Genomic DNA, 71348 nt, shown 5'->3' with positions numbered 1-71348 from the left:
AAAAATAATGAAATCCTGTTCCCCAAACAAGTGCAAGAACCACAGAGTCAAGAATAGGTTAAATATACAAATACAATAAAATCAATTAAAAACAATAGCACATCAACATAAAAACATATAAACATAAATCTGAAAGCGTTGCTCAAACTCCCGTAACAGTCCCGTTATTTTATCTTTGAACCGCTTCATGTCTGCCACATGTTGGGTCGCGCACACATTTTTCAGACAGGGGAAGTGAGCTGCATCACCACCGGCAAGTTGCGTCTCCCACAATGACAGCTTCAACTTGAAAGAACGTATGCTGTCATAATACTGCGTGACAACTTTGTTGCGCCCTTGCAGCTGTTTGTTCAAGTTATTCAGGTGCTCTGTAACATCCACCATAAATGCAAGGTCCTGCATCCATTCTGCGGAATGAAATTCTAACACTGGTTTGCCCTTTTCTTCCATGAACTGTTCAATTTCTTCTCGTAAATCAAAGAAACGCCTCAGCACAGCACCTCGGCTTAACCATCTTACCTCAGTGTGGTATGGCAGGCCATAGATGTGGTCTTTCTCTCTGAGAAGGCTGTCAAACTGGCAGCTTCTGGATCGGATGAAATTAACAGTTTGGATGACCACCTTCATGACGTTATCCATCTTTAATGACTTGCAACACAAAGCCTCCTGGTGCAAAATACAGTGAAAAGTCAAAAAATCACGTCCTCCATTTGCAGATTGCACTTTCTCTCTGAACTTTGTCACAACGCCTGCTTTTTTCCCGATCATTGAGGGCGCACCATCTGTAGCCAGGCTGACAGCGCGGGACCAGTCCACTCCGACCCTGTCCAGCGCGCCGACGAGTGCGGTAAAAATATCAGCTGCTGTCGTTGTATCTGTCATCGGCACCAACTCCACGAACTCCTCGGTGACGGTCAATGTGTCATCAACTCCGCGGATGAAAATGGCCAGTTGTGCAACATCTGTAATGTCCGTGCTTTCATCAATTGCAACCGAAAACGCAATAAATGACTTTACTTTTTGCTTCAACTGGCTGTCCAAATCCACTGAAAGATCGGAAATCCTGTCTGCAACTGTGTTTCTTGTCAGGCTGATATTTGCAAAAGCCTGCCGCTTTTCAGGGCACACAATCTCCGCTGCCTTCATCATGCATGTTTTTACAAATTCACCCTCACTAAATGGTTTTGAAGCCACTGCGATTTCATTAGCAATGAGGTAGCTAGCTTTCACTGCAGCGTCACTGATGTCTCGGCTGTGAGTAAACACAGACTGCTGTTTCTTCAGACCCGCCAACAGTTCATTCACCTTCTCTCATCTCCGCTGTCCTTGAAAGTTGTCATATTTGTCGGCATGAAGACTCACATAGTGGCGACGAAGGTTATATTCTTTCAGCACTGCAACATGCTCTGAACACACCAAACATACAGCTTTCCCATTCAATTCCGTGAATAAATAGGATGACCATTTTTCTTGGAACACTCTGCACTCTGCGTCCACTTTTCTCTTTTTTGACAGAGACATATTGGGGCAATGAGGGTGCCAAAGCACATAATGTTAAAAGTAGAAGCCGTAATAAATATCGCGGGCAAAACAAAGTAGCTCATTGGCTGCACGTGCTTGACCTACTTGCTCTGCCCCGGTATAAACAGTTTGCTTGCTTTTATTTATTTTTATTTCACCTTTATTTAACCAGGTAAACCAGTTGAGAACAAGTTCTCATTTACAACTGCGACCTGGCCAAGATAAAGCAAAGCAGTGCGATAAAAACAACAACACAGAGTTACATATGGGGTAAAACAAAACAAAGTCAAAAATACAACAGAAATACATATAATATACAGTGTGTGCAAATTTAGCAAGTTATGGAGGTAAGGCAATAAAATAGGCTATAGTGCAAAATAATTACAATTAGTATTAACACTGGAATGATAGATGTGCAAGAGATGATGTGCAAATAGAGATACTGGGGTACAAATGAGCAAAATAAATAACAATATAGGGATGAGGTAGCTTAACACAATTGCTATTGCGCCATCCAGTGGACGCAATTGGAACAGCAGTATGTTTTATTGAAAAATTGCAGCGCATTTTTATACTTTACAAAAAAGTTGTTGTTTTTTTGTTTTTTTTCAAAATCATCTCGCGGGCCGGATTAAACCCGTTTGCGGGCCTGATCCGGCCCGCGGGCCGGACGTTTGACACCCCTGATTTAGAACCAACGACTGGGTCGCGTCTCTAGCAACCTTAGATTTGTGTTGGGTCTATATCTTGTGGAAGGATGAAATATTACAATAAATTAATACAAATAACGTTTTTAATGAAAATATGTCAATCATTATTTGAATATGTATGTTCTCGGTGTTTGTTGGATATATTGGCACGGTTTGTCTTTGTCTCGGGCCTAACACCCGTGCCAATATATCCAACAAACACCGGCTTCTCGGGCATTATCACTTAAGTATACACCAGCTCTGCTCAGGCACCAATTGAGATCTATGGGGTTAATTTAAACTCCTTCCCCGCTGTACTTCCTCGTCACTGTCATGCTTCTGATTCTCTCTCTCTTGAGAAATGCCTGAATAATTTGATGCGGTTGGAGAAAAACGAAAGACGGCAAGTTTTGCGTGCACACTTTTGATTTGGAATTGGTTAACTTAATTTTTCCACCTTGTATTGTTTCTTGATATTACAACTTGACATTATTCTGTGGTGGAATGTCTGTGCTGTATGGAGTAAACTCGGTGACTAAGTAAATATATAACTTCCTCAAACTACACAGAACACTGCTCATTAACATAAAATGGGTGAAACAAGACGACGAGCTTTTAAAATAGTTATTCAGATAACTTGCCAACTTCTATGGGTAAGATCTTACAGCACTAAGCAAATCAGATACACCGCTGACCATAATGTGCTTCTGCATTGTATGTCCTGTAAAACTGTTTAAGCTAACATATGTTAAGGAATGGCAAATCATTATACATATTGCAATAATTATTTGACTTCAGCCTATTGCATATTTCTATGCACTTTTGATATGTATTGTTAATTTTGTCCATTGAAAGACTGTAATGTATATCATTAAAAGACAGAATTTGCTTTGCATTATACAGCAAACAGCTTAGAATATGTTATAGGAAGTGTTTCCACCACTCCTTTTCTCTGTCTTCTATTCATTCTTGCTGCATGTTTACTGATTAATTGCCTAGATGCTGTTGAATCCACATGACTAACTGAAAAGATGGCATCTCGTGTGTGTAATTAGATTCAGTGAGAACTAAGAAAGCCTCAGACCTAGAGTGGGATTTAATTATTTTACACACGCACACAAAATGTTTATGAAAGATTAACGTTTCTTCAAATACGTTTTTTTTTGCTGAATTAGTTATTTCTGCACTGCACCCTCACAAGAATTGTTGGCTACTGAATGATATGATAAACACACTGTCTCTCTGTCTCCCTCTCTTTTTCTCGTTCCCTCCCTCCCTCTCTATCTCTCTCTCTCCCTCTCCCTCTCTATCTATCTCTCCCTCTCTATCTATCTATCTCTCCCTCTCTATCTCTCCCTCCCTATCCCTTCCTCCCTATCTTTCCCTACCTATCCCTCCCTATCTCTCCCTCCCTCTCTAGCTGGCAGGTCTGATGGTAGGTCTGAGTGGTATGTACTTGTTGTTGATCTACAGACACAATGGCCTGTTCTTCGCCCACACATACATCATCCTCCCAGCATGCCTAGCTCTGGCCAGCGCTACCTTGCTATTGGCCAGCGGAGGACTGGGCATCTGGGTGTCCCTCAGAAAGTCAGCCTGGCTACAGGCCGTGGTGAGAGAGAGAGAGAGTCTGTGTTTGTGTGTCTGAATAGAATAAAATGTATGTATTTTCTACAGTTTTGGATGGAGCTTATCACCTTATCTGTTGTCATGGTGCTTGGCCGTTTCAGTTTGTCTATCTGCTGGTCATGGTTTTCTGCCTGGAGGCAACTGCTGCTGCTCTAGCCTATGTCAACGCAGGAAAGGTACTTAGATATGGCTTTACAAAACTACCAAAAGAGCACACATCCCCATATTTGACATTCTACACTGAGTGTAAAAAACATTAAGGACACCTTCTCTTTCCATGACATAGACTGACCAGGTGAAAGTGCCTTTGAACAGGGTATGGTAGTAAGTGCCAGGCACACCGGTTTGTGTCAAGAACTGCAATGCTGCTGGGTTTTTCACACTCAACAGTTTCCCGTGTGTATCAAGAATGGTCCAACACCCAAAGGACATCCAGCCAACTTGACATAACTGTGGGAATCATTGGAGTCAACATGGGCCAGCATCCCTGTGGAATGCTTTCGACACCTCGTAGAGTCCATGCCCCGATGAATTGAGGCTGTTCTGAGGGCAAAAGTGGGGGGGTGCAACTCAAAATTAGGAAGGTGTCCTTAATGTTTTGTACTCTCAATGTATGTTATAGTTATGATAAATAACATGATGTGACTGACCTGTGTTCAGGTGGACTTAGAGCTGGCTCCCTTCAGGAGTGTCTTTCGAAGATACACAGGAAGCAGTCAGGACCCAGGATCCAATGCTGTGGACGCCACACAGAAAGAGGTGTGTGTGTGTGTGTGTGTGTGTGTGTGATCATGATCTGAACTGATCTAATGACTATCTGTGATGTGAATCCTCTCCAGTTGCAGTGCTGTGGTATCTATGACTACCGTGACTGGTTGGCCACGCCCTGGTTTAACCACAGTGGGCGGGGCAGTGTACCTCACAGCTGCTGTATCTCCACCTACCACATCTGTAATGGTACCCTGGAGCTGCCCGGGCTACTATATCAAAAGGTACACACACACACACACACACATACACCAGCCCTGGCCCACTGTGGTGATCCAAAGGTATGTATGTACATACACACCTGGGCAGCATTTCATTCCAGAGAGATGGCACTCCCCTTACTCAGTTGTGTGTGTGTCCTCTCTCTCAGGGCTGCCAGGTGAAGCTGGAGGAGGCCTTGCTTTTTGTTCTGCGTCTCATCATCTGGTCATCTCTGGCAGTGGCACTAGTGGAGGTGGGAACCACTAGAGGGCACTGTGGGGTATAGTGGAACAACATGAAAAGGGTCGTGTAGCAAAACATTTTACAACAGAAAATAAAAATGAGTGTTTCTTATTGGACAAGATCAGGTAGTACCTGGTGTAACCATACTTATCTCTCTGTCTCTCTCTCTCTCTCACTCTCTCTGTCTCACTCTCTCTCTCACACACACAGACTGTAGGGTTTGTGAGTGTGGCTCAGTTGATGATGGACCAGCCTCTGTTGGAGTATGGAATACTGGACAGGGAGTGGGACTGAAGCCTGAACCAGAGTGGCAGAAAGTGTTCTGGACCGAGAATCTACTTTAGAAATACTATGACCTGGAACTTAGTAAAGTTCATGATGCTGTGGACCTTAAAGGCCCAGTGCAGTCAAAAACAGGATTTTCCAGTGTTTTCTATATATATTTCCACACTATGAGGTTGGAATAATATTGTGAAAATGCTGATGCCCTTTTAGTGTAAGAGCTGTTTGAAAAGACTGCTCTCTAGTGGTGTGTGTGTGTGTCTGTGTGCCTTTGGTTATAGTTTTCTGGGCAGCTCCAGAGCCTCTAGGGTACCATCACAGGTGTGGTAATTGGCGTATTTAGTTGGTGAAACTGCTTAAAAGAGTGATCATCTTGCTTTCACTAATCCAATGTATACACATCAGTGAAGGGAGGAATGAATAGGCTCTCCTAAAGTGTTGGAAAGTGTCCTACATGTATGAACTTTACTTCTGCACACACTTCCTTTGTTTCTTAAGGATCAACTGGAATATGTAATGGCCACAATGTTTTGGTTCATCTGTTTGTTTTTGTTCACTGATGTAGATACGTGCTTGTTAAAAAATCCACTCCCATCAAAATACATTGTCAATATGTCACATATCCTGCAGACTACATATTAAAGATACTTTTACACTACCCTGCATGGCTTTTGAGTAATTAACTGGTTGATACTGTGCTGTGTTGTGTGGCTATCGTTTGATTGTAATTTTCCGGTATGTAGCTGGGTGATTCTGCACTTTGGCCCTGCAAGCTTTCAGAAATTAAAACTTATTGAAACACCATTTTAACAGTATTATAATTGTCTTTGATTTGTCTAGAAACAATATCTGATATTGGCTGCGATCGTACTGTTCAGGAATGTATATATTTTTGTCATTTTTCTCAGATAGCCATAGACAAATGTCATTTCCATCACGCCATTAAACATCCATTTTAATTGAAAATGAAATATCATACAATTAATTTATAACACATTCCTTATACATTTTTATATTAACTTGTATTTAATATTATTTTAAAGGATTTTTAAGGTTTTCCTAATATTAACAATTCAACACGACGCCTGAACGTATAAACTTGCCTTTGTGACAGCTGAAAACATTTATTTATCATGAATAATAAGATATTTCCACCCAACCTTTTTTTGAGATTATGATAACAACCATATGATTTCCCTATCTGAAACAAATCAATCAATGTAAATTATACATAATATACTAATTTACCAAAAAAATATGGTTGTGGTGGAAATTACATCTATGTAAAAAACAGAACATTATTTTATTGCAAACATTTTGAACAACAACCATTTTTAAACATTTAATTAATATAAGACAAAGTAAGATTCCAAAAGTAGCCGATGTGTAGAGCTCAAGGAAGTAGGCCAGTGTTTTTGAGAGATGGGCCCAGATAGCAAAGGGGTCATCCGCATAGAAGAGTTCAGTGAGCAAAGTGAAACTGTATCATTATCATTTGTGGTATATCCAACACAGGTGTGGAGGGTCACCTTCTTGTGAGAATCACCAAAGTGAACTGCCTGGATTTCACTGGTGTATTTACACAGGTAGTTCTCTGCAAAGTCAATATGCACGATGATCTCCTCTTTATGCAGATTCTCTTTCAATTCTCTCAGTTTGGAGTATTGGTGTCGAATGTTATACATGTGTTTCTCCAACTTCTCTTTCAATCCTTCGGAGAAGTCCTCCAGTAGAATCTGCAGTGTGCCACACACCTTTTCTTTTACTGTCAAATGTACAGTGAACTTCTCCATGTTTCACTCTCCGTTTTTCTTCTCTATCTCTCCACCATGTCTGCTCACCAGCATCAAAGTCAGATGTTGAAGCTCTTTTGCTTGGCAAAGGGAGCACTCTCTGTACATGCACTCTTTCTTTAGGTCCTCACAGCACAAATACTCAATAAGGTTCTCTATGTTGCTGCAGCTGATCACTTGGTGATCCTGTAGTTTGTCCGCCATGAACTGGATGTTTGCGTGAGTTTTGCAGAGGCATGTGTCCCAATCCTGGACTGTTGTCTTGACATCCCAAACTGACGTATTTTGCAGAATTCATAGTAGGACATTTTAATCTCTGAATATTCCCTCTTAAAACTTCTGATAAAGGTTCTGAATTGTGCCATTCAAGAAGCGCTTCTGTTTTTTTTTTCATGTTCCTCGTTAGTATGTCCTTTTTCCCTGTTGTTCTACTGTTGTCATCATGTTCATAGAATTTAGTAATTTTCTTATCTGTGGCTGTGCTAATTCTGTTACATTGCTTTTTCCTGGAGTATTGAAGACTTGTTGGCCTGTTTTCATTTGCCCTCATTGCTTTTGCTGAACATCCAAATTCTCAGTTTGCGGCTTTGACCAGGACATACTTTCTCAGGAAGTTGCCTCTGAGCATTTTTGAAGCCCCTTGTTTGTTCTTGGCACTGCGCATGTATTGATACTTTTGCTTTAACTCTGCAATGATGGCATTTTGAAAATAATACAATCCTTCTTAAGTTCTTCGGAGTTCCCTTCATTTGCTATTTTGTCTTTGTCTTTGGGAATCTTGTCTCTCCATTTTCTTCAACAGTTCATACCTATTTTTGTATTTCTCAGTTTTCCATAAAGCTTTATCAAGTTTGACACTTGTCATGCAAAGATCTCTGTATGTTTTTGAGCGACCTCTTCCAAGCTTTTTCCTTCCAGCAAGTATTCGACTTCTCATTCCTTTTGCAGACAATGAGGAAGGGGTATCAGGGCATGCATCAGGGGCAGGTAAATTAGGGGCAGGTATGTTGGCCTCATGTTCTGGCTGCAAGTAATCTGGTGACTGAGGTGGTGTGATGCCTGATAGGTAGGTCTCCATTGCAACTGTTCTCTTTAAAGTCTGTCTTCTATTCTGTCGGTTGCATTTCCATTGCCTTCTCTTGCGTCTTTGTTCTCGCTTTGTAAGCTCAGAGATAGATTTCACTTCTCCCTTCTTTTTTTTCTTCCAGTATCTCTCCCTGTCTTTTTGCAGATGTTCCTGGTATCGTATAGGATCATTTTAATTTTTTTTAGATGTCTGTGACATCTGTGCTGTTTTCTGTGGCATCTTCTAAAAACAAAGAAAAATACTATTTCAGTTTTCAACTTGTGCACACCTTGGAGCATTTTCTAGATTAAATTAATTTAAAACATGATTAAATAAGCCTAAAGTAAAAACTAATAACATAACGAATTTTTGTAATTTCCACCACGTTCTATCAATTCCACTACAGTTAAGTTTGTGATGGAAATTACTGTGATGGAAATGACACTTCTACAGTTTTTGGAGAAAAATGGCAGACTGCTTAGCATGCTTTGGCTAGTATTACAGCTAGCATATAGTTTACACTAACTACTAAGTTCTAGCACAAATTAAAGAAATTATAGCCTGTTTGGAAATGACTGACAATAAAAATATTCTCTACACAAGCAGTTTTTACCTAGATTTTTCTTCAACTTCTGGACATCACATCTGGAACAACTGTCCACTGCAGCCATGCGCTTCAACGTCACAATAAGTTTCCATGGTAACTAAATTAACATTATCTTGAAAAAACGTTATTAATGAGGAATTTGCCCTCAGAGGTGGAAATGACACCACTACCAAAGCACACGTATATTTTGTACAAAAAACAATAGAAAGGGCATACTCACAATAAATATTTATATAGATTTTATTTAATTGACTCTTTCTCTAGTAGATAACATTATAATTACACATTATATCATGTTTTCGCATAGAAAAACATAGTAGAAGCTCAAAAGTCGGTCAGGGACAAGTGGTCCTCTGTAGCTCAGCTGGTAGAGCACGGCGCTTGTAACGCCAAGGTAGTGGGTTCGATCCCCGGGACCACCCATACACACAAAAAAATGTATGCACGCATGACTGTAAGTCGCTTTGGATAAAAGCGTCTGCTAAATAGCATATTATTACAAGGGCAAAACAGTGAAATTGAGGTATAAATACATCTGAAAAGTGGCTAAAATACTTGATAGAGAGGTGTTAAAACAATCTGGGGTGATTGTACTGTGAACATAACAAATAAAGAATACAAATATATTTTTAAATAAAATCCCCGAAATTGACCCGAGGACATAAAGTGCCCGTAGTTGCAGAATCACCCAGCTATGTAACCACATCTGTAATTGGCAAGGGCAGTAACAAATAATCTGCAGAGGTGGGCGTGGAACTGTTTTCGTCAGCGGTCCTCCCTTGGTTTTGGTGCCTGCGAGAAGGAGCTGTCAGCTATCGTTAGCTAGCAACAAAAAAAAACGGAACGAAAGGCTTCAGACAAGAACAGCGAAAGCACCAACAACGAAAAGCTGGTAAATTAGCTATATTCGTAGTAATCCAGTTGTTTATTTACTATTTCGCTCTGCTACAACAAAGTCGAATGCCACCCATGCGGTTTTGGAGGCCCACCAGTGCCTGCTAGCTAACCACAGATAGAATGATATTTGAGCACATTTTAGCCAATTTGGCTAATCTAGCTAGGTGGCTAACTGTAGCTAGCAAGGCCCTGAACAGGGTGTCGGGGTTTTAGGTGCGAGAGAGGGACAGCATTCAACACAAGCTCGCGAAAATAAGGGAACGGTGGGCATGTGGCCTAGTTAGCTAACGTTAGGTAACTATTTCCTGTAACAATGTGTTCGCTAGTTAGCGGCAAGTTAGCTGGATAACAAACGTTTCCCCAGGGCCAAGTCCATTTAATATGCGTCAGCAAATGTTTTTTTCTTCCTTTTGCAGTTAGAAAACTAGCTGCTGCTAACTAGTATTACTGCGCGGTAAAGATCGTAACTAGCCAGCTAGTAAGCAACCAAAGTGTTTACACCAAAGTGCTAGATAACTAGCCACTAGGTATTTAACGTTATATAGCTCGCTAGATACTGGCTAGCTCACACAAACTAGTAACTAACGTTATGGTTTTAAGTTTAGCTATTGTTTGTCTACAGTAGTGTTCGATGAGGCGTAACGTTAGCTACAACAAACAGGCCAAATGTAGCTACAGTACAGATAGCTAAATTTGGTTAATAAGTTAGTTCGCTAAATTGCTAGCTAGCTACTGTGTACAGTACTGGTTTGAATGTTCCAGTCAACTGAAACTCTGGTTGCTAGCTAAACATGCAACAGTCGTAATAGCTTAGTGGTCGTAAGATAGCTAGCTACTCGGGGGCTAACAAATAATGCTCTGCTCTTCTTCACAGGTGCGTCAGAAGGGGGAGGCTCAATTTACCGTTTCGTTTTTGTTAAACTCATTATTCATTTTGTTTGAGAACAAACCCTGCCCCCTCCTCACCCCTATTATTTTTTTGTTTGCCCCAAATACATTATTTTGTTTGTGATACCTCCTCCAGCTTTGGGAGCAGTGAGGGGTCTTCATGGCTGTTCGAAGAGGCCACATCAGATACCTAAAAGTGAGTATGACTTTTCCCATTAGAGGAAGATCAGTCCTAAAGTATTTGCTAGCTAGCTATTTAATCGGAGTGCATTAATATGTTATGCGGTGGCCCATGGTTTTCGAATGTATTGATAAACAACACTGGGCTTTCAATATCACTCTATACACAAGCATCATAAGAGGAAGTGTTTGAGTACCTACACTTATTAACATACTGGTATAAATATTTATTAGTGTTCTGAAACAGAGAAAAATACATTGAAATGATCCTCATAGTCAGACCATCGGTATTGGTCATCATGTTTACTAGTGAAATACAGGAGTTTCATTCATCCAAAAGCCTGCTGGGTGGCTAACCGTCTTACCCCACAGGAATACCCAATCAGATAGCCCCTCTGAATGAATGGAGCTCTGTCAGAACACAGCACTGAGGCCTGGTCAAGGGGATGCAATGTTCAGAACAGTGGTAGCTGCTAGCTAACCCTCTTCCCACTGGGCAGGGTTCGCGTTAGAGTTCAGAAATCTGCATTTTCAAAACGCAGACCATAAAAAAATCCTACTATGAGTTTTACATTGAAGTGTAACGGAAGCAGAAATTACAATAAGCATTTTAGATTTGCTTTTACAAAACACGGTAAGATATTCGTATGTATTTTTTATTTTCTGCGTGAAAAACACAGAATTTTGCGTTAGCGTGACCCCTGCTGGGTAAGCAGGCATTTGCCCACAAGGCCTGTTCTAACACCCATGATGGCTGATTCTACTAATCAAAGCCTCAGAGCAGGGCTTGAGCAAAAGCCTGCACACCCAGTAGCTCTCCAGGAGGAATGGTTGGTTACCCCTTGTTTAGACCTCTGTCAGACCACAGCAACAAGGCTTGGTCAGTGGGATGAAGTGTTTAGAACGCTGCAGAAATGAAATGTGGAGGGGCTGACGGGGAGTTTCTCCATTCTACACAACATAATAATCTCAATGTTCTGTGACGTTTGTGGTCTCAACCTCTAATCCCAGAGCAGTGTCAGGGGGTTGTCTTGGTATAATGCGTGGTCAGACGAGTATGTAGAGAGTAGCTGAGAGTTGGGTCTGGCTGTGAAAGTACTGCAGGTGATTAACTTGTGGGTAAGAGGTGCTACAGTCACTGCTGCCAGCCAATAAGTTGATGATAATAATAATCATAATCATAATCAGGCTCTGTAGATTAGGATGCAATGTTTACAATGTTGCATGTAAAAATGTTGTTATTGTGTTCCTTTTCTGATTGGTCTGCATACCATTGACGTTTCAGCCATGCTGGCCTACTTCCGAATGCCTGTTTTTCTCTTCCTTAACTGTGTCCCCTTCCCCAGGAGGTGTATGACATGTCCAACGGCTACGAGGATCACATGGGAGGAGGAGATGAGGTGACAGATGCCAAGACTAACCTGATAGTCAACTACCTTCCCCAGAGCATGAGTCAGGACGAGCTACGCAGCCTCTTCAGCAGCATTGGCGAGGTGGAGTCCGCCAAGCTCATACGGGACAAAGTGGCAGGTACGGAACACCTTGTCCCACAATGCACTACAGGTGTGTGACCTCTGACCTTTGAGTAAAATGAATGGAGGAGTTGGTCTGCTGCGTGTAGGGCTCACATTTACAGGGGTGTGTTCAGTGAACATTTTGCTATGTTGCGTCCTACTGAACACGACTCAGGTGTACCCCAGGGTGCTAGACACACCCTTAACAAACCGTGGGGACCCCCATAAGTGTTGAAATATTACGAAGGACACCTCCATAAGAATGTTTGTCCTAGCCAGCCAGTCAGTGTGTAGACTAACTGGTATCCTGCCCTGTCTGCCTCTTGTAGGTGTATGAGAACTGCTGATGAGACACAGCTTTGACATTCTCACTAGTAACTTTGTGGTGAGATGTTTGTAGTATCTATGCAAATAGCTTTATGTAATATGTTCTGTTTAGGCCTAGGACTATGTCTCGCTGCAATTTGAACATTTGTCCTCCTAAACTTGACATTTGGAGGTTTTCCAAATAGTTGTATTTTGTATGAAGCTGTTGGTGTAGATATTTACCCATGCTCTCTGTCTGTCCGTGAGGGGCTCGGCTTTCCTTATTCCAGGAAAACAGTCCAGTTTGGTCGAAGCCTATTTCTTTGTCACTTGTTTTACGACTAGCATGCATTGTGTAGATTTGTTTTGTTTAATCATTTATTTGACCAGTGTGCCGATTTTTTTGAAACTATACAACGTTTTTTTATTTTCTTTTATTGTTTTCCTTTTTTTTTCTCTAGGCCACAGTTTAGGGTACGGATTTGTTAACTATCTTACCCCTAGCGATGCAGAAAGAGCTATCAATACTCTGAATGGACTAAGGCTACAGTCTAAAACTATCAAGGTAACGTGCAATAAGGTGTTCCTACAGTTCTGTGTCAACCCAACCATGTCATGTCATTAAACTAGCCCTTCTCTACTGAGGCGGAATGTCAAATCCACCCCTAGACACTTCCTCCTAGGCCCTGCTATGGATCTGAAAGGATTGCGTGGGTGTTAGCAATATGGTCTTATGTTAGCCTTTCTTTGCTCTTTTGATAGGCTCTGTGACATTTTCGCTAATACCAACCCAGTCGTTTCAGATGGGCATGTAGTGCCAAGGGTTGGATTTGGGAATCGGCGTTACTATGGGTCTATATTAGACAGGACAAGACAACATCTGATAGCCCACTGGCCCCGCTTCTGACGGATGGAGTAGAGAAATGTAACCGTATTTTCAACTTTATTGAAGACTAAACTTTATTTTTATTTATTTATTCAGCACCACTACTTCAGTTTGAATTTTTTACACGTTCATTTAAGTTTAGAACTTTTTATTTGGTTTGGTATGACATTTCTTTTCACTCCTGAGAATGTTTTTCCCTACGTTGATTTTTGTTACTATAATTGTTGTTTACGTAATTTTGAACACTCGGGAGGTACTACTTCTATATTGCCCATCACAGCTCACTCAGGGAATGGTTTTTTCTACGTAAACGCCACAGTGGTCATTCAATGCACCTTTTCACTATTTCATGTTCTGGTTTTGGAGATATTACTCATGAACGCTCTATCAAAAGCAAACCATAGAACAGCTAGGACAACTACAAAACATGAATTTACCAGGATTGCATAAAAATACAAACATAATTCAATTCAAACAACCTTCCAACATCTACTTTTTATTTTAAAGTAATTTCTAATTTCTGGCAAGATATAATTCAGGGTTGTATGTAATCAGTGTGTACTACTGCGGGTATTGTCAGTGGTGTTTAATGTGCTCTGTGCTGCCCTCTGGTGTTAGGTCTCGTATGCGCGGCCGAGCTCTGACACCATTAAAGATGCCAACCTGTACATAAGTGGCCTGCCCAAGACCATGACCCAGAAAGACGTGGAGGACATGTTTGCTCGCTACGGACGCATCATCAACTCCCGTGTGCTGGTTGACCAGGCCTCGGGTAGGACCACACACACACACACACACACACACACACACACTTACTTTAGAACCAGGCCTCAGTGTGTTCGTCTGTCTCTCAGCTGAACCTATCCTGTTTATTTATTCTCCCAGGCCTGTCTCGTGGGGTGGCGTTCATTCGGTTTGACAAGCGAGCGGAGGCAGAGGACGCCATCAAAGACCTGAACGGACAGAAGCCCCCCGGATCCGCTGAGCCAATCACAGTGAAGTTTGCTGCCAGCCCCAACCAGGCCAAGAACACTCAGCTCATATCTCAGCTCTACCACAACCAGGGACGACGCTTTGGAGGGCCAGTTCACCACCAGGCTCAGAGATTCAGGTAACACACACTGGAATCTTTGTCCCCTCTCAGGTTCTCTAAAATGAGTGTGGACAACATCAGTGAAGAGAGACAGAGTGGTAACCCTAGCCCCCTCTGTCTTCCCCCAGGTTTTCTCCAATGTCTGTGGACCATATGAGCGGTATGTCTGGGGTGAGCGTGCCAGGGAATGCCACCTCTGGCTGGTGCATCTTCATCTACAACCTGGGCCAGGATGCTGACGAGGGCATCCTGTGGCAGATGTTTGGCCCCTTCGGAGCCGTCACCAACGTCAAGGTCATCCGCGACTTCAACACCAACAAGTGCAAAGGCTTCGGCTTTGTTACCATGACGAACTACGAGGAGGCCGCCATGGCGATCGGCAGCCTCAACGGTTACCGCCTCGGGGACAAGATCCTACAGGTGTCGTTCAAGACCAGCAAAGGCCACAAGTAGAGAGAGTGGGGTGGATAGAGGGAGAGGGAGGCGAGAAACCTCACGCCAGGCTTCTAATATGGAGGGTAGAGGTGCCTCAGTTTGACAAAACAAACTTGTTTTTATAGCGTTATCTCACTAAGCCCATTCTCACTCTGCATCTTTGTACTAGTCTAACAGAGAGTCTAGGCTGAGTTTGATATTTCTCTTGTTTTTTTTACTCATGCTTTGGGATGCTCCAAATGTAGTTCTAAATGTTTGTGGGGCCTCTATCCTGATATGGTGACCAATTTCACAATTTAAGAGTAGATTGTTTTTCTGTGAGACTAAACTATTGTCACTATGTGCCATATGTGTGGTAGAACCACGGTAGGGACTTGGAGAAGGATGCACTACATTCATACATCTAGGATCCACTGTAGAAGAAAGCATGCTGTGTCTTAGACGCTGGTTCCAGTGTAGAAATAGATGCCTTAAGTTACCACCCGCACACCCTGTCAACCCATCCACTGTCTCCAACCATTCTAAAAGAAAAGCACTTTTTAAATCCTCATTATATAATGTCAGAGCGATAGTCAGCCGTTTTGACGTAAACCATACATTGGTCTTCGTTCACCTTGCAGAATCCGTTTTATACACAGTAAGTTAGGTACTGGATGGTACCATTTACATAGCAGCGTGTGTGTCCCGTTTTGGGGGTCTTTTAAAAGTTGTTTCTCTGAGAGGCCATGTAAAAAGGTCTGGAGATTTTAAAGTAGGAACGTGTTTAAGAAGGACCAAAGAAATGGAAGGATATGATCTAACTGCCCCAGGGCCCATATTCACATGCTGATCTAGGATCAGTTTGGTCTTATCGATCATTAATAAGTAGGATTTATATGGACAGGGAGGAGCTGCTCCTAGATCAGCATTCAGTCCCCTGAGAGGCTTTGTGAATACGGACCCTGATTTATACAGTGAGTGGGCGGATGCTTACCGTTATGACTTATTTCCCCCCACCAGTAATAGTTTGGACATCTGAACAACCGGTACTAAGGCTGAATCTAACACAGTGGCGCAACACTGCTCTCTCTCTCATCCAGTTTGCTGTTTTTGTATAAAAAAAAAGGTTTTCTCTTTAATATCTTTTGATGTTTTTCTTGAATTTTCTTTCTGAGAGAAACTAACAAAACATTTTTGTCGAAGCATAGATTACTGATCGGAGAGTTGAAGAGCGTTTTTTGTAATCTCGGGCTAAATAAGAATTGATGGCCTTTGTGATTTATTTTTGTTGGTATATATTTTTGTTGCTTTGGTTTTGTTTTTCGTCCTTTGTTTTGATTGTTTTACTTTGAATATGCAATCATTAAATTTTATTTAGGTTTGACTCAATGTTTTTGGTTTGTTTCTTTTATTTCTTCAGCTTTGGTTTGGGGTTTTCTGTTAGGATTGTGGAAGCTGAGGGAAGCTACAGACACCAGACTGCTAATACGATGATACTACAGTATGACGCTACACACCCCACTCCCATGGCGATATTACAGGATGTTTGAATGGTCAACTTAAGGGTTAGCTAGACTCTAAGATGGTCTGAAGGGCAGGAGGATGCCGTCTCCAGTGTAAAACACCTCAGACGTTGGCCTTATTTTCAGTCAAACTGTTGTGGGAAACATGAGGCAGAGGGCTTTCAGGGTTTCAAAGATGGGAGTCCTACAGTTGAGGTACTGAAATGGTCTTGTTTCATGTTAATAGGAACTACGAGTTACTGATGAGGAATAGTCTGTTCTAATACAGGTACTGCAGGAGGCAGTTTGAGTCACTTATGACCCTTTGATCACGTCTGCCTTGCAGCCAACAAACACAGTCATCCTGAGAAACCGTCTGCCATTTTAGAAATGTGCAATAACCTAAAAGCTTGAAAAAAATAAAATATGCTAAACCCAGTTGTACTTAAGTGACGTTTTTAGACTTAAAATCAGAGAACTCTGACTCTGATCGGGAAGAAGACTGGCGGTTGGTTTGACATCGAGAATATTCCTACATCTGTTTTTGTTAACATATCTTGTTTGTGCACTTTTCATCACAAAGGCCTTTATTCTATGTAGGTTTGAGAGTGTAGTACTGTAGTCTGTTTGGAGATAAAATAACTGACCACCACAGGATCAGATAACTGGCGCTAGATAGTTTCCTGCTGCTGCAGATCTAGGATTAGTTTACCCTCACACAATCCTAACCTATACCATAATGGGTGACACTTGTTTTAGAAAATTAGGGGCTTGTCTCCTGGACTTTCATTAGATATTCTCCATTGAGCATGATCTTATGTCCAGGAGTAGGTTTCATCTGTGTTCTGGAAACAGCTTAGAAACCAGACTTTTTAATTCTCTCTTCTAAATGTATTGTGATCTGTCTTCTATCTTCAGATCTGCAAAGCCTTACTAGTTTCCACACGCTCCTGTCACAGGAATATCCTCTCTGTAGTCCTCAGGCTAGTCACTATTGAAAATGTGATTTTAAGGAGAAGAAAATCAAAATATCTAGAGGTTTGTTCTCATGGAGCAGTCCTGAACAGAGTGCAATATGTGGAAGGTCTTTTTAAAAATTCTGGACCAGAAACGGTACTAGAGGAATTGGTTATTCTGAACCATAAACGGCGCAAGAGAGTGGTTAATCTGAACTAGAAACGGGACTAGAGAGTGGTTATTCTGAACCAGAAACAGCACTAGAGGGAGTGGTTATTTTGAACCAGAAACGGCACTAGAGGGAGTGGTTATTCTGAACCAGAAACAGCACTAGAGGGAGTGGTTATTCTGAACCAGATACAGCACTAGAGGGAGTGGTTATTCTGAACCAGAAACAGCACTAGAGGGAGTGGTTCACTTATTTTGTTCTCATCCTTTTGATATTAATTTTCTATTAAGTTCTACTAAACAGTCCTTGATTTGCTAGCTTCTCAGAGTGCTAGTATGTTGAAATGCTAGTGGGTTTACTGGAATAACTACATGATTATGATTAACCTCTATTTTTAGCCTTAATTTATGTGGGAGAGATGGGAGAACGTGGCAACAGCAGTGGAGGCACAAAGATGTAATTTATTTGATGTGTTGTATGTAGTTTTACATGTTTGTAAATTTTTCGTGTTGGAGTGTTCCTTTTGACTTTTTTAATGGATTCATTTTGATTTCCTCTGTTTGGTTTTGAATGAAGGCTGTTCAGAACCTGTCTAACACACAATTACCTTGAATAAAATATCTGAAAGCTTTATAAAGCTGAGCAGGATTATCTTTTTGGCTTAATTTGTGAACTGTGAGAGAGGGTGGGTTAAAAAGTTATGCTCAAATCATTACACTTCAAATTTTATTAGAAAATAACAATGTACAAGACAAGTATCTTGCATGTACACAAATAATTTTCATTTGTATAAAAAACATTTTGAGGAGTTTCTTCAAGATCCTAGGTGTTCAAAGATGTAGATCGCAGTGAAATCTACTGTAAATCTACCAATAAGACATTGAAATATCAGTTATCCATTCTGTATTTGTTATAATTCAGTTGACAGAGGTAGAGATTAGAGGGTTTACCCCTAGTCACTGACTGTATATTAAAACTGATTTTCAGTATAAAGTCATCAATTTCAACACTTTCATGGTTGCAACATTCTCAGCAACGGTGAGCGGTTATTGAGAACATTTTAAGGCAACTCCTTTAAACTGACAACATTTAAGTTTAAACCATCTTTTTTAAAACTATTACTAAATAATCAATATTCACACTCACAGTTGTGTGTTAAACTACTGGTATATATCTCTAGAACCCTCAAACTCAAATCTGGACCTGGAAGCCAGTTCCACTGCATTTTTTCATTGTTCCCCTCTAATCAGGGACTGATTTAGACCTGGGACACCAGGTGTGTGCAATTAATTATCAGGTAGAACAGAAAACCAGCTGGCTCCGGACCATAGGGTAAGAGTTGAATACCCTTGCCCTAGAATATCGTAACTTCATGAAGGTATCCACAACCATTCTGACACCAAACAAGGTTTAAAAAACCTCTGAAAGTGCTCGTCATCTATCTTTACAGTCACTAGTACATAAAACCAAAATGGTGTCCATAATGCCATCTGGTTGCCTAAAAAGTGCGCTGTGCTGCAGTACACTGCGACACCAAAATGGCGTCCTGAGCGGAATCTGCATTTAACTAAAGAAGGAAAACTGACTCTGACATAACATGCACCTTGGTGGACCTATAAGTCCCTGGTAGGTTACAGTAGCCTAGAAATCCAGTCACAAAATGATTAGGAAAACCTGCTTCCTCATCATGGCACAGGTGTGATCATCAGACAGTAAAAAGTTGAACATTTACCAGACACTAACCAAAGCGACTTACTGCACATGTGGGAATCAACCCCAAAACCATTTGTGGTGTGGGAACATCCTGCTCCAACCAACTGATCCACTAGACAACATTATGAAGACATCACTGTCAACCCCTGATAAATGCACATTAGAAAAGTGCAAACTCTGTTTCAGTGCAGGGTTGTTTCACAGTCCCATTGTAATTCCCCAGTCCATAGCCATTGATATCAGGAGTCAACTGTATGTATATTACTATAAATAGAATGGTGTTGAAGGCGGGCAGTGCTCCCTGCTGTCTGTCTAGTGAAAGTGTCTCAGACCAAACACCAGGTTTGTCTGTGACGCAGGTTGTAGCAGGGGACGGATTTGTCTGTGACACTGCATGTAGAAGAGGACCGGTTTCTCTGAGATATAGGTTGCAGCCGGGGACCGGTTTCTTTGTAACACAGGTCACAGGTTGTAACAGGGAACAGGTTTCTCTTAAACCTGACACAGGTTGTAGGTGGGGCCAGATCTCTCTGTGACACAGTCACCTTCCACCTCGTAGACATAGTCACAGCGATGGGCATAGTCCATGAGAGGAGCCTCGGACAGGGCACAACTCTGGACACTCTGGCCACCGAAGGAGATCAGTGTGTCCCTCTGCACAAAACACATACACAAAACACACACATAACACACACAGAGAGAGAGCACACAGTTAGTCAAAGAGCAGATTCAAACACACGAAAACCTGGTATTATATAGTTGTATTGTAGAGGGGTTAGGGCGGGGGTCAGTGTAAAGGTGGTATATAGTTGTATTGTAGAGGGGTTAGGGCTTGGGTCAGAGTAAAGGTGGTATATAGTTGTATTGTAGAGGGGTTAGGGCGGGGGTCAGTGTAAAGGTGGCATATAGTTGTATTGTAGAGGGGTTAGGGCGGGGGTCAGTGTAAAGGTGGTATATAGTTGTATTGTAGAGGGGTTAGGGCGGGGGTCAGTGTAAAGGTGGTATATAGTTGTATTGTAGAGGGGTTAGGGCGGGGTCAGTGAAAGGTGGTATATAGTTGTATTGTAGAGGGGTTAGGGCGGGGGTCAGTGTAAAGGTGGTATATAGTTGTATTGTAGAGGGGTTAGGGCGGGGGTCAGTGTAAAGGTGGTATATAGTTGTATTGTAGAGGGGTTAGGGCGGGGGTCAGTGTAAAGGTGGTATATAGTTGTATTGTAGAGGGGTTAGGGCGGGGGTCAGTGTAAAGGTGGTATATAGTTGTATTGTAGAGGGGTTAGGGCGGGGGTCAGTGTAAAGGTGGTATATAGTTGTATTGTAGAGGGGTTAGGGCGGGGGTCAGTGTAAAGGTGGTATATAGTTGTATTGTAGAGGGGTTAGGGCGGGGGTCAGTGTAAAGGTGGTATATAGTTGTATTGTAGAGGGGTTAGGGCGGGGGTCAGTGTAAAGGTGGTATATAGTTGTATTGTAGAGGGGTTAGGGCGGGGGTCAGAGTAAAGGTGGTATATAGTTGTATTGTAGAGGGGTTAGGGCGGGGGTCAGTGTAAAGGTGGTATATAGTTGTTACCCGGCCGGAGTTAGAGGTTGACTCCCTCCTCTCAAAGTCCTTCTTACAGAGGTGACACATGATGCCTGCAGCCAGGGCGTCTCCCAACACATTGATCATGGTCCGGAAACGATCCCTGCCAGACACAACCAACAGAGGGAACTTATATTTACTGTTTAAAGTATCTATAGTGCGTTTCTGTCAGATGCTCACAGGACTCAGTCCAAAACACTCTCACGGTCAGACACTTACAGGACCCAGTCAATGGCCACGATCAGTGTGATGTCAGCGGGCGGCAGCCCCACGGAGGTCAAGACGATCACCATGGTAACCAGACCCGCCTGCGGAATCCCAGCAGCCCCGATACTGGCTGCTGTTGCTGTGATACTGAAGAGACAAGAGCAGGGTCAGAGTGTGTGTGTGTGTGTGTGTGTGTGTGTGTGTGTGTGTGTGTGTGTGTGTGTGTGTGTGTGTGTGTGTGTGTGTGTGTGTGTGTGTGTGCGCGCAGTGACAGAAAGTAACTAAGGGTGTGTGTGAGTGCTTGTGTAGACAGTCCTCACCTGATGGTGACCAGCTGACCAAAGTCTAGTTCGTACTCGTTGACCTGCGCGATAAAAATGGCTGCCACGGCCTCGTAGAGGGCTGTCCCGTCCATGTTGATGGTGGCTCCCACTGGAAGGACAAACCTGGCGATCTGTCTGTCCACTCCACAGTTCTCCAACAGACACTTCATGGTGATGGGCAGGGTGGCGGAACTGGAGGAGGTTGCCAGGGCGATGACCAGAGCCTGTAGCAGGCCTCTGATGTAGGTGAAGGGGTTTTTGCGTGTGATTATAAAGTAGAAGAGCGGCAGCAGGATGAGTCCGTGGACAAACAGGCCGGCTAACACTGTGATGAAGTACATCCCCAGCTTCTCTCCCAGGTGGGCGGGGTCATGCATGTCCAGGATCTTCCCCGCTACCAGGAACACAATGCCGAACGGGAAATACCTGGAAATAGATTAGGCGAGCAAGCAATGTGCGGACTGGGCCCTTGTTGTTATCCTGTCTCTGTCCACTAGGCGGTGTCATGCCCCCTGTGTTTTGGGCTTTCTAAGAACTAAAGCAGCTTTGGGTCGACCTGGCTCACCTTGATAACCTGCCACTCCTGAAATGCAGACTTATACTGAGCTAATGACTAAGGTCTAGGGGAAGAGAGGAGGGGGGAAGATGTGTGTGTGTGTTGGTGAGGTCCACTTCTAATTTAAATCTAAATGAATCTCAATCTAGCCAGATCAGGATTACCAGACCTTTACATGTGAAGGAGAGTTCAGACAAGTGACTTTGCTGTGTGTGTCTCACCAACTCACCACATGGCAGCAGTGATGATCTTCATAACACACTCATTGACACACTGACACACATTGACCAGTGGAGCACCTCTCTCTCCCATCTTCCCCAGGAGCAGGCCTGCACAGAGAAAACACACAGGGTCAGAAACAGGGGTGATTGGAAGGGTGTGTGTGTGTGTACTCGTGTATCCAGTGTGTCATTTGTGTGTGTTCATTCATGCATACTATGTGTGTGTGTGTGTGTGTGTGTGTGTGTGTGTGTGTGTGTGTCTCACCCATAGTAGCAGAGAATATGACAATCCCTAGTACGTTCATGCCAGAGCTGTGGCCAGGGACGATCTTGTACTTGATGTCTGGAGCTGGGGTGATCTCCAGGAAGACAGGGTGGCCCAGCTGAGGGTTGTTGTGGTCGGGCATCACGTAGACGTAGTTAGCCTGGGACTCTACCACACTGGAGGCCACAATGGGCACCAGGTCTGTACGGTACTGTTGAAAAGTTGCCTCTATCAGATTGGAGGGAATCATGTTCCTGTCAAAGAGAGGTAGAATAACATGTTAACCATAAATCTACAACATTATTGGATGTATGATTGGAGTTATTCCCTGAGTAATGGGGTGATAATAAAACAGTTTATATGATGTGTCATGTCATATTGTCAGATCTGATTTGTTCCGATTTTTTGGGCGAAATCTCTATGAGTATGTAAGATGTCAGAAGGTTGGGGTATCTGCTTTCTGTCATCGTCTCAGTCTTATCCTGAGTAGGGTCAATTTCTCCTGGTCAGGCCAGAAGCCAAGAGGTCCTCTGTCTCAGAAAGACTTAACAAGACCCTGGACAGAGAGCATGCTGGCATATACCCATAGACTTCCAGTCATTGCGCTAACGCTAGTTAGCATTGGCTTGTGAAACAACCTCTAATTTCCTTCATACTGCACACATAGACATAAAAATGGTATCCACAAGTTCATCTGACTCTAGGGAAGTAGATAAAGGGCATCATTGCCAAAATCCAGAAGTATCCCTTTAAGCTGTCAACCAAACCACAAAACCTGTAGATAGACACAAGGTAACCAAAAGGTTCAATTTCCCAAAAGCCAAAGTCGTTGCTCTGACTAGGGTCGTTGTTGACCAAAAGACTTCTCTTCATAGTTGGTCTCATATTCTCCTGCACCGTGAGTATGTTTCAGCTGTTCTGCAGTCTTCCTCATAACAAAAGCCATGTCGAAATAATAAAGTTGTAAGAATTATGTCACAATGTGGTAATATCACCAGGCTGGTTGCCTGTGTTGGTGGTTAAGAGTCCTCATCATTAGGAGTCCTGGTGTATTCATAAAGGATAATGTTACAGCCACTGCCACAGGGCCAGTAAGCCTATCAGACGTGTGACAAATGATCTAAAGCACCACTGACAGTCAAACAGCCTACATCCGCCCGCCCGTACACAGCTTTCACTAAAAATACCCATAATCCTCTGGGCTTTGGAGGATTCTTCACACGGAGGGCCTAAGCCACTGCCGGTCCTCGGCGGCCCTGCAGTGTGTTCTGGGTAAAGCATTTAGGACACGGTGTGTTCTGAGAAGATAGAGACTTAGCCGTCACTGGAGTAAATTCAGCCAAAGGGGTAAAATGAGCCACCCTTGTTAATAAATTAATAATTTGACCAAATATTTAGGAAGAGGTCATCATTTTATGGAGTCTGTGATGGAAGAAACCACATGGAAAAAGTGGTAAGCAAGTTAGGTCCAAAAAACAGATTATAACCAAATCAAATCAATTTATTGTGTTAGAGGTTTCATGATGCTTGTATCTAAACCAAAGTAGATAATTTAAAGATTGTTCTATACATCAGTTGGGGTCTCTAGAAGCTTCAATATGAGGTCCTAAACCTAGCATGAAAGTGCATCCTTGTAGCTGTGTGGGCTAATATAGTCAAAATGTTTGCCTTGGGGTATGTCGAGCCAATGGTTGAACCATGGCAAGTTGAGCAAATTGAAGTGTTGTCGTCCCAGGTGTAATGCAAGGCATTATTGCTGGGATATGATTGAACAACAGGGCCTGGTCTATGTTAACATATGCTTAAAATGATTAAAATACTAAAAAGTGATTGTGTTCAATTGTGTTTGGGAAATAAAGATAGACATGGTTTTAAAAAGGTAGTGGTAATATTTCATTCAGTAGAGAAATTTGTAGGCAGCTTAACTTACCCACGGCTCAACTTACCCCATACAGTGCATTCAGAAAGTATTCAGACCCCTTGACGTTTTCCACATTTTGTTATGTTACTACGTTACAGTTTTATTCTAAAATGGATAAAATAGTTTTTTTCCCCTCATCAATCTACACACAATAACAAAGCAAAAACAGGTTTAGATTTTTTTTGCACATTTCAATTTTTTTAAAAACTGAAATATCACATTTACAGTGATGTGTGCATAAATTTTTACGTATGGGTGTTCCCGGGGATCGAACCCACTACCGTGGCGTCACAAGCACCATGCTTTACCAATTGAGCTACAGAGGACCACATTATTCAAGTATTCAGATCCTTTACTCAGTACTTTGTTGAAGCACCTTTGGCAGCGATTACAGCCTCGAGTCTTCTTGGGTATGACGCTACAAGCTTGGCACACCTGTATTTGGGGAGTTTCTCCCATTTTTCTCTGCAGATCCTCTCAAGCTCTGTCAGGTTGGATGGGGAGCGTCACTGCGTTGTCTTGGCTGTGTGCTTATGGTCGTTGTCCTGTTGGCAGGTGAAACTTCACCCCAGTCTGAGGTCCTGAGCGCTCTGGAGTACGTTTTTATCAAGGATCGCTATACTTTGTTCCGTTCATCTTTCCTTCGATCCTGACTAGTCTCCCAGTCCCTGCCGCTGAAAAACATCCCCACAGCATGATGCTGCCACCACCATGCTTCGCCGTAGGGATGGTGCCAGGTTTCCTCCAGATGTGACGCTTGGCGTTCAGGCCAAAGAGTTCAATCTTGGTTTCATCAGACCAGAGGTCCTTTAGGTGTCTTTTGGCAAACTCCAAGCGGGTTGTCATGTGCCTTTTACTGAGGAGTTGCTGCCGTTTGGCCACTCTACCATAAAGGCCTGATTGGTGGTGTGCTGCTGAGATGGTTGTCATTCTGGAAGGTTCTCCCATCTCCACAGAGGAACTCTGGAGCTCTGTCAGAGTGACCATCAGATTCTTGGTCACCTCCCTGACCAAGGCCCTTCACCCCCGATTGCTCAGTTTGGCCGGGAGGCCAGCTCTAGGGAGAGTCTTGGTGGTTCCAAACTTCTTCCATTTAAGAATGATGAAGGCCACTGTGTTCTTGGGACCTTCAATGCTGCAGAAATGTTTTGGTACCCTTACCTAGATCTGTGCCTCGACACAATCCTGTCTCGGAGCTCTACGGACAATTCCTTTGACCTCATGGGTTGGTTTTTGCTCTGACATGCACTGTCAACTGTGAGACCTTATAAAGACATGTGTGTGCCTTTCCAAATTATGTCCAATCAAATGAATTTACCACAGGTGGACTCCAATCAAGTTGTAGAAACATCTCAAGGATGATCAATGGAAACAGGATGCACCTGAGCTCAATTTCGAGTCACATAGCAAATGGTCAGAATACTTATGTACATTTCTAAAAACCTGTTTTCGCTTTGTCATTATGGGGTATTGTGTGTAGATTGATGAGGGAAAAAAATAATTTAATCCATTTTAGAATAAGGTTGCAACGTAACAAAATGTGGAAAAACGGAAGGGGTCTGAATACTTTCCGAATGCACTGTACCTGGGGTAAGTTGTGCCAAGAGACCACTTATTTTGGGAAAAGCTATGTTTTTCCAGGGATACATCCTGAAATATATGTATCTCTTTGTTAGAAATAATACTGTATTTCCCTAGACTAAGTGATACTGAATGTAAAAATGGCTCAAATTACCCCACTCTCCCCTAATGAGGCCTATTACTAACATGGTCCGCTGGGGTGTTGACTTGTTTCAGAGGTGCTTATGAACAATATAACCAATAGAATCGTCCCAAAGGTACAAATTCCTCAAGCCACGTGAGCTAAATGACCTTGTACTGGTGTTGTTGTTTTAAATGCTATTTACAACCTAAAGACCCCTACTTAATACACGCTTCCAGGTAGCAGTATTTAGCTGTACTAGGTGGATTGGGGTGGACTGGAGTTCACTGGTTCTGTACTAGTTTACTGGTTTAAAATGGTGAGTAAATCAACACAGAACCACAACACTGCTAATGATCCAGAAGAGAAAACAAACAAGAAAAGATCGGATTCCTTGAAGAGTCAGTATTAGCAGGCTATTTAGCTAGCAGGGTCTTTGCTAAATGGTTCTAATCATAGGAACCTCCCTGAATGTTGTCTTGTAAACAGATTTGTGACATACCTGCTTTTACCTTCCTTCTGGTCCTAGGCCGACATTCCAGCCTGGTCTCATAGACTAGACGTAACATAGTAAATGTAAATCCGGGACACTCAAATTAGTATGATATGTTATGTTTGGTATGGTTACATAAGAGAGAAGGTTATTTACGGCAAAAACGAAAGTAGGGTGGTTGAAATGGGTGGATGGGTGGGTATTACACGACCGTCTACCAACTCAAAGTTTGCGAGTTCAAATCTCATCACGGACAACTTTAGCTAATTAGCTACTTTTTATTACTTACTACTTTTTAGCTACTTTGCAACTACTTAGCATGTTAGCTAATCCTTCTCCTAATCTTAACCTATTTAGCTAACCGTTCCCCTAACCTTAACCCTTTAGGCCAGGGTTCTTCAATTCCGGTCCTGGAGGGCCGAAACACTTCTGTTTTTTATTTCTACCTGGTAGTTAATTGCACTCACCTGGTGTCCCAGGTCTGAATTAGCGCCTGATTAGAAGGAGAGGATGAAAAACAGAGGTGTTTCGGCCCTCCAGGACCGGAATTGGAGAACCCTGCTTTAGGCTAACCCTTCTCCTAACCCTAACCCTAACCCTAACCTTAACCCCTAACCCCTAGCCTAGCTATCGCTACCCAGCTAGCAAAAATTAGGCAACTAGCTAGAATTCATAACATATCATACGTTCACAAATTAATACATACCATACGAAACGTAACATATCATATTAAATGGAGTGTCCCAGATGTGCGTACAAAATAATACGAAATGCTCTGAATCCAGGTTGGGGATTCAATCAAAGGCGCATTGTGGTTAAGCCCATTGCTCTTGAATTTTAAAGGTAATTTACACTTGAGCCGACATCCACAGCATTTACCAAGAATGCGATCTCCACCAACGTCAGGAACATTGCCTTTACATGGCGCATTGTCCATAATGCAATGCGCTTGTACACAACGCGCCTTTTGTTGAATCCCGGCCCTACACAACCTTTATGGTTTATACTTAGCTGAGGTAAACTGGAGTTCACTGAGTTTACTGGTTTACTGGTTGACTAGTTTATTGATGGGTTAATCCACACAGACCGCGACAGGAAGATACAGATAGAAAATATTGTATTATTTCAAACGTCTGTATTAGCAGAGCAGTCCGAATCTTTTGTCTGAGTCTTGTGGAAATCTTTAATCTCGTCCCATGAGAGATGTTAAGGATGAACAGGTGGGTGCTAAATATCTTAGACTGACTAAAGACAGGAAACTTGGGAATCTGCTACAGTCAACTCCTGATACAGGCAATGTGTCTGTTGGCCATGCTATTCAAATATGGCCGTCAAGATACTTCACCATGTGTATGTGCATACGTGCGCGTTTGTCTGTGCGTGCGTGTTTGCGTGCGTCCGTGTGTGTGTGCGTGGGAATGTGTGCACTGTATATGTACCTGATGAGGTCCAGCAGAGCGTCAGCAGAAGTCATGACGGGCCCTGACCCTCCTCTGTGCCCGTCCTTCTCTGTGCCCGTACCAGGGTGGATGACCAGCACCAGGATGATGCCAACGATGACGGCGATGAAGGTGGTCCACAGGTAGTAGGTGATGGTAAGGACCCCCAGCCGTCCACTGGCCTTAGTGTCCATGGCTGACAGCCCCGACATCAGACTGGCCAGGGAGTTAGGATTCATAGAGCATTCTGTTAGCATTCTCTTTCATTAGAACTCATAGAGAAGTCATTTAGTGTTGTATTCCATTAGAATTCATAAAGTATTCGGTTAGCATCTCATTCCATTAGAATGTATAGAGCGTTCTATTGAAGTAGCATGGGTTCTGGTGTAGACCAGAGAGAAGAGCAGTAGGGACATGGGGAACAGACAGTAGTGATGATGTGTTACCTGGATGTGATGAGAGGCAGGATCAGCATCTTCAACATCCTCATCAGCAGTTCTCCAGGGAATGAGAAGTAGATCTTAGCCTGGAGAGGGGAGACAACACTCTGGGTCAGGGGACATGTTGTACATGGCAGACCTGGGGCAAATACGTACAGTAGGTAAAATGCTTACAAATACATGAGGTGGGCAACATTTGCACTTTAGGGACTACACCATTGGTTCCATTGTACCAGGTCAGCTTAGACAAGTCCACTTCAAGGTACCTAGTATGTTTTACAATGTATATTTTTGTTGTCCATTTTGTTAAGTTTTTACATGACTAATAAAGTTAAATCAATCAATCGACATGCTTTCCCATTGGGCTAAGCTTGATGCTGTGTATTTGTTGACAGGTTGAAGTTAGCGCTGATGCAGATTACAACAGTGCGTCAGAAAATTAGAAGCTGCTGACCCATTAATGAAATAGTAGATGTCAAGGGTTGGATTACCATGGCTACTCTTGACCCAGGTAGAGCAGTCCAACCCCTCTGTAGCTAAGTGTATCAGTACTGTATAACTGGGATGTGCAGGTTATTTACATTATTTAGCAGACGCTCTTATCCAGAGCAACTTACAGTTATCGAGCAAATATCATTTTTTAAAATCTTCATACTGGCCCCCCGTGGGAATCGAACCCACAACCCTGGCGTTGCAAACGCAATGCTCTACCCATTCCCTCCCCTACCCTGGACGAATTGTGCGCCACCCCATTGGTCTCCTGGTTGCGGCCGGCTACAGCAGAGCCTGGATTCGAACCAGGATCTCTAGTGGCACAGCTAGTAATGCGATGCAGTGCCTTAGACCACTGCGCCACTTGGGAGGTTATGGTTCAGTTGATATTGATGCATTGCATCTGTTCTGAATTCAATACAGCAGTTATCGATCTGCAGTCAGAGTAGTTTCCCATGTCAACAATATGGTAAAAGCTTTGTGAGTCGGGGTTTTATGTGGTGTCAAAGTATCTTGCTGGTCACTCTCTCTTTGGTCTCTGTCTGCACTATCCCAGTGTAAGACCTCTCAACCAACCCCTCAGTGGTTTACTGTACTTCTGATTTAAAGCCCATTGCACCAGAGACATTTGTATAGGTGACCCAATGGACTCAAAGCCCTCTGTGTTTACACTATCCCCCTGTCTAAGACCCAAAGCCCTCTGTGTCAACACTATCACCCTGTCTAAGACCCAAAGCCCTCTGTGTTAACACTATCCCCCTGTCTAAGACCCAAAGCCCTCTGTGTCAACACTATCACCCTGTCTAAGACCCAAAGCCCTCTGTGTTAACACTATCCCCCTGTCTAAGACCCAAAGCCTTCTGTGTTAACACTATCCCCCTGTCTAAGACCCAAAGCCCTCTGTGTTAACACATCTCTCTCTAGGATGCCTGAGTGCTACAGACCTTAGGCCCACTGGAACCAAAACCTTGTTGCATGGCTCAGTAGCTGTGTGTGTGTGTGTGTGTGTGTGTGTGTGTGTGTGTGTGTGTGCGCCTCCGTACCTGCGTGGAGAGGTTTAAACTGCGGAGGGAGAAGCCGAGCACACAGCCAGAAACCACGGCGATGACCGAGAGCGTCAGCAGCCCGTTGCGTTTACAGTAGTCCTTGATGTACGCCCACACCTTCACAGAGACCATGCTCTTTATAATGTGCTTTATGCACTCCATCCTGAGGCCGAGTTACTCCACGGGCTAAAGGAAAGAGACGAGAGAAGAGATAGGACTGCAGGCCCAAGGTCCTGCCTTACATCCAGTCAACGAATGATTCCCAAACTGGTGGGTCGAGAGCCACTGGTGGGTCCCACCTGATTCCCTTTAGGTCCCTGTTCAATACCCTGTCCTGGCTTGAAATATGTCTCTACTTCCTCTTGATGGTTCACAAGAAAACTCCAAAAGCTTTAGGTGGATCCCTGCTGTAATTCATGTGGTGAAATCACTAAGGAACGATCCTGGCCATTGCAGAAACTAAAGGATAGCTGACGTTGCAGCAGGACTAGCTATCGGTGCGTCCAGCCAGAGAGTCAGTCAGCCACACACTAGCTGATCTAAACGGTTGGTCAGAGAGGAGGTGGAAGTGGACAGGGTAAGTCTCTGTAAACCTCCTTCAGGAGATTAAGCCCTTGAAAGTAATGCTTCCTAGAGTCTCAGGAACACACAACATCCCCATGCGATTACCAGGTTTTAGGTCAGTACCGGTCCCTGACACTCACTCCCAATAATAACCCATTATGGTTTATTACCACTGACTGACTAGGAACTTCTTTTATTCAGAAAGACTAAGGACTTACGACTGCTTAAGTCCTCTGTAGCTCAGCTGGTAGAGCACGGCGCTTGTAACGCCAAGGTAGTGGGTTCGATCCCCGGGACCACCCATACACAAAAAAAAATGTATGCACGAATGACTGTAAGTCGCTTTGGATAAAAGCGTCTGCTAAATGGCTTATTATTATTATTAATTTCAATAATTATTTAAAAAGTTGACCCCGCCTCAAAATAACAGTTGTCAAAGCCCTGAATGACAACACAGACTAATTAACAGTGAAGTATGTTAATATGAAAATCAAGCATGTATATAATAATATGCCACTTAGCAGACACTTTAATCCAAAGCAATTTACAGTCATGTGTGCATACATTTTGTGTATGGGTGGTCCTGGGGATTGAACCCACTACCCTGGCATTACAAGCACCATGCTCTACCAGCTGAGCTACAGAGGACCACATGAATGGTATATAGGCCTTATGAATGGTTTGTGAAGGATTAACGTGACATCCACTACAGAGAAAACAATCAAACAACACATTGGAACACTTTGCATGCTAAATCAAGACTGCCAATCAAGAAAAGCAACCAAACACTGATCCTTATTGGGCTCCTCAGTTGGATCTCTACAGGAATCTTTAACCCTACACTGGAAAAAACAACAGGTCTACATCCACTGGTGGGGGCTTTTTAATTGCTCCCCCCTTCCCCTACCATTGGTGAAGGATGTTCCTTTGTTGTGTGTTGTTGCCAAAGCTTAGTGATTATTTATCTCTGTTGGTCTATTCAGGGCCCACATGTGCTTCTCACAGCAGTCATGTCAGGACTTAAAGGGATTGGCTGCTGGCTGCTAGCACGCTAAGTATGAGTTTCCCAGAGAACTGAGTTACTGTACTACAGGGTACTACTATAAAGACCATACTGAACAGGAAGCAGGATGTTTTCATTCAGGAGGAAACTGCATTGATACACTGGCTCTAGTCTGACTGGTATAGAGTATTCACAGAGCTCAAATCAGGACTCAGCACAGAGCAGAGACTCAGTTAATTAACCAGAGCATTGCTTTTTGAACTTCCATCTTACTCCAATCTCTACATTTATTTAATTACATTGAGACATTTATATGGTTCAGAATGTTCCATTAATTACAGTATTTGCAAATAAATTTTTGTTAGTTTGTCACATGCACAGGTACACTTGCTACCCAACATTGTAGTATTCAATATCAATATAGTAATAAGACTAATTAAAAATAAGAAATAAGAGAAGAAGTTACTGTATATACAGGGTCAGTACCAGTACCACAGAGAGGAAGCTATATACAGGGTCAATACCAGTACCACAGAGAGGAAGCTATATACAGGGTCAGTGTTCAGTACCACAGAGAGGAAGCTATATACAGGGTCAGTGCCAGTACCACATTTACAATGTGCAGGGATACTGATGGTAATATACTAGTGGTAATATATACAAATGAACAGGAGTAATATTGACCAGTAGCAGGATAAATAAATAAATGGTAATGGTAATGGCAATCAATAATCAATTAATAGCAGTGTACTCGGGGCTCCCGAGTGGCGCAGCGGTCTAAGGCACTGCATCTCAGTGCTTGAGGCGTCACTACAGGCCGTGATTGGGGGTCCCATAGGGCGGCGCACAATTGGCCAAGCGTCGTTTGGGTTTGGCCGGGGTAGGCCGTCATTGTAAATAAGAATTTGTTCTTAACTGACTTGCCTAGTTAAATAAATAAAAAGTACTGGTAGTAATAAATAAATAAATAAATAAAATAATCATTTGAGTGTGAGGGGGAGCAGCAGTAGTTGTTAGACATTTATGGCCAGGGGAAAGAAGCTGTTTAGGAGTTTGTCTGAGCCTTGATGCACTGGTACTGCCTGCCGGACTGGAGCGTGGAGAACAGTCCATGTCTCTGCAATTCATCAGGCCTTTCTCAGACACAACTTGCCATGTAGGTCCTGGATGGCTGAGGTCACCCCCAGTGATGCGCAGGGGCATCCGCACCACCCTCTATAGGGCCTTCCGGTCGAGGGCGGTGCAGTTGCCATACCAGACGGTGATACAACCAGTCAGGATGCTCTCGATGGTGCAGCTTTAAAAGTTCCTAGGTATCTGTTAACACATACTCTCCAAGGACCTTGATGACTGCCTAGTGTTTCCTTTACAGACAGTGGTTTAGAACCAGGACATTTTCCTGAGTCAGAGACATTGTTTTGCTCATCTAGAGGGTCACATGACAATAAAAAATGCTTTAGGTGGTGAAGCCTTATCTGAGTGTCCCATAATGTAGCTCAAATCAAATTAAATCAAATTGTATTTGTCACATGCGCCGAATACAACAGGTGTTGACCTTACAGTGAAATGCTTACTTACAAGGTCTTAACCAACAATGTAGTTTTAAGAAAGAATACCTAAAAAAATAAGAAATAAAAGTAACAAATAATTAAAGAGCAGCAGTAAAATAACAATAGCGAGGCTATATACAGAGGGTACCGGTACCGAGTCAATGTGCGGGGGCACCGGTTAGTCAAGGTAATTGAGGTAATATGTGCATGTAGGTAGGTATTAAAGTGACTATACATACAGTGAGGGAAAAAAGTATTAGATCCCCTGCTGATTTTGTACGTTTGCCCACTGACAAAGAAATGATCAGTCTATAATTTTAATGGTATGTTTATTTCAACAGTGAGAGACAGAATAACAACAAAAAAATCCAGAAAAACGCATGTAAAAAATGTTATAAATTGATTTGCATTTTAATGAGGGAATAAGTATTTGACCCCTCTGCAAAACATGACTTAGTACTTGGTAGCAAAACCCTTGTTGGCAATCACAGAGGTCAGACGTTTCTTGTAGTTGGCCACCAGGTTTGCACACATCTCAGGAGGGATTTTGTCCCACTCCTCTTTGCAGATCTTCTCCAAGTCATTAAGGTTTCGAGGCTGACGTTTGGCAACTCGAACCTTCAGCTCCCTCCACAGATTTTCTATGGGATTAAGGTCTGGAGACTGGCTAGGCCACTCCAGGACCTTAATGTGCTTCTTCTTGAGCCACTCCTTTGTTGCCTTGGCCGTGTGTTTTGGGTCATTGTCATGCTGGAATACCCATCCACGACCCATTTTCAATGCCCTGGCTGAGGGAAGGAGGTTCTCACCCAAGATTTGATGGTACATGGCCCCGTCCATTGTCCCTTTGATGCGGTGAAGTTGTCCTGTCCCCTTAGCAGAAAAACACCCCCAAAGCATAATGTTTCCACCTCCATGTTTGACGGTGGGGATGGTGTTCTTGGGGTCATAGGCAGCATTCCTCCTCCTCCAAACACGGCGAGTTGAGTTGATGCCAAAGAGCTCCATTTTGGTCTCATCTCGCCACAACACTTTCACCCAGTTCTCCTCTGAATCATTCAGATGTTCATTGGCAAACTTCAGACGGGCCTGTATATGTGCTTTCTTGAGCAGGGGGACCTTGCGGGCGCTGCAGGATTTCAGACCTTCACGGCGTAGTGTGCTACCAATTGTTTTCTTGGTGACTATGGTCCCAGCTGCCTTGAGATCATTGACAAGATCCCCCCATGTAGTTCTGGGCTGAGTGTTTCTTCCATTTGCGAATAATCGCACCAACTGTTGTCACCTTCTCACCAAGCTGCTTGGCGATGGTCTTGTAGCCCATTCCAGCCTTGTGTAGGTCTACAATCTTGTCCCTGACATCCTTGGAGAGCTCTTTGGTCTTGGCCATGGTGGAGAGTTTGGAATCTGATTGATTGATTGCTTCTGTGGACAGGTGTCTTTTATACAGGTAACAAACTGAGATTAGGAGCACTCCCTTTAAGAGTGTGCTCCTAATCTCAGCTCGTTACCTGTATAAAAGACACCTGGGAGCCAGAAATCTTTCTGATTGAGAGGGGGTCAAACACTTATTTCCCTCATTAAAATGCAAATCAATTTATAACATTTAATATAACATCAATTTATAACACGTTTTTCTGGATTTTCTTGTTGTTATTCTGTCTCTCACTGTTCAAATAAACCTACCATTAAAATGATAGACTGATCATTTCTTTGTCAGTGGGCAAACATACAAAATCAGCAGGGGATCAAATACTTTTTTCCTTCACTGTAGATAATAAACAGAGAGTAGCAGCAGCGTAAAAGAAGGGTGTGGGGGGGGGGTTGCAAATAGTCTGGGTAGCCATTTCATTAGATGTTCAGGAGTCTTATGGCTTTGGGGTAGAAGCTCTTGGACCTAGACTTGGCGCTCCGGTACCGCTTGCCATGCGGTAGCAGAGAGAACAGTCTATGACTAGGGTGGCTGGAGTTTTTGACAATTTTTAGGGCCTTCCTCTGACATCGCTGCCTGACTTTTAATGTCATGTCAATCCCATATCCTGGCTATCTCACGTTTGTCAAATGTCTGTCTATACGATGTGTTTTCCCATGTTTATGTCATGTCCATCCCAAGTTCTATCCGTGTGTACTGCCTGCGTGTAGAGACATGCCATGTCCATTCCACGTGAACTGTCGATCAGACAATGGCCACTAACACCAATTCAATCACCTAATCCTTCCCTGGACAATAGACATGATGAAGGATGACCGCTAGGACACACACATACACACACATACACACAGATACACACACATACACACACATACACACACATACACACACATACACACACATGCATGCACACACTGACCTCTTAGACACACCATCAGTAAAAAGATTAGGAGAACCATTGGCAGTGGAAAGATTCAACATGGCATGAGATGATGCCACAGGGTGGAAAATGTGACGCTGGGAAGTTCTCCTTGTATCCAGGTTTAGCAGCCTGAGTATCTCAAGGTTACTGAGTATCCCATTATTTCATTACGTTTGACATTTTAGTCATTTAGCCCACCCAACTACATCATCCCCATATTGTTATTTATTTTGCTCATTTGCACCCCAGTATCTCTATTTGCACATCATCTCTTGCACATCTATCATTCCAGTGTTAATACTAATTGTAATTATTTTGCACTATGGCCTATTTATTGCCTTACCTCCATAACTTGCTACATTTGCACACACTGTATATATATTTTCTGTTGTATTTTTGACTTTATGCTTTGTTTTACCCCATATCTAACTCTGTGTTGTTGTTTTTATCGCACTGCTTTGCTTTATCTTGGCCAGGTCACAGTTGTAAATGAGAACTTGTTCTCAACTGGCTTACCTGGTTAAATAAAGGTGAAATAAAAAAATTAAAATGTAGCAGACGCTAAGTTACATGATCTTTATAGTTTCCATTTTCATAGCGTTGTTCCAGACAGGTGTTCTGTATGTATTTGGAAGCAGAATACAAACAGGTGAACAGGAAAATGCTAAGAGTCATTAGTGGGCGTGGCACGATCCAACAGGTGGGTGTTCTGCTTACTGCCAGGACTCTGTCAGTCAGAAACAAGCGCAAAGAGGATATCACTTCACCTCTGACTAAGGCACTTCCTGCGAGCGGCAGCCTTGACATGAAGGACACCTGGTGAGTAAACACATCAGATCCAGCAGCTACTAATCCATTAGCCTGCCTGGGTCAACTCCTGGGTTTCTACATCTACAGTTAGTGTCACACACACACACACACACTTATGCACATACTGGACACGTGCACACACACACACACACACACACACACACACACACACACACACACACACACACACACACACACACACACACACACACACACACACACACACACACACACACACACACACACACACACACACACACACACACAGGCACACAGACAAACATCTTGACCCTCCTGTACCTCCTTGCCCTGACATACACATGGTGGGGGTCAGGAGACAAGTGATTCATTGTGACCTCTTCCTTGATTCCTAGAAAAGCAGATTATCAGTAACTCCATTTCCTCTCCACTGCAGGAGCCTGTTCAAACCCTCTACTGATGTAAGGAATGGTAATGTGCTGTAATGCCCTTCACTTAGTAGCATGGAGGCAAGGTGCAACCTTTCATATCTGGTATATGACACACACACACACTATCCCAAAGCCTAGGACCAAGAGGCACGGAGAGGCAGCTTTTAGTTACTATGCAGCCAGCCTCTGGAATAGCCTGCCAGAGAACCTGAGGGGGGCCGAAACTATGGACATATTTAAGGAGATCTTAAAACACCCCTTTTTAGTGCTGCTTTTCCGCAGGGTGCTTTTTATTTGTTCCTTTTTAATTGTTATTCTTATGTTTGTTGTGTAGTAAATATTTAAATATTTCAGTTTTTATTCTCATTGTTTCTATTTGTTTTTCCTGTGAAGCACATTGTGTTGCATTCCATGTCTGAAATAATCTGTATAAATAAAGCTGGATTTGATTTGATGACCTAGCTAGGTCAGACGTATCAGCTGGAGGTTACTGTTATCCTCTGACAGTCTAGCTAACTCAGGATTAGGTCTGGGAGATGCTGCAGTGCGGTACAGGACAGGTCCTGGTGGAGGCATTAGGAGGTTGTGTGTTTGTTTGAGCGTGTGACTTTGAAACTGTTGACCTCTGACACTTGCTGACCTGTCAGTGACCCTGGAGGTATTCTAGACTGGGATGACGGACTTCCACCTGGCTCAGTGCTGATTCCTGATGAATTCATGATGAATCTGTCTGTGTTGATTCCTGATGAATTCTTAATGAATCTGGCTCAGTGCTGATTCCTGATGAATTGATGATGAAACTGTCTCAGTGTTGATTCCTGATGAATTCCTGATGAATCTGGCTCAGCGCTGATTCCTGATGAATTCCTGATGAATCTGGCTCAGGGATGATTCCTGATGAATTCATGATGAATCTGGCTCAGGGATGATTCCTGATGAATTCATGATGAGTCTGGCTCAGTGCCGATTCCTGATGAATTCCTGATTAATCTTCAGATGTACATCACTAGTTATCTAATACTTCCTCATGCCATTCTAGTGGGCACCAGGGATGTAAAATCTGACCTTAGAAAATGGTGCTCTCTTCATCTAGTCTCTTTGTCAAGACAAATAAAAGCTGACTACAATAAAGTGACAGGCAGTCTGGTGGCATGTTGGGGTTGGACTGACTCTCTTCCCTGGGGAACTGACCTCTGACCTTTTTATCTTTGACCTCTACCAGTCTGGCTGACGTCCGGTGGCCAACCTCTTCCTGTCGACACCACACAAGATTAGTGCAGTGACCTATAAAATGACCTGTAACTGAAATCTGACCTACGGCGTTGAACTTTTACCCTCTGCCAGTCTGTCGGATGTCCACTGGCCAACCTCATCTAGTCTAGTTCTGGTGTGGTGTTAAGGATGGGGGAACATCTGGGGAGTGTACTGCTCTATTCTGGGAGAGGGGCCACGCAAATCTAAGTTTCTGTTTCACAGGACTCTCTCTTTCTGTCACACACACACATGCACTTACACACACACTATACTGCTTCACAGAAGTGTTGGCCAGCTGTGTGTGTCTGGTTGATCAACCAAGCATTGAGTCACACCTACTTTTACGCTTCACACATGATTTTATGTGGACATGATATGGATTATTCATCCCTCAATGAGACTATTTCACCTGTATCTTTCTGATAAGGAGGATATTTGTAGCCATGGGAGGTAGGGAGGGTTATGAAACTAGTTTGTAACCATTATTTCTGTGAGTTAGTAAAGTGGTTATACTTGGTGATGTCATATCACAAGACCCTTAGTTCTGTGTTCAGTGGACCAGTGATGTGTGTCATTTCATGCAGGAGGTTTTTGTACGGCTCTAAATCACTGTGTGAACAAAAGTTTACTATTGAGAAAGTGGTAACTCTGACAGTAGTAAACTGCTGCATCTTCAGCCTGGACTCCACTGATGGTCAGAGTGAAGTCACTCTCAGACCCACTGCCACTGAATCTAGCAGGAATCCCATCTAGCAGTTTCTTTGCATATTTTATCAGGAGTTTGGGAGCTTCTCCAGGTCTCTGTTGATACCAGAACGCACCCTCATTTCCATTATCCCATTTTCGCACTTTAGGGTTGGTTTTACAGGTCAGAGTGACGGGGTCTCCTGGAGAAAATGTCACTACAGGAGGCTGAGTCACAGTCACCTGACCTCTGGATCCTGAAGAGGAAAAATATATAATGATCAACGAGTATAAATAAGAAATCATTTATATTTCATCATATTTAATGCAGGGACATTTAGTAATTGAGAGCCATTTCAATGATTATACAAGGTACTCAACAATATGTCATTTTTCCATTGTAAGAGTTAGAAAACAACAGACCTTTGAGGCAGCAGAGGACCAGTGTCCAGATGAAGATGGTGATCAGAGTCATGGTTGTCGTGGTTTCTGTTGTGTTGAAGGAGCGCTCTCAGTCCTGCAGTCTGAAACTCCCAGGGCTATAAACACTCCCAGAGCACTGAAGCATGAGCTGCCAATGCAAAGCACCTTCTCTATGGAAATACCCTACCTCAGGACAGATGATGAATCTGCAAATAATAATCATGTGAATTGCTTTATATTTCTGTTGTTGACAGTAAAATGGCATAATTGTCAATATTGATATTTGCCGCAAATGACAATGTCTCACTCTGCCCATATGCAATATGATAACATATGACATCATTGGATAAAAAAACATTTTGCAGTGAATTTGGGTGAAGAGACATTGAAGAGGCTCAAATCAGTGACTTCATTAATCAGAGTATGCTATAGGTACATAAAGTGCTTAATTATTGTGGTTGTCCCACCTAGCTATCTTAAGATGAATGCATTAAAATTCTCTGGATAAGAGTGTCTGCTAAATGACTCAAATGTAATGTAAATGTAAATGATAAAACATGCTAATTACTTGCTATAATATTTCCTATATTAAGAGATTCAAATACTGATACTGTAATTGTGTGTAAAGATGTGTAAGGCTTTATGAGTATAGCAAAGTTCTACAAAGCTGTGTGGAGCTATATGAGTGGTTCTGTTCAGGGTGTGCTCACTCTTGTGTGGAGGAGGTTTTTGTATGGCATCTTAACTAGACTGTCTCACAGTGGTACACGTTCGGTGGAGGGACCAAACTGCTGCTGAAAAGTAAGTGTTTTTTAATTAACTACTTCTTACAAAACACTACAGAATATAGAAATACTCAACACCAGACTATTAGTATTTATTTTACAATGGAGGGTTTGAATGCATAATACTATCTACAGCCAGTGGGAGACTTTCAGTTATGCAGTCACACAACATGTCTTTGAAAAAGTTATACAAAAGAAACAGATGTTTTATTGGAAGAGCTAAAATTAGGTTAAGTTCCCTGCTATGACAAGTGAATTACACAGAGAATCTTATGAATATAACAGAAAAAGATCTGGTCCCTAGCAAACCTTGTTTTCTTGTCTGATATTATAGTAAAGTAGACCGACTTTAAAAGAGCAATCTGCGATTCCAAAATCCATTTTGTGACTTTTAAATTAATGATATATACCCATTTATTCTTGAAGAATATAACTATTTTTGTACATGCCTCATGAGCTTAGTTCAACTGCCATACTCTTATCAGAACCCAAAATAGAATCATGCTTTACTCAATTGTTTGTGAACAATGTAATTTTAAACAAACACTATATAGCCTCAAATCATGGTTGAAGTGATATTTTTTATCTTATGGATGGTCAGTCCTTGCATCCATAGCTCTGTCTATGGATTTGAGAGAGGTTACATTTCTCAAGCTCCATCCCTCAGCTGTTTACCAAAAACACCGGTGGGGTTGGCTGCTTTGTTGTTGTTTGAACAGCAGATTGCCCCTTTAAATGGCACAAACGCGTTAGTGAAGTATGGAACACGGAAGGTGCACCACAACGCACAGCAGAGTATTAAGTTACTTCATATCTGCATTTAGCAGTGATATTGGGCGATAAGATTGCTTAATGAATGGGGTCCATGTACCTTTTACAGCAAAGATATTTCATAGGCTGAGCAAATGCATGACAAAAAAAAAAAGAGCAACGGTGATGTACTTTATTGTGCATTTATGTAATTGTTGTTGAGTTGGTTGGTGTTGTGTTCTCTGTGAACCTTAATAAGTTATGTATTTTATAGAGCACTCTATTTCTCTCTCCTATGGAATGTAACATTAAAACGTTCTCTCCTTTCCAGCTGGTCCTACTGTCAGTCCCACAGTGTCTCTGCTCCCCCCCTCCTCTGAGCAGCTCTCTGGGGGCTCTGCCACACTGGCCTGCCTGCTGACTGGCTACTCCCCTCAGGGGGCGCTGGTGAGCTGGGAGGTGGACGGGCTGGAGGTGAGCCAGGGGGTCGTGACCAGTCCAGAAGAAGAGAAGGAAGGCCTTTACAGACGCAGCAGCACCTTGACCCTGAGCAAGGCAGGCTGGGAGCAGGGAGAGCTCTACACCTGCAGGGTCTCCCACTTCCAACACACCCAGGCCTCCCCCCTTCGCAGGAGCCAGTGTCTGGGCTAGGGTCTACCGGAGGCCCACAACAGGAGCTCTGTCTGGGGAAGCAGGAGTAGACGAGGCTCTGGTCTGGGCTGGGGCCTGGTTGGAGCAGTAGTAGTGTGTTGGAGTGTTAGAGTAGTGTCCTGAGTAAACTCTAGTATGCTGGGGAGACCACAGTCTGGGTAGTAATGTGTATTGTATAGAGTAGAGGAGACTTCTATGTGTTCTCTACTCAGACTGTTACTGTGATGTTGCTATCTGCCTCAGTTCTAATAAAGCTTGATTTGGAAAATAACATGATGGATTAGTTGACTCATTTATTTACTGTGACAACGAATGGAAATGTAGCTACAGCTAGGTTGTAGTTTTTGTCATAACTATATTTCTCCTCCAAGTGTGAGTAAGATATGTCATCTGTCCTATAGTGACTGTTTGTTTGTTGTAGGTGTTCTGCTGTTTCATGCTCAGTCTCCCTCTCTCCTCTCTCTCTCTCTCTCTCTCTCTCTCTCTCTCTCTCTCTCTCTCTCTCTCTCTCTCTCTCTCTCTCTCTCTCGCTCTCTCTCTTTCTCTGACCCCCTGGGGACAGAGCTGCTATATTCTGGGAGACGCAAAACCATCCCACCATGACCATGCAAATCAGGGCTGCATTCAGTGAGGTGAAACGTTTCGAACGTTAAAGATAGAAATACAATGAATAGAGCTAACACTCCATGTTCTATTTAACAGATAATGATGTCTGTTCTACACAATTAATTTAAATCTGAACATTCCAGAGGTGAAGGTCATTGGTGTGGTAGTAAAGTGGTGGTTTCTATATGGAGGTGAAGTAATGGTTATGGTTGTGTAGAGGAGGTGGTTTGGTGAACTATGCTCCTGTCATGATGTAACCAGAGTAACGTTGTCCTGGTGTGGGACTGTCTAATGCTGTGTGTTTCATGTCATAGTCTGTTGCTCCTCAACACCTGCAGTAGGTCCCAGCTGCAGCAGTACAGTCTCTGTTCAGTCTGACTGAGGGAGGTTTTTGTACGACTCCAAATCACTGTGTGAAACGCTCACTGCCTCCATAATCACCCATACCATAGTAATCTCCTGCATCTTCAGCTTGGACACCAGTGATTGTAAGAGTGTACTCAGTACCTGATCTACTGCCACTGAATCTAGATGGTGTTCCAGACTGAAGTGTATTTACTCTATAGATGAGGAGTTTAGGAGCCTGTCCAGGTTTCAGCAGGTACCAGCTCATGTCACTACCAATACCTGAACCTCCTGTTGCTCTGATTGATACAGTCTTTCCCAGAATAACAGATTTTGATTTATCAGCTTGATTCAGGAAATTATTTGCAGATGACTCTGAAATGTAAACAGCATTTATTAGTCATAATAATCAAAATAGAAGAATTGTAAACTCCACACACGCACAAACAGTAGCATAGAGGTTTCTCAAACTATCTTAACGTTCTCAAAGCTTCTCTGTCTCTTTACAGATCCTGTCTGAAACGACAGCTCGGAGTGGTCAGAGAGGAGATTTTCCCATTCAAACCTATTAACTAGCAGACCACAGTGAGAGATGCTGTGAGTTTCTCACCCTGAGTCAGGAGCCCCAATGTGACCAGCATTGGAATCAGCTGTATTTTTATCTTCATATTGTTCATCATCATCTGTGGCTCTGAGAAGACAACAGACTGGAACCAACGATGGTAACACTGTAGTATTAAAGTGTCAGGACAGATCTCAGTTCTGCAGTCTGAAACTCCCAGGGCTATAAACACTCCCAGAGCACTGAAGCATGAGCTGCCAATGCAAAGCACCTGCTCTATGGAAATACCCTACCTCAGGACAGATGATGAAACTGTTAATGCAATGACATAAACACATTAATCTTAAATGTGGAATACAATAGCTTAATACATCTGTGGAAGGCCTGTAATTGACCATAGTATTTAGTTACATGTAAGTGTATTCATTCAATACTAGTGTATTGCTATTCTATACGGCTGCCTTCTTGTACTTAGTGAGTTTGTCAGAGATAATTATTTGAAATCTCCAACATTTATATTTTATAGTAATATTTTATAGTAAGCTAAAATAAATAATCTAAAAATATCAAAACATTTATTTGAAAGGTTATGACCTACATATGCTGTTTTTGACTGACAATCAGTGGTAGGGTTGAATGTGTGTTGTGTAGAGAGTTACTGGTGTGTATAAAGTGCAGGAGGTTTTTGTACGGCTGTTCAATGAGTCTGTATCACTGTGGTACACTTTCGGTGGCGGCACCAAACTCATCATTGACTGTAAGTACCTTGAGATTTATCATTTTTATAATACATTCGTTTTAAACATTTAAAAAGTCACAAAAAGTCATTCTTGAGAAATAGTTGTATTTGTTGATGTTTAATTGATTTAATTCCAATTATTGTTTCCATATTATCTAATGATCCTTCAAGGATAAAAATGTCATATACCAAACATCTGTGAACAGAAAAGGATAGTTTTAGTGTTTGATGTCTTTAAGTACACTAAACCAGTTAAGATGCATTATTCAACTTTTTATATTGTAAGCATCTAAGTTTAATATCTGTACTGTAATTTAACACATCACTGATTGTAGTGTGTGGTCTTGCTTCATAGATGTTATTGGAGGGAAGTGAAAGTCTGTAGAAGATATATACATAACCTGCCATTTTCACAGACCCTGTCCTATTTTAAAAAGTATCAGATTTGTTTCTTCATGTTAAAGTTGTTGAAAGTTCTTCAAGGTTCTTGTCCAGTTTACCCCTTACATGTCATCTCTCCTTCCCCCCTCCCCTTCTCTCTTGTAGTGGGTGTGGTACGTCCCTCCCTGACCGTCCTACTCCCCTCCAGTGAGGAGCAGGACCAGGGGAATGTTGCCCTAGTGTGCCTGGCCAACAGGGGCTTCCCGGGGGGCTGGAAGCTGGGTTGGAGGCTGGGGGCCGGGGGAGCCTTGCAGGGCAGCCAGAGCCTGGAGGTCCTGGAGAAGGATGGTCACTACAGCTGGAGCAGCAGCCTCACCCTCCCCACTGACCAGTGGAGGAATGCTGGCTCAGTCACCTGTGAGGCCACCCTAAAGGACCAGACCCCTGTCACTCACACACTGGAGCCACGCCACTGCTCCCAGTAGACCCCTTGTACACCGAGAACACCTATCTGTCTGTCATTCCATCATTCTAAATATCTCTCTATAGCTTCAGCTTTGGTCATTAATTTGTGTTTCTGCATCTTTACATCTATACGTGTGGTTGTATTGCTTTTAGATTGGAAATGTTAACAAAATAAAGTACTTTGTATTAATGTCAAAGAAGGTGTCCCTGATTTTTATTATGAATATAATTGTGAATATCTGTGGACTTGTGGTTGTTAAACAAAGAGTAAACTGCTCTGTAACAAAATGAACATTAGCAGGTTGATAGGGGGTGAGGGAGGGTGGGTACTGGGTAGACCCCTTGGGACAGTGAATATCTGGGGACAGGAGCAGAACCACATCATCTGACCATTATAGACATGGAAGGGGGTTATGGGATATAGCTGTTGGTTTTGATCATGACTAAACTATTTGGTGTATTTCAGTTGTAACCAGATGTTCTGTATGGTGGTAAAGTAGTGGTTATTTATGCTTGGTGATGTCGTATAACCAAGACCTGAGTTGTGAGTTCAGTGAACCAGTGTTTCATGTCATAGTCTGTTGCTCCTCAACACCTGCAGTAGGTCCCAGCTGCAGCAGTACAGTCTCTGTTCAGTCTGACTGAGGGAGGTTTTTGTACGACTCTAAATGACTGTGTGAAGGGCTCTGGGTCGCCATAGTAACCCATACCATAGTAATCTCCTGCATCTTCAGCTTGGACACCAGTGATTGTAAGAGTGTAGTCAGTACCTGATCTACTGCCACTGAATCTAGATGGTGTTCCAGACTGAAGTGTATTTACTGTATAGATGAGGAGTTTAGGAGCCTGTCCAGGTTTCAGCAGGTACCAGCTCATGTCATCATCAATACCAGTTGAACTTGCAACAGCTTTGATAGACACATTCTCTCCCAGACGAACTGACTTTGATTCATCAGCTTGATTCAGGACACGTTGTGCAGAGGACTCTGAAATTGAAAAGGGGAAATTAGTTTTGAGTAGTCTTAAAAATCCACATAAAAGGCATTGGAAACTTTTTCCATGTACAAACATGTACAAGCCCATTAAAACCTGTTAAAACCAGTAGACCACAGGGAGAGATGCTGAGAGTTTCTCACCCTGAGTCAGGAACCCCAGCATGATCAGCAGTGGAATCAGTGGTATCGACTTCATCATCTTCATCATCATCTGTGGCTCTGAGAAGACTGAACAGACTGGACCCAACGATAATAACACTGCAGTATTAAAGTGTCAGGACAGATCTCAGTCCTGCAGTCTGAAACTCACAGGGCTATAAACACTCCCAGAGCACTGAAGCATGAGCTGCCAATGCAAAGCACCTTCTCTATGGAAATACCCTCCCTCAGGACAGATGATGAAACTGTTAATGCAATGACATAAACACATTAATCTTAAACGTGGAATACAATAGCTTAATACATCTGTGGAAGGCCTGTAATTGACCATAGTATTTAGTTACATGTAAGTGTTTTCATTCAATACTAGTGTATTGCTATCCAAATAAAATAAAATAAAATAAAATACAATTGGTCACATGCGCCGAATACAATAAAATATAAAGTAACACAACAAAATAACAATAGCGAGGCTATATACAGTGGGTACCGGTACCGAGTCAATGTACGGGGGTACAGGTTAGTCGAAGTAATTTGTACATGTAGGTAGGAGTAAAGTGACTATGCATAGATAATAAACAGGAAGTAGCTGCAGTGTAAAAACAAGGGGGGCAGGGTGGCCATTTTATTAATTGTTCAGCAGTCTAGCAGTCTTATGGCTTGGGGGTAGAAGCTGTTAAGGAGCCTTTTGGACATAGACTTGGCGCTCCAGTACCGCTTGCCATGCGATAGCAGAGAGAACGGTCTATGACTTGGGTGACTGGAGTCTTTGACAATTCTATACTAAACTAAAATATAAACACAGCACGCAACAATTTCAACGATTTTACTGAGTTACAGTTCATATAAGGAAATCAGTCATTTGAAATAAATAAATTAGGCCCTAATCTACGGATTTTACATGACTGGGAATTGGTGCAGCATGGGTGGGCCTTGTGCTAAAATGGCATCATGCTGAAGTTCAGTTCAGACCATAAAGAATTATTGAGGCCTCAGATGGATATAACCGTTTTTGCATGGACATTGCCATTGAGGGATTCCACCATTTTGAAGTAGTCAACTGCGTGGTACTTCCTGTGGATTAAGGAAGGATCACATAAATCCATCCTGGTCATCAGGAGGGATCAGCCAATTAATTATACTAATGAGGAAAGATATCATTACTGCAGGAGGCAGTAAATCGCCAGCCTTGGCTTTATACCTGTTCAAACAACACATTCTAGGTGGCAGTATGTACCCTTTTAGTTTGTTTACCAGTAGAAGTAGTAGAGGAAGAAAATGGACGACTTCACAATGGAGATGGCTCTGCTCTCACAGACGCCATAATGGGAAAGATACAATAATGATGTTGTCTATCTAAGTCTATGGTTCAGACAGAAAATAAAGAGTTATTAGTCAAACAGTTTCAGGGTCAGCTGTTGGTTGGATTACAGACTGGGCCAGCAAGCTCTTTTATTGCTTTTGACATTCATATCTAGACAGGTGTGCAATGACAGAACAGTATCAAAGTCACTAGATATTAGTAGCATAATGGTTAACTGAATTTTACTGCTGGCAATAAAAAGTGAATGTCATCATCTGTTGCTTCAACTAGGTGGCAACAAAATAGTTTTCTGATTGGTTGTATCTTAATCAAACTCCTCCCACTCGCTCTTTCGCTTCTCTTCGCATGGAACCATATGCCCAGCAGCTTGTAGGCACACACAGATAATACAACAAGCTTTAACCAAACAAAATATTTTTACGTTTTATCGCTTGTTTACTTGACGATAACATTTTGTTTTGATTTGTGTTTGTGTGTCACGATCGTTGGTTAGAGAGGACCAAGGCGCAGCGTGTTGAGCGAACATACTTTAATAGTAAAGTGCAAACACGAATACAAAACAATAAACGATACGTAACGTCCTCAGACAATGACTGACAAGGAACAAAAACCCACAAACACAAGGTGAAAACAGACATTATAAATATGGCTCCCAATCAGAGACAACGAGCCAAACAGCTGACACTCATTACCTCTGATTGGGAGTCACTCATCCAAACAAAGAAATACAACCACATAGAACAACCCAACCAAACAGAACACAACGAAACGAACACACCCTGGCTCAACATACAAAGTCCCGGAGCCAGAGCGTGACAGTACCCCCCCCTAAAGGCGCGGACTGCGACCGCGCCTCAATAAGGGCTAAACAAGGGAGGGCTGGGTGGGCATACCTCCTCGGCGGTGGTTCTGGCTCCGGCCCTGAACCCCACCTCCTCTCCAACCCCCCAAAGTACCCCTGGTCCTGTCTAGCCCCGCTGGTCGGAGCCGGACTGACGACACGCGCCCCTGGCTTGGTGCGTGGAACAGGAACGGGCCTCACCGGACTGACGACTCCATTCCCTGGTTTGGTGCGAGTAGCAGGAACGAGCTGGACCAGGCTGACGACTCGCATCCCTGGTTTGGTGCGAGTAGCAGGAACGGGCTGGACCAGGCTGACGCCTCGCACCCCTGGCTTGGTGCGAGTAGCAGGAACGGGTTGGACCAGGCTGGCGACTCGCACCCCTGGTTTGGTGCGAGTGGCAGGAACAGGCCGGGTCGGGCTGGCGACGCACACCGTAGGCTTTGTGCGTGGAGCAGGGACAGGCCGGGCTGGGCTGGCGACGCACACCGTAGGCTTTGTGCGTGGAGCAGGAACAGGCCGGGCTGGGCTGGCGACGCACACCGTAGGCTTTGTGCGTGGAGCAGGGACAGGCCGGGCTGGACTGGCGACGCACCTCGTAGGCTTGGTGCGTGGAGCAGGGACAGGCCGGGCTGGGCTGTCGACGCACACCACTGACTTGGTGGGAATGGCAGGAACCGGCCGGGCTGGGCTGACGATGTGCACCACTAACTTGGTGGGAATGGCAGGAACAGGCCGGGCTGGGCTGACGACGCGCACCACTGACTTGGTGGGAATGGCAGGAACAGGCCGGGCCGGGCTGTCGACGCACACCACAGACTTGGTGGGAATGGCAGGAACAGGCCGGGCTGGGCTGACGACGCGCACCACTGCCTTGGTGGGAATGGCAGGAACAGGCCGGACCGTACTGGGGACACACACCACTGACCCCACGCAGGGATCAGGAACGGGCCGGACCGGACTGGTAACACACCCCAGTACCTCTCGCCGTGCCTCCACACTTTCCCTCTCCTCTGTGCCCAGTGGCCCCCCTAACCTGGCGGCCTTCTCTGCCAACGCTTTGCACCGCTCTAACCCGTACACCTGCTGCCCCGACGTCGTGAGCCCCCCCCTAAAAATTTCCTGGGGGTCTCTCCTCCCCGTGGCCCAGGCCTCTCTCCCTCTTGCCAGACTCGCAATCATCTCCTCCCACGTCCATCCTCTCTCCTCGTCACGCTGCTTGATCTGGTTAAGGTGGGTTTTTCTGTCACGATCGTTGGTTAGAGAGGACCAAGGCGCAGCGTGTTGAGCGAACATACTTTAATAGTAAAGTGCAAACACGAATACAAAACAATAAACGATACGTAACGTCCTCAGACAATGACTGACAAGGAACAAAAACCCACAAACACAAGGTGAAAACAGACATTATAAATATGGCTCCCAATCAGAGACAACGAGCCAAACAGCTGACACTCGTTACCTCTGATTGGGAGTCACTCATCCAAACAAAGAAATACAACCACATAGAACAACCCAACCAAACAGAACACAACGAAACGAACACACCCTGGCTCAACATACAAAGTCCCGGAGCCAGAGCGTGACATTGTGTAGGCTACACAGCCGAAAATCAACAAGTTCAACACGGCGCCACTACAACATTGTTTGCCCAACTTCATAACCATTATGAGGCTTTTCTGAATGAAAATAACTTTGTGACAGATCTCCTAGTTACGATGGAGGAGATAGCTGGGATACAGAGAACATACACCGCTTCACACTCCAGTGATGTAAGGAATGGTTATGTTCTGTAATGTCCTAAACGTACTGGCACAGAGGCAAGGTGCAACCTTTCATATCTGACCTATGACCTTGCTAGGTCAGACATATCAGCTGGAGGTTACTGTTATCCTCTGACTGATGTCCAGTCTAGTTTACTCAGGATTAGGTCTGGGAGATGCTGCAGTGCGATACAGGACAGGTACTGGTGGAGGCATTAGGAGGTTGTGTGTTTGTCTGAGTGTGTGACTTTGGAACTGTTGACCTCTGACCCTTGCTGACCTGTCAGTGACCCTGGAGGTATTCTAGACTGGGATGACGGACTTCCACCTGGCTCAGTGCTGATTCCTGATGAATTCATGATGAATCTGTCTGTGTTGATTCCTGATGAATTCTTAATGAATCTGGCTCAGTGCTGATTCCTGATGAATTGATGATGAAACTGGCTCAGTGCTGATTCCTGATGAATTGATGATGAAACTGGCTCAGTGCTGATTCCTGATGAATTGATGATGAAACTGTCTCAGTGTTGATTCCTGATGAATTCCTGATTAATCTGGCTCAGGGATGATTCCTGATGAATTCATGATGAATCTGGCTCAGGGATGATTCCTGATGAATTCATGATGAATCTGGCTCAGGGATGATTCCTGATGAATCCATGATGAATCTGGCTCAGTGCTGATTCCTGATGAATTCCTGATGAATCTTCAGATGTACATCACTAGTTATCCAATACTTCCTCATGCCATTCTAGTGGGCACCAGGGATGTAAAATCTGACCTTAGATAATGGTGCTCTCTTCATCTAGTCTCTTTGTCAAGATAACTAAAAGCTGACTACAATAAAGTGACAGGCAGTCTGGTGGCATGTTGGGGTTGGACTGACTCTCTTCCCTGGGGAACTGACCTCTGACCTTTTTATCTTTGACCTCTACCAGTCTGGCTGACGTCCGGTGGCCAACCTCTTCCTGTCGACACCACACAAGATTAGTGCAGTGACCTATAAAATGACCTGTAACTGAAGTCTGACTTATGACGTTGAACTTTTACCCTCTGCCAGTCTGTCTGATGTCCACTGGCCAACCTCCTCTGGTCTAGTTCTGGTGTGGTGTTAAGGATGGGGGAACATCTGGGGAGTGTACTGCTCTATTCTGGGAGAGGGGCCATGCAAATCTCAGTTTCTGTTTCACAGGACTCTCCCTCTGTCAAACACATGTACTTACACACACACACTACATACTGCTGTACAGAAGTGTTGGCCAGCTGTGTGTCTGGTTGATCTACCAAGCATTGAGGCACACCAACTTTTACGCTTCACACATGATTTTATGTGGACATTATATGGATTATTCATCCCTCAATGAGACTATTTCACCTGTATCTTTCTGATAAGGAGGATATTTGTAGCCATGGGAGGTAGGGAGGGTTATGAAACTAGTTTGTAACCATTATTTCTGTGAGTTAGTAAAGTGGTTATACTTGGTGATGTCATATCACAAGACCCTTAGTTCTGTGTTCAGTGGACCAGTGATGTGTGTCATTTCATGCAGGAGGTTTTTGTACGGCTCTAAATCACTGTGTGAACACATTTTTACTATTGAGTTGGTGGAAACTCTTACAGTAGTAAACTGCTGCATCTTCAGCCTGGACTCCACTGATGGTCAGAGTGAAGTCACTCTCAGACCCACTGCCACTGAATCTAGCAGGAATCCCATCTAGCAGTTTCTTTGCATATTTTATCAGGAGTTTGGGAGCTTCTCCAGGTCTCTGTTGATACCAGAACGCACCCTCATCTCCATCACTCCATTTGTACACTTTAGGGTTGGTTTTACAGGTCAGAGTGACGGGGTCTCCTGGAGAAAATGTCACTACAGGAGGCTGAGTCACAGTCACCTGACCTCTGGATCCTGAAGAGGAAAAATATAAATTGATCAATGAATATAAATAAGAGATCATTTATAATTCATTATATTTAATGCAGGGACATTTATTAATTGAGAGCCATTTCAATGATTATACAAGGTACTCAACAATATGTCATTTTTCCATTGTAAGTGTTAGAAAACAACAGACCTTTGAGGCAGCTGCAGACCAGTGTCCAGATGAAGATGGTGATCAGAGTCATGGTTGCCGTTGTTTCTGTTGTGTTGAAGGAGCGCTCTCAGTCCTGCAGTCTGAAACTCCCAGGGCTATAAACACTTCCAGAGCACTGAAGCATGAGCTGCCAATGCAAAGCACCTTCTCTATGGAAATACCCTACCTCAGGACAGATGATGAAACTGTTAATGCAATGACAGAAACATGGAAGGAAATATCTTACCTAAATTCCTGGAAGGACTTTACATTTTAGTCATTTAGCAGACACTCTTATCCAGAGCAACTTACAGTAAGTGAGTGCATACATTTTTTTCATACTGAACCCCCGTGGGAAATGAACCCATGTTCACCCATGCTCTACCAACTGAGCTACAGGGGACTATAGTCTTTACTATAGTATTTAGTTACATGTACAGTGAGGGAAAAAAGTATTTGATCCCCTGCTGATTTTGTACGTTTGCCCACTGACAAAGACATGATCAGTCTATAATTTATATGGTAGGTTTATTTGAACAGTGAGAGACAGAATAACAACAAAAAAGCAGGCGCTGCAGGATTTCAGTCCTTCACGGCGTAGTGTGTTACCAATTGTTTTGTTGGTGACTATGGTCCCAGCTGCCTTGAGATCATTGACAAGATCCTCTCGAGTAGTTCTGGGCTCTGATTCCTCACCGTTCTCATGATCATTGCAACTCCACGAGGTGAGATCTTGCATGGAGCCCCAGGCCGAGGGAGATTGACAGTTCTTTTGTGTTTCTTCCATTTGCGAATAATCACACCAACTGTTGTCACCTTCTCACCAAGCTGCTTGGCGATGGTCTTGTAGCCCATTCCAGCCTTGTGTAGGTCTACAATCTTGTCCCTGACATCATTGGAGAGCTCTTTGGTCTTGGCCATGGTGGAGAGTTTGGAATCTGATTGATTGATTGCTTCTGTGGACAGGTGTCTTTTATACAGGTAACAAACTGAGATTAGGAGCACTCCCTTTAAGAGTGTGCTCCTAATCTCAGCTCGTTACCTGTATAAAAGACACCTGGGAGTCAGAAATCTTTCTGACTGAGAGGGGGTCAAATACTTATTTCCCTCATTAAAATGCAATCAATTTATAAAATTTTTGACATGCGTTTTTCTGGATTTTTTTGTTGTTATTCTGTCTCTCACTGTTCAAATAAACCTACCATTAAAATTATAGACTGATCATTTCTTTGTCAGTGGGCAAACGTACAAAATCAGCAGGGGATCAAATACTTTTTTCCCTCACTGTAAGTGTTTTCATTCAATACTAGTGTATTGCTATTCTATATGGCTGCCGACTTGTACTTAGTGAGTTTGTCAGAGATATTTGACATCTCCAACATTTTTATTTTATATTAATGGGGGAAATCAACTAAAATTAATAATCTAAAATATCAAACATAAAATAATTCAAAAGTTATGACCTACATGTGGTGTTTTTGACTGACAATCAGTGGTAGGGTTGAATGTGTGTTGTATAGAGAGTTACTGGTGTGTATAAAGTGCAGGAGGTTTTTGTACGGCCGTTCAATGAGTCTGTATCACTGTGGTGGACTTTTGGTGGCGGCACCAAACTCATCATTGACTGTAAGTACAAGAGGTTCATTCCTTTTTATAATACATACATTTTAACATTAATAAAGTCCCAAAAAGTGATCGTTAAGAAAAAGTTGTAGTTCTGGATGTTTAATTTATTTACTTCAGATTATTTGCAATGTTTCCATATGCTCTGATAATCTTTCAAGAACTTCATGTACCAAACATCTGTGAACAGAAAAGGATCGTTTTAGTGGTTGATGTCTTTAAGTACACTAAACCAGTTCAGCTGCATTATTCAACTTTTTATATTGTAAGCATCTAAGTTTCATATATGTACAGTAATTTAACACACCACTGACTATAGTGTGTGGTCTTGCTTCATAGATGTTCTTGAAGGTGTCACACCCTGGCTCTGGGACTCTATATGTTGAGCCAGGGTGTGTATATTCTATGCATTGTATTTCTGTGTTGGCCTGAGTGGTTCCCAATCAGAGGCAACGGGTGTCAGCTGTTGCTGGTTGTCTCTGATTGGGAGCCATATTTATACAGGCTGTTTTCCCACAATAGTTGTGGGATCTTGTTCCAGTTGGTTTGTTCCTTTTGGGTTGTACCTTTGGACGTCACAGTATCGTTTATTGTTTTGTTTCGAGTGTTTACTCTCTTTAAATGAAGTATGTTCGTTCATCACGCTGCGCCTTGGTCCACTCACTCTAACGATCGTGACAGAAGATCCCACCATACCAGGACCAAGCAGCGTGTCCAGGAGCAGGCAGCCTGGACGTGGGAGCAGATAATGGACGGGCAGGGGTCCTGGACCTGGGAGGAAATCCAGGCCGGGATGGATCGCCGTCCATGGAGGGAGACGGTAGAGGCGCGACGGAGAGAGGAGCAACGGCGTCAACAGGGTCGTCGTCGGACGGACGAGAGGCAACCCCAAAAAAATTTTAGGGGGGGGCACACGGCATGGGCGACGGGGCAGCAGGAGGCAGCTACAGGGCGTATTAGGAGGTTAGGTGAGGAGGCCACCAGGTTAAGGGGGCTATTGGTGCAGAGGGAGCAGGAGTTAGTGGTGCAGAGGGTGGAGCTACTGGAGGCGATAAGGGAGAAGGTGAGAGTAGAGGCACGGCGAGAGGATCTGTGTAGGCAGCTGAGGGAGCGGAGGGTTATGACGAATCCCAGTCCCGCTCCTCACACCAAGCAAGTGGTGTGCGTCGCCAGCCCGGCCCGGCCTGTTCCTGCTCCTCGCATCAAGCCTACAGTGCGCGTCGCCAGCCCGGCCCGGCCTGTTCCTGCCCTTCGCACCAAGCCTACGGTGTGCGTCGCCAGCCCGGCCCGGCCTGTTCCTGCTCCTCGCACCAAGCCTATGGTGCGCGTCGCCAGCCCGGCTCGGCCTGTTCCTGCTCCTCGCACCAAGCCTACGGTGCGCGTCGCCAGCCCGGCCCGGCCTGTTCCTGCCCTTCGCACCAAGCCTACGGTGTGCATCGCCAGCCCGGCCCGGCCTGTTCCTGCTCCTCGCACCAAGCCTACGGTGCGCGTCGCCAGCCCGGCCCGGCCTGTTCCTGCCCTTCGCACCAAGCCTACGGTGTGCGTCGCCAGCCCGGCCCGGCCTGTTCCTGCTCCTCGCACCAAGCCTACGGTGCGCGTCGCCAGCCCGGCTCGGCCTGTTCCTGCTCCTCGCACCAAGCCTACGGTGCGCGTCGGCAGCCCGGTCTGGCCCGTTCCTGCTCCACGCACCAGGCCAGGGGTGCGCATCGTTAGCCCAGTCCGGCCCGTTCCTGCTCCACGCACCAAGCCAGGGGTGCGAGTCGTCAGCCCGGTCCAGCCCGTTCCTGCTCCACGCACCAAGCCAGGGGTGCGCATCGTCAGCCCGGTCCGGCCCGTTCCTGCTCCACGCACCAGGCCAGGGGTGCGCATCGTTAGCCTGGTCCGGCCCGTCCCTGCTCCACGCACCAAGCCAGGGGTGCGAGTCGTCAGCCCGGTCCGGCCCGTTCCTGCTCCACGCACCAAGCCAGGGGTGCGCATCGTCAGCCCGGTCCGGCCCGTTCCTGCTCCACGCACCAAGCCAGGGGTGCGCATCGTCAGCCCGGTCCGGCCCGTTCCTGCTCCACGCACCAAGCCAGGGGTGCACATCGTCAGCCCGGTCCGGCCCGTTGCTGCTCCACGCACCAAGCCAGGGGTGCGCATCGTCAGCCCGGTCCGGCCCGTTCCTGCTCCACGCACCAGGCCAGGGGTGTGCATCGTTAGCCCGGTCCGGCCCGTTCCTGCTCCACGCACCAAGCCAGGGGTGCGAGTCGTCAGCCCGGTCCGGCCCGTTCCTGCTCCACGCACCAAGCCAGGGGTGCGCATCGTCAGCCCGGTCCGGCCCGTTCCTGCTCCACGCACCAAGCCAGGGGTGCGCATCGTCAGCCCGGTCCGGCCCGTTCCTGCTCCACGCACCAAGCCAGGGGTGCGCATCGTCAGCCCGGTCCGGCCCGTTGCTGCTCCACGCACCAAGCCAGGGGTGCGCATCGTCAGCCCGGTCCGGCCCGTTGCTGCTCCACGCACCAAGCCAGGGGTGCGCATCGTCAGCCCGGTCCGGCCCGTTCCTGCTCCACGCACCAAGCCAGGGGTGCGCGTCGTCAGTCCGGCACAACCCGTGCCTGGGTCACCGGTGCCTGGTCAGGTACCGGTCAGCTGCTCCACACCGGAGCTTAAGCAATCCGCTCCTACGATGTCCAGTCCAGCTCCAGCCAGTGGGGCCAGACCGGATCAGGGGCGCTACGGGGGGATTATTGGAGGGTGGTGGGCAAGCCCGGAGCCGGAACCGCCTCCGAGGAGGAATGCCCACCCGGCCCTCCCCTGGTTTGTTTATGTTTAGGCGCGGTCGCAGTCCGCGCCTTTAGGGGGGGGTACTGTCACACCCTGGCTCTGGGACTCTATATGTTGAGCCAGGGTGTGTATATTCTATGCATTGTATTTCTGTGTTGGCCTGAGTGGTTCCAAATCAGAGGCAACGGGTGTCAGCTGTTGCTGGTTGTCTCTGATTGGGAGCCATATTTATACAGGCTGTTTTCCCACAATAGTTGTGGGATCTTGTTCCAGTTGGTTTGTTCCTTTTGGGTTGTACCTTTGGACGTCACGGTATCGTTTATTGTTTTGTTTCGAGTGTTTACTCTCTTTAAATAAAGTATGTTCGTTCATCACGCTGCAACTTGGTCCACTCACTCTAACGATCGTGACAGAAGGTAAGTGAAACAGTCTGTAGAAGATATATATATGTGGTCCTCTGTAGCTCAGCTGGTAGAGCACGGCGCTTGAAACGCCAAGGTAGTGGGTTCGATCCCCGGGACCACCCATACACAAAAATGTATGCACGCATGACTGTAAGTCGCTTTGGATAAAAGCGTCTGCTAAATGGCATATTAATTAATATTAATATAGATAACCTGCCAGGAAACACTATCACCACCGATAAATCTACAATAATCGAGAATTTCAACAAGCATTTTGCTACAGCTGGCCATGCTTTCCATCTGGCTACCACTACCCCGGCCACCAACTCTGCACCCTCCGCTGCAACTTGCCCATGCCCCCCCCCCGCTTCTCCTTCACACAAATTCAGACAGCTGATGTTCTGAAAGAGCTGCAAAATCTGGACCCCTACAAATCAGCTGGGCTAGACAATCTGGACCCTTTCTTTCTAAAACTAGCCGCCGAAATTGTCGCAACCCCTATTACTAGTCTGTTCAACCTCTCTTTCATAACGTCTGAGATCCCCAGAGATTGGAAAGCTGCCGCGGTCATCCCCCTCTTCAAAGGGGGTGACACTCTAGATCCAAACTGCTACAGACCTATATCCATCCTGCCCTGCCTTTCGAAAGTATTTGAAAGCCAAGTTAACAAACAGATCACCGACCATTTCGAATACCACCGTACCTTCTCCGCTATGCAATCCGGTTTCCGAGCTGGTCATGGGTGCACTTCAGCCACGCTCAAGGTCCTAAACGATATTATAACCGCGATTGATAATAGACAGTACTGTGCAGCCGTCTTCATCGACCTGGCCAAGGCCTTCGACTCTGTCAACCACCGCATTCTTATTGGCAGACTAAATAGCCTTGGTTTCTCAAATGACTGCCTCGCCTGGTTCACCAACTACTTCTCAGATAGAGTTCAGTGTGTCAAATCGGGGGGCCTGTTGTCTGGACCTATGGCAGTCTCTATGGGGGTGCCACAGGGTTCAATTCTTGGGCCGACACTTTTCTCTGTGTATATCAATGATGTCGCTCTTGCTGCTGGTGACTCTCAGATCCACCTCTACGCAGACAACACCATTTTGTATACATCTGGCCCTTCATTGGACACTGTGTTAACAAACCTTCAAACGAGCTTCAATGCCATACAACACTCCTTCAGTAGCCTCCAACTGCTCTTAAACACCAGTAAAACTAAATGCATGCTTTTCAATCGAACGCTGCTGGCACCCGCCCACCCGACTAGAATCACCACTCTCGACGGGTCTGACCTAGAGTATGTGGACAACTACAAATACCTAGGTGTCTGGTTAGACTGTAAACTCTCCTTCCAGACTCACATAAAGAATCTCCAATCCAAAGTTAAATCTAGAATCGGCTTCCTATTTCGCAACAAAGCCTCCTTCACTCATGCTGCCAAACATGCCCTCGTAAAACTGACTATCCTACCGATCCTTGACTTCGGCGATGTCATTTACAAAATAGCCTCCAACACTCTACTCAGCAAACTGGATGTAGTCAATCACAGTGCCATCCGTTTTGTCTCCAAAGCCCCATACACTACCCACCACTGTGACCTGTACGCTCTTGTTGGCTGGTCCTCACTACATGTTCGTCGTCAAACCCACTGGCTCCAGGCCATCTATAAATCACTGCTAGGCAAATCCCCGCCTTATCTTAGCTCATTGGTCACCATAGCAGCACCCACCCGTAGTCTGCGCTCCAGCAGGTATATCTCACTGGTCATTCCCAAAGCCAACACCTCCTTTGGCCGCCATTCCTTCCAGTTCTCTGCTGCCAATGACTGGAACGAATTGCAAAAATCTCTGAAGCTGGAGACTCTTATCTCCCTCACTAACTTTAAGCATCAGTTGTCAGAGCACCTTACCGATCACTGCACCTGTACACAGCCCATCTGAAATTAGCCCACCCAACTACCTCATCCCTATATTGTTATTTATTTTGCTCTTTTGCACCCCAGTATCTCTATTTGCACATAATCTCTTGCACATCTAGCATTCCAGTGTTAATACTATTGTAATTATTTTGCACTATAGCCTATTTATTGCCTTACCTCCATAACTTGCTACATTTGCACACACTGTATATATATTTTCTGTTGTATTTTTGACTTTATGTTTTTTTACCCCATATGTAACTCTGTGTTGTTTTTATCGCACTGCTTTGCTTTATCTTGGCCAGGTCGCTGTTGTAAATGAGAACTTGTTCTCAACTGGCTTACATGGTTAAATAAAGGTGAAATAAAAATAAAAAATGTTTTTTTAAAGTATCAGATTTGTTTCTTCATGTTAAAGTTGTTGAAAGTTCTTCAAGGTTCTTGTCCAGTTTAACCCTTACATGTCATCTTTCCTTTCCCCCTCCCCTTCTCTCTCCTAGTGGGTGTGGTACGTCCCTCCCTGACCGTCCTACTCCCCTCCAGTGAGGAGCAGGACAAGGGGAATGTTGCCCTAGTGTGCCTGGCCAACAGGGGCTTCCCGGGGGGCTGGAAGCTGGGTTGGAGGCTGGGGGATGGGGGGGCCTTGCAGGGCAGCCAGAGCCTGGAGGTCCTGGAGAAGGACGGTCACTACAGCTGGAGCAGCAGCCTCACCCTCCCCACTGACCAGTGGAAGAATGCTGGCTCAGTCACCTGTGAGGCCACCCTAAAGGACCAGACCCCCGTCACTCACACACTGGAGCCACGCCACTGCTCCCAGTAGACCCCCTGTACACAGAGAACACCTGTCTGTCATTCCATCATTCTAAATATCTATCTATAGCTTCAGCTTTGGTCATCAATTTGTGTTTCTGCATCTTTACATCTGTACGTGTGGTTGTATTGCTTTTAGATTGGAAATGTTAACAAAATAAAGTACTTTGTATTAATGTCAAAGAAGGTGTCCCTGATTTTTATTATCAATATAATTGTGAATATCTGTGGACTTGTGGTTGTTAAACAAAGACTAAACTGCTCTGTAACAAAATGAACATTAGCAGGTTGATAGGGGGTGAGGGAGGGTGGGTAGTGGGTAGACCCCTTGGGACAGTAAATATCTGGGGGACAGGAGCAGAACCACATCATCTGACCATTATAGACATGGAAGGGGGTTATGGGATATAGCTGTTGGTTTTTATCATGACTAAACTATTTGGTGTATTTGAGTTGTACCCAGATGTTCTGTATGGTGGTAAAGTAGTGGTTATTTATGCTTGGTGATGTCATATAACCAGGACTTGAGGTGTGTATTCAGTAAACCAGTGTTTCATGTCATAGTCTGTTGCTCCTCAACACCTGCAGTAGGTCCCAGCTGCAGCAGTACAGTCTCTGTTCAGTCTGACTGAGGGAGGTTTTTGTACGACTCTAAATGACTGTGTGAAGGGCTCTGGGTCGCCATAGTAACCCATACCATAGTAATCTCCTGCATCTTCAGCTTGGACACCAGTGATTGTAAGAGTGTAGTCAGTACCTGATCTACTGCCACTGAATCTAGATGGTGTTCCAGACTGAAGTGTATTTACTGTATAGATGAGGAGTTTAGGAGCCTGTCCAGGTTTCAGCAGGTACCAGCTCATGTCATCATCAATACCAGTTGAACTTGCAACAGCTTTGATAGACACATTCTCTCCCAGACGAACTGACTTCGATTCATCAGCTTGATTCAGGACACGTTGTGCAGAGGACTCTGAAATTGAAAAGGGGAAATTAGTTTTGAGTAGTCTTAAAAATCCACATAAAAGGCATTGGAAACTTTTTCCATGTACAAACATGTACAAGCCCGTTAAGACCTGTTTAATCCAGTAGACCACAGGGAGAGATGCTGAGAGTTTCTCACCCTGAGTCAGGAACCCCACTGTGATCAGCAGTGGAATCAGTGATATCGACTTCATCATCTTCATCATCATCTGTGGCTCTGAGAAGACTGAACAGACTGAACCCAACGATAATAACACTGCAGTCTTAAAGTGTCAAGACAGATCTCAGTCCTGCAGTCTGAAACTCCCAGGGCTATAAACACTCTCAGAGCACTGAAGCATGAGCTGCCAATGCAAAGCACCTTCTCTATGGAAATACCCTACCTCAGGACAGATGATGAAACTGTTAATGCAATGACATAAACACATTAATCTTAAACGTGGAATACAATAGCTTAATAAATCTGTGGAAGGCCTGTAATTGACCATAGTATTTAGTAAGTGTAAGTGTTTTCATTTAATACTAGTGTATTGCTATCCAAATAAAATAAAATAAAATAAAATACAATTGGTCACATGCGCCGAATACAAAGTGAAATGCTTACTTACAAGCATTAACCAACAATGCAGTTATAAGAAAATAGAGTTAAGAAAATATTTACTAAATGAACTAAAGTAAATAAAATATAAAGTAACACAACAAAATAACAATAACGAGGCTATATACAGGGGGTACCGGTACCGAGTCAATGTACGGGGGTACAGGTTAGTCGAAGTAATTTGTACATGTAGGTAGGGGTAAAGTGACTATGCATAGATAATAAACAGGAAGTAGCTGCAGTGTAAAAACAAGGGGGGCCAGGTGGCCATTTTATTAATTGTTCAGCAGTCTAGCAGTCTTATGGCTTGGGGGTAGAAGCTGTTAAGGAGCCTTTTGGACATAGACTTGGCGCTCCGGGACCACTTGCTGTGCGATAGCAGAGAGAACAGTCTATGACTTGGGTGACTGGAGTGTTTGACAATTCTATACTAAACTAAAATATAAACACAGCACGCAACAATTTCAACGATTTTACTGAGTTACAGTTCATGTAAGGAAATCAGTCAATTGAAATAAATAAATTAGGCCCAATCTACGGATTTCACATGACTGGGAATTGGTGCAGCATGGGTGGGCCTTGTGCTAAAATGGCATCATGCTGAAGTTCAGTTCAGACCATAAAGAATGATTGAGGCCTCAGATGGATATAACCGTTTTAGCATGGCCAGCGCCATTGAGGGATTCCACCATTTTGAAGTAGTCAACTGGGTGGGACTTCGTATCGATTAAAGAAGGATCACATAAATCCATCCAGGTCATCAGGAGGGATCAGCCAATGAATTATACTAATGAGCAGTGGCGGCTCCTGAAAAAATTCTCAGGGGGGGCAATTTTTCTGATGATTTAGGTGAGCTACACACATTTTAAAAAAGATATGTCCAGCAACAACATGAAGACAGGGGCAGCATATAAGTCAATACTGATATACACATTACTTGCTTCAAAAAGGCCTCATGGTTGAATTGGAAATATGTGCACCTGAGCATAATTCACAACAAGCAAGCAGGAGCTTTTGATAGAGGCTACTGAAAACATTGATGCAAGTTATTGGTAATAAGACATTTTTATAGACTTCCATATTCTGCCCTCTTGTATAGATTTGTGAAAATGAACAGTGATAGACATTTTGCCTGAAAACAGAATTTGAAAATAATTTATAGAAAAGGTAAACACAGCTATCTGTATGGCTTTGTAAAAATGAACAACCATATTCTGGCCAATTGTATAGATTTGTAAATATGATGATGTCTCCTTTCTTGCATACATTTTCAAATAAAGCTCTGCTTTGAGAAATATCGAATGATATTGTTTAATCTTACCTTATGGCCTGCACACTGCTTGTGAAGCTGTCGAGGGCACGTTTGATGAAGACAGCATCGATGTCCTTCTTCTGTAGCTTCTGGTACAGAATGTCGACGTGGGGCATGATTTTGTGAAAAAGCCCCAGGAAAAAAATGAAATCTTCTTGCTATCTATGTACCTCAGCACAAGCACCAGCTGTGTCTGTGTAGAAATGTCCGTGGTCTCGTCAGCTTGGATAGCTATGAAGTTCGCCGACTTCACCTCCTCCACAATATGTTCCCTCATGACCGCTAGCATACACTCCAGTAGCTCGTTTTGAATGGTCTTTGATGTGCCCTTGAAAACTTTAGCATTTTTAAGATGGTCATAAAACACCTCATCTAATTGTGCCACAAAGTTGACAAGTCCAAGAAAAATACCAGGGTTGGTGGAGCCCTCCGTTTCATCTTTGCCTCGCAAAGCTAACTCAAACACTCCGCAAAACTTCACACACTGGATTAGCCGGCTGAGGATGTGGCGGTTCTTGCTAACCTCATCGTTGTGGCGGCGGACAGCTAGCCTGTGTCCCTCATCCAGTTGAGTGGCAATGTTCACTCTCCCCAAAGCAGACAATCTCAAACAGCTATCCATGTGGGTCTTTGACAGCCCAATTTTTGGAAAATCCTCGGGTGTAGGACTTTCCCCCTTTAGTAGAAACCTGTTGAATTATTAAATTTGGTCTGGGAGGTCCTAATTGTTTCGTTGCCAATTTATCTTGATTTGTTCGCCGACAAAAACGAACTTCTTTCAAAGAGACAATCGAGTTGCACTGAACGCTAGCCATCTTGATTGACGCTGCTACCCGCTCTTTTCTTAGTTATGTTACGTATGACGAAAGCGCGTAAGTGCAAGCCCTCCCGGAACCCATAGAGATTGTATTGAAAGTTCTGATATTTGAAAAAAAAAGATTTTACATGAGAGGCTATGAGACACTTCTGGGCGATTTTCAACCTGACTGAAATCGCCCCAAAACGGGCGGGGCCATTTGAAGCACGACTTTAGCCTGATTGGACATTTAGTGGCAGATCAGACGTCTAGATTAGAACACTAATAACTACTGTTGCTGTGATATAATTGATTAGAAAAAAAATCCCTTCCTTTTCCCGTTTGGCAGTGCGTCGCCCATATCGCCCTAATGAACACACCGCCCCTGCTAATGAGGAAAGATATCATTACTGCAGGTGGCAGTAAATCGCCAGCCTTGGCTTTATACCTGTTCAAACAACACATTCTAGGTGGCAGTATGTACCCTTTTAGTTTGTTTACCAGTTGAAGAATTAGAGGAAGAAAATGGACGACTTCACAATGGAGATGCCTCAATGGAACCTTCTGTGCTCTCACAGACGCCATATTGGGACAGATACAATAATGATGTTGTCTATCTATGTCTATGGTTCAGACAGACAATAAAGAGTTATTTGTCAAACAGTTTCAGGGTCAAGCTCTTTTATCGCTTTTGACATTCATATCTAGACAGGTGTGCAATGACAAAACAGTATCAACGTCACAAGATATTAGTAGCATAATGGTTAACTGAATTTTACTGCTGGCAAAAAACTGTGAGAGACGGAATCTAAAACAAAAATCCAGAAAATCACATTGTACGATTTTTAAGTAATTAATTTGCATTTTATTGCATGACCTAAGTATTTGATCACCTACCAACCAGTAAGAATTCCGTCTCTCACAGACCTGTTAGTTTTTCTTTAAGAAGCCCTCCTGTTCTCCACTCATTACCTGTATTAACTGCACCTGTTTGAACTCGTTACCTGTATAAAAGACACATGTCCACACACTCAATCAAACAGACTCCAACCTCTCCACAATGGCCAAGACCAGAGAGCTGTGAAAGGACATCAGGGATAAAATTGTAGACCTGCACAAGGCTGGGATGGGCTACAGGACAATAGGCAAGCAGCTTGGTGGGAAGGCAACAACTGTTGGTGCAATTATTAGAAAATGGAAGAAGTTCAAGATGACGGTCAATCACCCTCGGTCTGGGGCTCCATGCAAGATCTCACCTCGTGGGGCATCAATGATCATGAGGAAGGTGAGGGATTAGCCCAGAACTACACGGCAGGACCTGGTCAATGACCTGAAGAGAGCTGGGACCACAGTCTCAAAGAAAACCATCAGTAACACACTACGCCGTCATGGATTAAAATTCTGCAGCGCACGCAAGGTCCCCCTGCTCAAGCCAGCGCATGTCCAGGCCCTTCTGAAGTTTGCCAATGACCATCTTGATGATCCAGAGGAGGAATGGGAGAAGGTCATGTGGTCTGATGAGACAAAAATTGAGCTTTTTGGTCTAAACTCAACTCGCCGTGTTTGGAGGAAGAAGAGGGATGAGTACAACCCCAAGAACACCATCCCAACCGCGAAGCATGGAGGTGGAAACATCATTCTTTGGGGATGCTTTTCTGCAAAGGGGACAGGACGACTGCACCGTATTGAGGGGAGGATGTATCGCGAGATCTTGGCCAACAACCTCCTTCCCTCAGTAAGAGCATTGAAGATGGGTCGTGGCTGGGTCTTCCAGCATGACAATGACCCGAAACAGACAGCCAGGGCAACTAAGGAGTGGCTCCGTAAGAAGCATCTCAAGGTCCTGGCGTGGTCTCCTAGCCAGTCTCCAGACCTGAACCCAATAGAAAATCTTTGGAGGGAGCTGAAAGTCCGTATTGCCCAGCGACAGCCCCGAAACCTGAAGGATCTGGAGAAGGTCTCTATGGAGGAGTGGGCCAAAATCCCTGCTGCAGTGTGTGCAAACCTGGTTAAGACCTACAGGAAACGTATGATCTCTGTAATTGCAAACAAAGGTTTCTGTACCAAATATAAAGTTCTGCTTTTCTGATGTATCAAATACTTATGTCATGCAATAAAATGCAAATTAATTACTTAAAAATCATACAATGTGATTTTCTGGATTTTTGTTTTAGATTCCGTCTCTCACAGTTGAAGTGTACCTATGATAAAAATTACAGACCTCTACATGCTTTGTAAGTAGGAAAACCTGCAAAATCGGCAGTGTATCAAATACTTGTTCTCCCCACTGTATATATATATATATATATATATATACATACATACATACATACACACATACATATCCTTTTTTAAATTATATTTCCCTTCATTACTTTCCAACCCCACCACCCCTTCCCTATTTGGAGTAAACTAGTGAACAACAATGCTTAGGCCTCTACTTCCAGCTTCCATACTATATACATTTTATGGACACAGTCAAATTTTACAATAATTATATTTTGTTTGTTTTCACTCCTGAACTTCCTCCGATCATTTTCATGATGTCCATCTGGTTTGCTTCTATATGCCATATTTTTCTAACTGTGCTCTTTCACAACAAGCTTTAACCAAACAAAATGTTTTTACGTTTTATTGCTTGTTTACTTGACGATAACATTTTGGTTTGGTTTGTGTTTGTGTAGGCTACACTGCCGGAAATCAACAAGTTCAACACGGCGCCACTACAACAATGTTTGCCCAACTTCTTAACCATTATGAGGCTTTTCTGAATGAAAATAACGTTGTGACAGATCTCCTAGTTACGATGGAGGAGAAAGCTGGGATACAGAGAACATACACCGCTTCAGACTCCAGTGATGTAAGGAATGGTTATGTTCTGTAATGTCCTAAACGTACTGGCACAGAGGCAAGGTGCAACCTTTCATATCTGACCTATGACCTTGTTAGGTCAGACATATCACCTGGAGGTTACTGTTATCCTCTGACTGATGTCCAGTCTAGTTTACTCAGGATTAGGTCTGGGAGATGCTGCAGTGCGGTACAGGACAGGTCCTGGTGGAGGCATTAGGAGGTTGTATGTTTGTCTGAGCGTGTGACCTTTTTATCTTTGACCTCTACCAGTCTGGCTGACGTCCGGTGGCCAACCTCTTCCTGTTGACACCACACAAGATTAGTGCAAAGACCTATAAAATGACTTGTAACTGAAGTCTGACTTATGACGTTGAACTTCTACCCTCTGCCAGTCTGTCGGATGTCCACTGGCCAACCTCCTCTGGTCTAGTTCTGGTGTGGTGTTAAGGATGGGGGAACATCTGGGGAGTGTACTGCTCTATTCTGGGAGAGGAGCCACGCAAATCTAAGTTTCTGTTTTACAGGACTCTCTCTCTGTCAAACACATACATGTACACACACTATACTGCTGCACAGAAGTGTTGGCCAGCTGTGTGTCTGGTTGATCTACCAAGCATGGAGGCACACCAACTTTTACGCTTCACACATGATTTTATGTGGACATGAAATTGATTATTCATCCCTCAATGAGACTATTTCACCTGTATCTTTCTGATAAGGATGATATTTGTAGCCATGGGAGGTAGGGAGGGTTATGAAACTAGTTTGTAACCATTATTTCTGTGAGTTAGTAAAGTGGTTATACTTGGTGATGTCATAAAACAAGACCCTTAGTTGTGTGTTCAGTGGACCAGTGATGTGTGTCATTTTGTACACAAGGTTTTTGTACAGCTCTAAATCACTGTGTGAACAAACGTTTACTATTGAGATAGTGGAAACTCTGACAGTAGTAAACTGCTGCATCTTCAGCCTGGACTCCACTGATGGTCAGAGTGAAGTCACTCTCAGACCCACTGCCACTGAATCTAGCAGGAATCCCATCTAGCAGTTTCTTTGCATATTTTATCAGGAGTTTGGGAGCTTCTCCAGGTCTCTGTTGATACCAGAACGCATAATCTCCATCACTGTCTCTGTTCACTTTAGGGTTGGTTGTACAGGTCAGAGTGACGGGGTCTCCTGGAGAGAATGTCACTACAGGAGGCTGAGTCACAGTCACCTGACCTTTGGATCCTGAAGAGGAAAAATATTGATCAACGAGTACAAATAAGAGATCATTTATATTTCATCATATTTTATGCAGGGACATTTAGTAATTGATAGCCATTTGAATGATTATACAAGGTACTCAACAATATGTCATTTTTCCATTGTAAGAGTTAGAAAACAACAGACCTTTGAGGCAGCAGCAGACCAGTGTCCAGATGAAGATGGTGATCAGAGTCATGGTTGTCGTGGTTTCTGTTGTGTTGAAGGAGCGCTCTCAGTCCTGCAGTTTGAAACTCCCAGGGCTATAAACACTCCCAGAGCACTGAAGCATGAGCTGCCAATGCAAAGCACCTTCTCTATGGAAATACCCCACCTCAGGACAGATGATAAATCTGCAAATAATAATCATGTGAATTGCTTTATATTTCTGTTGTTGACAGTAAAATGGCACAATTGCCAATATTGATATTTGCCGTAAATGACAATGTCTCACTCTGCCCATATGCAATATGATAACATATGACATCATTGGATAAAAAAAACATTTTGCAGTGAATTTGGGTGAAGAGACATTGAAGAGGCTCAAATCAGTGACTTCATTATTCGGGGTTTGATATAGGTACATAAAGTGCTTAATTATTGTGGTTGTCCCACCTAGCTATCTTAAGATAAATGCACTAAGATGCTGTGGATAAGAGTGTCTGCTAAATGACTAAAATGTAATGTAAATGATAAAACATGCTAATTACTTGCTATAATATTTCCTATATTAAGATATTAAAATACTGATACTGTAATTGTGTGTAAAGATGTGTAATGCTTTATGAGTATAGCAGAAAAAGTTCAAACCTTGTTTTCTTGTCTGATATTATGGTAAAGTGGACCGACTTTAAAAGGGCAATCTGCGATTCCTATATTCATTTTGTGACTTTTAAACTAATGATATATATACCCATTGATTCTTGAAAAATAGAAACATTGTTTTATACGCTTCACAAACTTAGTTGAACTACCATACTCTTATCAGAACCCAAAATAGCATCATGCTTTACTCAATCGTTTGTGAACAATATAATTTTAAACAAACACTATTTAGCCTCACAACATGGTTGAAATGATAATTTGTGTCTTATGGATGGTCAGTCCTTGCATCCATAGCTCTGTCTATGAATTTGAGAGAGGTTACATTTCTCAAGCTCCATCCCTCAGCTGTTTACCAAAACAAAAACACTGGTGGGGTTGGCTGCTTTGTTGTTGTTTGAACAGCAGATTGCCTCTTTAAACGGCACAAACGCGTTAGCGGAGTATGGAACACGGAAGGTGCACCACAACGCACAGTAGAGTATAAAGTTACTTCATATCTCCATTTAGCAGTGATATTGGGCAATAAGATTGTTTAATCAATGGGTCCTTGTCCTTTTTACAGCAAATATATTTCATAGGCTGAGCAAATGCATGGCTAAATAACAAATGAGCAATGGTGATGTACTTTATTGTGCATTTATGTAATTGTTGTTCAGTTGTGTGGTGTTGTGTTCTCTGTGAACCTTAATAAGTTATGCATTTTATAGAGCACTCTATTTCTCTCTCCTCTGGAATGTAACATTAAAACGTTCTCTCCTCTCCAGCTGGTCCTACTGTCAGTCCCACAGTGTCTCTGCTCCCCCCCTCCTCTGAGCAGCTCTCTGGGGGCTCTGCCACACTGGCCTGCCTGCTGACTGGCTACTCCCCTCAGGGGGCGCTGGTGAGCTGGGAGGTGGACGGGCTGGAGGTGAGCAAGGGGGTCGTGACCAGTCCAGAAGAAGAGAAGGAAGGCCTTTACAGACGCAGCAGCACCTTGACCCTGAGCAAGGCAGGCTGGGAGCAGGGAGAGCTCTACACCTGCAGGGTCTCCCACTTCCAACACATCCAGGCCTCCCCCCTTCGCAGGAGCCAGTGTCTGGGCTAGGGTCTACGGGAGGCCCACAACAGGAGCTCTGTCTGGGGAAGCAGGAGTAGACGAGGCTCTGGTCTGGGCTGGGGCCTGGTTGGAGCAGTAGTAGTGTGTTGGAGTGGTAGAGTAGTGTCCTGAGTAAACTCTAGTATGCTGGGGAGACCACAGTCTGGGTAGTAATGTGTATTGTATAGAGTAGAGGAGACTTCTATGTGATCTGTACTCAGACTGGTACTGTGATGTTCTATCTGCCTCAGTTCTAATAAAGTTTGATTTGGAAAATAACATGATGGATTAGTTGACTCATTTATTTACTGTGACAATGAATGGAAATGTAGCTACAGCTAGGTTGTAGTTTTTGTCATAACTATATTTCTCCTCCAAGTGTGAGCAAGATATGTCATCTGTCCTATAGTGACTGTTTGTTGTAGGTGTTCTGCTGTTTCACGCTCAGTCTCCCCCTCTCTCTGCATGCTGGGAGTGTTTGGTGCATGCTGGGAATTGTTTGAGTGAGTGCTAAGTGCGAGTGTTGTGTAGAGTTAGATATCCTGGGTTTTCTTTTTCTTGGTGATATCCTTTTTTCTTCTATGCATGATTAAGGTTATTATTTCTATTTTCTTGTTGTGGTAGAATTAAGTATATTGTTTTTCGTTTCGAAATTACCCTGATTTTGGTGGGGACGCCGTCCCTGTCACTTCGGCACGGCTTTAGGTGTGTTACTGATGCTACTGTCACAGTGGAGGAGGTTCTGGTCGCCGTAGGAGAGAAGGTAGGATATGAGAATGTTGCTTATGCGTCACGGATGAATAAAGCGGTGGTGGTATTTCTTAAAGAAGAGCGCCTTGTTGATCGTATGGTTGAGCATGGCGTTTTCTTTAAGGAATGTTTATTCAAGTTACGCCGCTTTTTTCTCCGTCAACAAGGGTAACGATTTCAAATGTACCGCCGTTTATTCCAAATGAGCTATTGGAGCGCGAGTTATTGCGGTTTGGGAAGTTTGCAAGTTCAATTAAGGTTGTCCCATTGGGTTGTAAACACCCGGCGTTGAAACAGGTTATGTCGTTTCGGCGACAGGTGTTTATGTTTTTGGACTCACCGGAGCAGACTTTGGAGTTATCGTTTAAAGTCAAGTATGACAATAGACTGTATATGGTTTATGCTAGTACGGGTAGTCAACGGTGTTTTGAGTGTGGGGATGTTGGTCATAAGCGACATGCTTGCCCGAAAAGGGAGAAGGCAGAGGGAGGGGCGCAGGTGGTCCTCGTAACGCCTGGGCCCACTGATGTAGGAAGAGGTGGGCTGACAGTGGTAGAGCAGCCACACGCATCTGTTGCTGAGGAACAAGTTGTCCGTGTTGAGGGCACAGAGGTGCAACTTGTACCAGAGGGAAATGTTATGCAGCAGAAAAAAATTGTTGTAGAAGGTAAGGATGGATCTGAAGGGCCATTTCCTCAGACTGGTGAGGAGGTGCCCAGTACGAGTGCTGTGGTACAGGAGGGGGTACACGTGGAGCTAATCTCCCAGGTAGTGGAGGAGATGCCCACTACAAGTAATGGGTTACAGGAGAGGGTTCATGTGGAGCTAATCTCCCAGGTAGTGGAGGAGATGCCCACTATGAGTGCTGGGGTACAGGGGGGGGTTCATGTGGAGCTAGGTTCCCAGGTAGTGGAGGAGATGCCCACTACGAGTAATGGGGTTCAGGTGGGGCTAGTCTCCCAGGTAGTGGAGGAGATGCCCACTACGAGTAATGGGGTTCAGGTGGGGCTAGTCTCCCAGGTAGTGGAGGAGATGCCTGGTACGAGTGATGGGGTGCAAGTGGGGAGTGTTGAAAGGGATGTGGTAGAGGGGAGTCAGTGGTCTGTGGCCTCAGTTGAGGAGGATCAGGAGAAGGATATGGATATCTCTCTTGATACGATATCAGCTGGTGAGGACTCAATTTACGATCTAGAGGAGGTAAATGGGTTTCTGGATCAGACTTTTGGGAAATCTGTCAAATTGGCAGATTATTTTGATGTTGATACGTTTGTGAGGTCAGCTGTGATGTTACAGAAGACGGTGGGGTTAGACCAGTTGAGTGAGAAGAAGCGGTTTCGCTTGAGGAAATTTGTTACTGCTGTTGCAGCAGCAAAAGGTGGTGGGAAACGTGGTCAGGTTAAGAGAAAATTTAAATAATGATGATGATTATGCCTCATAGGGTGTTCTATTCTCTTTGTCTGGTTTCTCTGTGGTATCTTCTGCTTTTTCTTTTCTATATGGAGGTACTAAGGGTAGGTTCTCTCAATATTAATGGAGGAAGGGACAGGAATAAGAGGGCTTGGGTATTAGAAGTAATAAAACAGAAAAGGCTTAATGTAGTTTTCCTACAGGAGACACATAGTGATGAGGAAAATTAGGTTGACTGGGGTATGTGGTGGGAGGGGCAGAAATACTCAGTCATGGTACTAATTTCAGTGCTGGGGTGGCAATCTTGTTTTCTTCAGGCTTAGGGGTGACTGTGGTATCTACAACAGAGATTGTCAAGGGTCGGGTTTTATTGGTCAAGGTGGATGTTATGGTTATTTTTTTTTATTTTTTTGAATGTTTATGCTCCTAATGAGGGTACAGAGCGTATTGTTGGTTTTGATAAAATAAAGGAAACCTTAAGACAGTGTGACCAAG

General features: G+C 44.0%; 3 protein-coding genes, 1 long non-coding RNA gene and 2 gene segments (V, D, J or C); 4 read left to right on the top strand and 2 right to left on the bottom strand.

Moving 5' to 3' along the window:
- Nucleotides 1-2542: 2542 nt before the first annotated feature.
- Nucleotides 2543-6136, top strand: LOC311118441 (tetraspanin-3-like). The gene is made up of 7 exons (XM_084193241.1): nt 2543-2863; nt 3631-3822; nt 3941-4015; nt 4500-4598; nt 4679-4831; nt 4978-5061; nt 5262-6136. Exons 1-7 carry the CDS (start codon nt 2801-2803, stop codon nt 5343-5345), a joined length of 750 nt encoding a protein of 249 aa, XP_084049367.1. The 5' UTR covers nt 2543-2800; the 3' UTR covers nt 5346-6136.
- Nucleotides 6137-9566: 3430 nt separating this feature from the next.
- On the top strand, nt 9567-16366 carry LOC311118442 (ELAV-like protein 1). Of its 6 annotated transcripts, none has more exons than XM_084193242.1 (7): nt 9581-9691; nt 10571-10780; nt 12111-12327; nt 13046-13149; nt 14089-14242; nt 14356-14581; nt 14692-16366. In XM_084193242.1, exons 2-7 carry the CDS (start codon nt 10745-10747, stop codon nt 15014-15016), a joined length of 1062 nt encoding a protein of 353 aa, XP_084049368.1. In that variant the 5' UTR covers nt 9581-9691; nt 10571-10744; the 3' UTR covers nt 15017-16366. The 6 variants fall into 6 exon arrangements, with proteins under 6 accessions (XP_084049373.1, XP_084049368.1, XP_084049371.1 ...); XM_084193245.1 differs by having other exon boundaries at nt 9590-9691; nt 10721-10780; nt 12111-12294; XM_084193244.1 differs by having other exon boundaries at nt 9590-9691; nt 12111-12294.
- A 3444-nt stretch (nt 16367-19810) lies between these two features.
- LOC311118444 (excitatory amino acid transporter 5-like) lies at nt 19811-30131 on the bottom strand (the record flags this gene model as incomplete). The annotated part of the gene is made up of 9 exons (XM_084193248.1): nt 19811-19972; nt 20883-20997; nt 21114-21248; nt 21422-21850; nt 22210-22309; nt 22467-22720; nt 28022-28237; nt 28468-28547; nt 29997-30131. The coding sequence occupies 9 exons, from the start codon at nt 30129-30131 to the stop codon at nt 19811-19813; spliced, it is 1626 nt and encodes a 541-aa protein (XP_084049374.1).
- Nucleotides 30132-39775: 9644 nt separating this feature from the next.
- Nucleotides 39776-41508, top strand: LOC311118443. The gene is made up of 2 exons (XR_014611810.1): nt 39776-39852; nt 40918-41508. It is a non-coding gene; the product is annotated as an uncharacterized lncRNA (long non-coding RNA).
- A 24941-nt stretch (nt 41509-66449) lies between these two features.
- LOC311118447 (putative non-functional immunoglobulin kappa variable 6D-41) lies at nt 66450-66995 on the bottom strand. The segment is given in 2 exons: nt 66944-66995; nt 66450-66781 (listed from the first exon to the last, which is right to left on the bottom strand).
- An 893-nt stretch (nt 66996-67888) lies between these two features.
- Nucleotides 67889-68705, top strand: LOC311118445 (Ig lambda-1 chain C region-like). The segment is given in 2 exons: nt 67889-67895; nt 68386-68705.
- The last annotated feature ends 2643 nt before the right edge of the window (nt 68706-71348 follow it).

This window comes from Coregonus lavaretus (genome assembly GCF_964263955.1).
Source record: "Coregonus lavaretus genome assembly, contig: HAP1_SCAFFOLD_2250, whole genome shotgun sequence".
NCBI classification, from domain to species: Eukaryota; Metazoa; Chordata; class Actinopteri; order Salmoniformes; family Salmonidae; genus Coregonus; species Coregonus lavaretus.
Note: the sequence above shows the minus strand (reverse complement) of the source record. Positions and strands in the feature narration are given on the sequence as shown.

What these genes read in the sequence shown, in the direction of transcription:
- LOC311118441 (XM_084193241.1), top strand. Translation starts at nt 2,801, where the DNA reads ATGGGTGAAACAAGACGACGAGCTTTTAAAATAGTTATTCAGATAACT. An exon ending in TAACTTGCCAACTTCTATGG is followed by an intron (nt 2,864 to 3,630) that starts GTAAGATCTTAC and finishes CTCCCTCTCTAG; the next exon opens with CTGGCAGGTCTGATGGTAGG. An exon ending in TGGCAGTGGCACTAGTGGAG is followed by an intron (nt 5,062 to 5,261) that starts GTGGGAACCACT and finishes TCACACACACAG; the next exon opens with ACTGTAGGGTTTGTGAGTGT.
- LOC311118442 (XM_084193242.1), top strand. Translation starts at nt 10,745, where the DNA reads ATGGCTGTTCGAAGAGGCCACATCAGATACCTAAAA. An exon ending in GCTGGTTGACCAGGCCTCGG is followed by an intron (nt 14,243 to 14,355) that starts GTAGGACCACAC and finishes TTATTCTCCCAG; the next exon opens with GCCTGTCTCGTGGGGTGGCG. An exon ending in CACCAGGCTCAGAGATTCAG is followed by an intron (nt 14,582 to 14,691) that starts GTAACACACACT and finishes GTCTTCCCCCAG; the next exon opens with GTTTTCTCCAATGTCTGTGG.